The sequence below is a fragment of the Callospermophilus lateralis genome, chromosome 8 (assembly GCF_048772815.1).
Source record: "Callospermophilus lateralis isolate mCalLat2 chromosome 8, mCalLat2.hap1, whole genome shotgun sequence".
Classification (NCBI taxonomy): Eukaryota; Metazoa; Chordata; class Mammalia; order Rodentia; family Sciuridae; genus Callospermophilus; species Callospermophilus lateralis.
Genome location: NC_135312.1, coordinates 54582784 through 54654872, shown reverse-complemented (window position 1 = coordinate 54654872; position 72089 = coordinate 54582784). Strand labels below are relative to the sequence as shown.

Genomic DNA, 72089 nt, shown 5'->3' with positions numbered 1-72089 from the left:
AATGTGACTGGGATATTATCTACTGGCCATGTTGCTTTTAATGGAATACATAATTGGGATGGATGGGATGTGTGACTAGGATATACTGCCCTTACCCTTTTCATGAGGGATATCAACTTAGTTGGCCCTTTGCCTGCTTTTAGCCAGCTATGCTAAATGGCAACCTTGGAATCATACCTTCCGCTATAGTAAAAACATTTGTAATTCCAATAGAGCAAGTCAGGAAGAGATTTAGAGAAAGAATTAAAAAGAATCAAATAGGTTCTGGCATCAAGGGAGACTGGAGTGATAAGGCAGATTCTTTGGTCTGATCCCTAAATCACTGTTCTGAAGAAAATGATTGAGGAAATAATTTTGATCCCACTAATTCCTTTTTAAATATCCTATCTGGTCAGTATCCCAGGCAGATATTTTCTGGAGATTAACAGTGTAATACAATAAGATGGTTTCCCCTATTGCTTCAAGAATAGTTATCATGCTAGTATCTAATATACTAAGACTATATAGAAGTTTGGCATGGAAGGGATGGGGTCCGTGTTGTGATTTCTGTTGCTATGGTTTCTTTCTTTCTTTCTTTCTTTTTTATTGGTTGTTCAAAACATTACAAAGCTCATGACATATCATCTTTCATACATTTGATTCAAGTGGGTTATGAACTCCCATCTTTACCCCAAATACAAATTGCAGAATCACATTGGTTACACATCCACATTTTTACATAATGCCCTATTAGAAGATGGGAGGGGAGGGGAGGAGGGATAGTAGGGGATAGGAAAGGTAGCAGAATACAAAGGTCACTATGGTTTCTTTCTAACTGGGTCTCAAGTTCTCTTTCTTGAGAGTGCCCATAAACAAAAGAGCTAAACAAAGATAGTCAAGTTTTAAAAGAGCCAACCTGGAAAAGTTAGGTTTGGATGTGTGGGTCAGGAGAGATACAATGAGGAAGTTAAATAAAATGCATGAATCAGAAGAAAAGCATTGCTTACTGGTCCTGGAGAGGTTAACAGTGCAGATAGGAGACCTACAAGAAGAGTGGAAGCACAGCTGGAAGCTAACCAGAGAGCAAGGAGCTTTGTGGAGAGAGGGGTGGGGGAGGAATGTGGGCTTTATCCAATGGACTTGGGGGTGGGGGTTGTGGATAGAGCAAAGAACACTGGCACCAAGTGGGGAAGTTACTCTCTCTAGTGTTGACCATTAGGTTTATTATGATCAACAGCTATGGGATGTGCTGGGTCTGGGTCATTGAGATGGAGAACAAATGAGCTATACCACCATCGATCACTCTGGGAGGGAAGTTTTAATTAGAGTAAATAAATGTGAAGCGGGTTATGACTGGGTCTAAACTCAGTATAACAAACCTAATGCACATGCTGAGGCAGCAACTATATTAAACAAATTTACTACAGACCAGTAGGTCATGACAGATTTGATTAAAGTTGTTCTTTCAAATTCAGTTTTGAAATTCAGCCAGAAAAATGTTTTCAACCAGCATAAGGACTGGAACCTTTGGTCAAATCAAATACGACTACCCAGGGTACCCACAAGCTCCTCACTCAAAAGCTGCCTGAGGGATCTGCTCCTTAAAACCTATTTGAAAGACAGTTTCTAGCTTGCTTGCTGGGCATCTGTGGAAATATTCCCCACTGTCCAAGGATATCAGAGAACCTAAGATCGGAAATACTGATCTCACTTAAGTGATATCAGATAAGCATTTGAAAAATGATAGAGAAGCTTAGCACAGCTCAGTCTTAGAATGGAAGTGCTACAATCCACAACACAGTGGGCGTGAGAGTGACCAGAGGGGAATGACTACCTCCCAAATAGGAACAGTTTGCTTCATTGCCTGATAAAAGGAAAGTGACCATGACACGCGGAGCCACCAAGAGATCTTTATTACGGTGGTGTCTGATTAACAGGAAAGGAAGAGAAAAAGAGAAAGTGAGAGAGAGAGCAAGGAAAGAGGGAAGAAAGAGAGAGAGGGAGAGAGCAAAGTGAGAGAGAGAGAAGAGAGAGTGGGGTGGGGAGAGCAAAGCGCAAGAGAGAGAGAGGATGAGAAAAAGTGAGAAAGAGAAGAAAGAGAGAGGGGGGAGAGGGGAGAGTTTTTATAGCCAAAATCTAATGGGGTCTTTGGGTCTGCAAGCTGCATTGTTGCCTCCATTGCTCTGTGGTCTACAACTTATATGTTCCTGCAGCCAAGGCAAAGCAACCACCTGACTTATTGACGGGAGTTCTCAGATTGAGGACCATGCCGCCAGCACATATCCCATTGAGACTTGTCATTTCTCTACAAAGCAATAGTGTACACTGTTTACTAGAGAGTATCTCAATCTTTAATCACCAACAATCAAAATGCATAGTTCTTCCCCTGAGGACCAGACTGAAATATGCTTTCTGTTTGCTTACATCCGGGAGTCATTCTTAGTTTCCTTGAATAGGGGGTTCTGCTTTTTATTCAGCATGATTTTTGCCGCTGACTACATATTCACATCCCTTAACTGTATGCTAGTATTAATATGCCATTATAGGCCAATTAGAAGAGAATATCTGAGCATAGGGATCAAGGATCAGTGCTTTTTTAAAATTGTCCAGGTGATTCCAATAGACAGCCAGAGTTGAGAGCCATTGCTTTTCAAACACAAAAATAAAGGGAGTCATTTAGAGATCTCATTAGAATGCAGATTCAGACTCAGTATGCTTAGGGCAGGGTTCCCAGTGGGTAATGCTCTGCTATGGACCACACTTTGAGCAGTAAGGCTTTGATGGTCCTGTTTTCCTCTAAATGATTGTAACTTCACATGGAGGGATGACTTTTCTAATTTGTCACCTTAATCAAGATTCATTAGTTCGAATTTTAGGAAATTTCTCTCAGTATCTCTCTCTCTCTCTCTTCCTCTTTGTCTGTCTTGTTAAATAACTACAGTTCCTTTTGAACTCAACATTGAGCTTACTGTCTTTGGACTGCTCTGGTGGTTTCAAGTGACACTTCCTAGGGCCAGAAGGCCTGGCTGGCACACATGGGAAGTGTAGAGGAAAAGGAGATGGGTGTAAATAAGACTGCCAAACCTCTTCTCTATTCTAGTGAGGAAATGCCACTTTTCATTTTGTTTTATTTTCATCCTTGGTTGTGATATTTCATTTGAAAAGGGATTTTCAGTTGAAAAACAGGAAAAGCACTCATTTGTCCAACCCTTTTATTGGAACACATTATAAAGCACAGACCTGATCAAAAGCCCTAAGCAAAGTGTCTTTTCTTTTCCCAATTTCACTTGTTAATACTTCATATTGAATTTCGTTGGCAACCCTGGATGTCCCAGCCCTGCCAGCCTGAGCAACCTCTGACATTGTCGTCTTGAGCTTTTAGTTCCAAGATTCTGCATAACCACTAAAAATGTGAAATCAGTTTTTATGACCTCTTGCTATTTAATTGAACCTGAGAAACTCTGGAGATTTCATTCCATTGGAAATCTAATTCTCTCTCTCACTCTCTTTTTTTTTCTTTTACAACAATGAGAAGCAGGAAACTGAAGAAAAAAATCTGAGGAATATATACAGAGAGACCTGCATTTCTGTGATCTGACCAGATTCTATTCTGTCATCAGCTGTTCACAGTCGAGCACATGTTGATTCTCTACTGCATATTCAGCAGGGGCTTGAGAAATGAAGACTGTCCAAGTGGTATAAACCATAACCATTAAATCATCAAGCTTACAATTTCACTAGGGAAAAAAAAAATAAAAGCCCATGGAATGAATAAGAAACCATGAATGACAGTATGCAATAAAATTCTGATATCTCTATTTGCACAGTACCTTCTATAAGAATTCACAAAAATGTAAAGCTGCTTTGTGTATGGGTCTGCAAAGAGGCTCTAGACTGAACTGGATTTTGAGGGGATGGATGTGATTAGGAAGAGAACAGGAGAGGCTGCTTTGAAAAGGGATGCATGGATCCATAAAATGTGTTCTCAGAGTATACTCAGTTTAAGTTGAAAAGGTCAATGTATGTGGAATGGCCTTGCATTGCCCAGAGCTTAAAAGAAATAAAAGGGACAATGGGTTAAGGGCTGAACTAGAAGTCTAATAGAACTCGACTGATAGTAGTTTCATAAAGTAGAAAGACGGAGTGGAAACTAGTTGCCTATGAAAATAATGGAGGGTAATTACAAGGCTAAAAGCCTTATTTCTTCATTCTCTAGACAAAGACTTAATATACTTAGCAAATGCAGTAAAACAACAAGTAGTGATTTTAAGAAAGACCCCAATATTCACATAACTCTGATACCTGACTTCCACTCTAGACTAAAAGGCCATGCTATTATTTCTGTAATGATTTTCAATCTTAATTTTTTAACACAGTACTTTCTGTCAGCATGACTTCATTCACCATTTGCCCTCAATGAAGAGCAAAAGCAATACAGCTTCTAATTAATGCCTCTCAGAAAAGACCAGCTGAGGCCCTGTATTATGTTGCCTTGGAGCTCTATCAAGTGTAGGGCGTAACCAATGTAACATAGTGAATTTATGGATCTGTGGATCTAACTGTAGGATAAAAATGACAGCAGTAGTAACAATATCTGATACACCTTTTTGAAATACTAAAGGCAATGTAAGTTTCTATGAAACTATATTTCTTTGCCTTTTAACCCATTTTATCAGTAGTGTCATCTACAAATCACATTCCAACCCAAGTTTCTCCCACATTATGTTGGCTACTATGATCCTGCTTGACTATAAGATGTTCCCCTAGAAATTATTTGCCCAGAACATTGTTTAAATGATTAAATATTTTTTATCTATTGAAGGGCATCTAGGTTGGCTCCACAGTTTAGCTATTGTGAATTGTGCTGCTATAAACGTTGATGTGGCTCTGGCCATGTAGTATGGTGCTTTAAGTGCTTTGGGTAAAGACCGAGGAGTGGGATAGCTGGGCAAAATGGTGGTTCCATTCCAAGTTTTCCAAGGAATCTCCATACTGCTTTCCATATTGGTTGCTCCATTTTGCAGTCCCACCAGTAATGTATGAGTGTGCTTTTTCCCCACATCCTCGCCAACATTTATTGTTGTTTGTATTCTTAATAGCTGCCATTCTGACTGGAGTCAGATGAAATCTTAGAGTAATTTTGATTTGCATTTCTCTAGTTGCTAGAGATGTTGAATATTTTTTCATATATTTGTTGATTGATTGTATATCCTCTTCTGAGAAGTGTCTTTTAGTTCCTCGGCCCATTTATTGATTATTTGTTATTTTGGTATTTAGCTTTTTGAGTTCCTTGTATACCCTAGAGATTAGTGCTCTATCTGATGTGCAAGTGGTAAAAATTTGCTCCCAAGCTGTAGGCTCTCTATTCACCTCACAGATTGTTTCCTTTGTTGAGAAGAAGCTTTGTAGTTTGAGTTCATCTCATTTATTAATTCTTGATTTTAATTCTTGCACTATAGGAGTCTTATTATGGAAGTAGGGGCCTAATCCAATATGATGGCCTATTTTTTCTTCTATTAGGCACAGGGTCTCTGGTTTAATTCCTAGGTCCTAGATCCACTTTGACTTGAGTTTGTGCATGGTGAGAAATAGGGGCTTAATTTCAATTCATTGCATATGGATTTCCAGTTCTCCCTGCACCATTTTTTGAAGAGGCTATCTTTCCTCCAATGTATATTTTTGGTGTCTTTGTCTAGTATAAGATAATTGTAATTATGTAGGTTAGTCTCTGTGTTCTCTATTCTGTACCATTGGTCTACTGGCCTGTTTTGGTGTCAATACCATGCTGTTTTTGTTACTATTGCTCTGTAGTATAGTTTAAGTTCTTGTATAGTGGTGCCACCTGCTTCACTCTTCCTGCTAAGGATTGCTTTATCTATTCTGAGTCTCTTATTTTTCCAGATGAAATTTTGATCGAAATTGCATTAAATTTGTATAGTGCTTTTGGTAGTATGGTCATTTTGACAATATTAATTCTACCTATCCAAGAGCAAGGTAGATCTTTACATCTTCTAAGGTCTTCTTTAATTTCTTTCTTTAGTGTTCTGTAGTTTTCATTGTAGAGGTCTTTCACCACTTTGGTTAGGTCAATTCCCAAGGGTTTTGTTTGTTTGTTTGTTTGTTGTTGCTGTTGTTTTGAGGCTATTGTAAATGGGGTAGTTTTCCTTGTTTCCCTTTCAGAGGATTTGTCACTGATATACAGAAATGCCTTTGATTTATGGGTATTGATTTTGTATCCTGCTACTTTGCAGAATTCATTTACTAGTTCTAGAAGTTTTCTGGTGGAATTTTTTTGGGTCTTATAAGTATAGAATCATATCATAGGCAGATAGTGCTAATTTGATTTTTTCTTTTCCTATCTGTATCCTTTTAATTTATTTTGCCTGTGTAATTGTTCTGGCCATTGTTTCAAGAACTATGTTAAATAGAAGTGGTGAAAGTGGGCATCCCTATCTTGTTCCAGTTTTTAGAGTGAATGTTTTCAATTTTTCTCTCTTTAGAATGATCTTGGCCTGGGGCTTAGTATAGATAGCTTTTACAATGTTGAGATATGTTCCTGTTACCCCTAGTTTTTCTGAACATGAAGTGGTGCTCTATTTTTGTCAAATGCTTTTTCAGTGTCTATTGAGATGATCATATGGTTCTTATCTTTAAGTCTATTGATGTGATGAATTACATTTATTGATTTCTGTACGTTGAACCAAATTTGCATCCCCAGGATGAATCTCACTTGATCATGGTGCACTATCTTTTGTTATGTTTTGGTATTCAATGGAATATTACTCAGCAATAAAAGAGAATAAAATTATGACATTTGCAGGTAAATGGATGAATTTGGAGAATATAATGCTAAGTGAAGTTAGCCAATCCCAAAAAACCAAATGTCAAATGTTTTCTTTGTTATAAGGAGGCTGATTCCTAGTGGGGTTGGGAGGAGAAGCATGGAAAGATTAGATGAACTCTAGGTAGGGCAAAGGGGAAGGAGGGGAAGGGATGGAGCAATGGGTATAAAAAAGATGGTGGAATGAGATGGGCATCATTACCCTAAGTACCTGTATGAAGACACTAATGGTGTGAATATACGTTGATATGAAAATCTGTGCTCTAAATGTGTGATGAGAATTGTAATACATTCTGCTGTCATATATAACAAATTAGAATAAAAAATGAATTTTTAAAAAAGATTAAATATAATATTTAAAATAATAAAATATTTTTGAAAAATATCTCCAAACATGCACAAGGAGTGTTCATATTGGATTCATATATTAAGTTACAATTTAAATATTTTGGGTTATTCTCATCTTTCCTTCTACTATCTTTTGACCTCCAAATATTCATGTACTTTTTATGCAAGATTTCAAGTATTTATCTATTCATTTTAATCACAATCATCACACATGAGTTATAAAATTCTTCCATTTTCCTGGATGGGATTTTTGTCTGCTATTTCATATTAACTAGAATAATCTTTGAAGAGGTGAGAACAATACCAAACCTGTGCATGAGGAGAAAGATCATCCTTAGAAGATTATAAATGGGAATACAATAAGTAAATTCTGCGATAATTAGACAATGGAATTACCTTTTCCGGCTCTCTCAATTTTGCCTGTCAAATAGAAAATCAAATTATTGTTAGGAAATTGAGTGAATGGAGAATTAAAAATGTAGAGAGAGGAGGTATTAAATGATTTACTGAACGAACTGAATGTAGATTCTTGAGGGAGATGTGATGGGTATTGCCAGATATGACAGAGGAAACTTCTTCCATTATGCTTATGTCCTAGTCTCTCTACTGTGCTCTAATTATATTTTTAAGTTAAATTCATTTTTGGAACTTTATATATATCATGAAAAATGCACATATTGTAGGTATAATCACAAAATGAAAACATTCCTGTGGCCAATATTTAAGTGAAGAAAGTGGCCAATATTTAAGTGAAGAAAGGAAGTGTTACAAGTACCTTAGGAATGCTCTCACATCTTCACCCAGTTATTAGTGAACTCTTTCCCCTGAGGAACCAGTATCCTGACCTCCAACATTGCAGTTTAGTTTTGCATTTTTTTTTAACTTTAAATGAATTGTCCTTTTTTACCCCGTTCACTTTTGCCTTCAGCTTCTTCTGGCTCAGCCCTGTGTTTGTTTGTGGGATTTATCCCATGATTTCCGGAAGTCACAGTTCATTCATTTTCACTTATATGTAGCAGGATTTGGTACATTTTTTCTTTAAAGGGCCAGATGGTGATTATTCTGAGTTTTATGGGCCATTAAAATCTTTGTTGCAACTATTCACTCTGTCCTAAAGTATAAAAGCAGTCATATATGATAAAAAAATAAATAAGGGGATTGTATGTACTTCAATAAGACTTTATTTGTAAAAACAGGGAGAGGGTTCAACTTGGTCTACAGGGTTTAACCTATATCCTCTGCAATATAGTATTTCCATTTTTAATACACTGCTACTCATTTTTTGTATTGTTGCATACTGAGGTTGTTTTGAGTTATAGCTATTACAAAAAAATTTTACTTTGAAAATACTTGGGTATATTTTTGATGCAATTATGTATATATTTTGTATGAAACTAGGCGTGAAGCTGTTGGGTCACAGTGTATAAATAGTTCAGCTTTTATTAAATGTTTCCCATTTTATTCCTACCATCAATGTTTGCAGATGCTATTTGTTCCATATCCACTTCAAACTTTATCATTAAATTTTTAAATTTTAGTCATTCTGGTGGATCATGTATCTCACTGTGGTATTAACTTGAATTTTTCTGATGATGAATGAATTTTAACACCTTTATTGTTGACCATTTAGATATTCTCTTGTTAATTTTTTTCATAAAAGTCTTTTACTCATTGCTATGGTTGTCTTTTTAACATGAATTTCATTATATATTGAGTTTAAAAGTACTTTGTTGATGTTGTGTAAATATAAATGTCTTCTTCCTATGACCCTCTGTATTATATCTAATTCACTTAATTTCTTTTACTGATTCTCTGCTAAGTAAGTGTTAAGACAAAGCTTTCTTTTGGTATTTTAGTGCAAATGTATGCCATTACATTTTAACAAATGTGTAGAATATTATATTGAATTTCTGGTACTATTCTTTTGACAGATTTAACATTGAATAATTTTGTATGACAAAAATAAAGACAGAAAATACATATCACCCTCAAATCCGCAATATTACAAATATTTGCACAATTTAGCTTAAACACAAAATTATTTGCTTTCCCAAACCTGTCATGAAAATATTTAAAAATTAGTATGTATTAGAAAATCTTGGTTTATATTTTGCTTATTTGTTGTGGCACTATTGCAGAATTGTCATGATGGATATATCAATAAAAGATTGAAAACTAATGCTCTCAATTAAAGAGAACGAGTCCACAGGTCATTGGTTGGGAAGAGCCTTCAATTAGGTCCAGTAAAAGCCTGCCACACCATGGTCCCTCAAAGATTCTAGTTCCTTAGAGACTTTAGACAGTAAAGTTGCAATGAAACACAGAAATCAGTGTTGATATTTCCCAGGAAGAGCTGCTGTCAGTAGGGAAGTTCCACAAAAGGTGAGGGAGCAAGTCATGAGGTGCTACAGTTAAAGAGAACAGGTAATATAAATGCCCAAAGGGAACGTCATGGACATTTTTTTCTTTCAGGACATCTTCTCATTCCATAAATCTAAGTTTATGGCAGCAAGCTTTCCTTGATTGCAATCTGTTTTAATTTGACTCAACAAATATCTTTTAAATAGAATCATTTCATAGAGAAATCCTAATAGGAGCAAGTCAACTTCAGGATTAAAGAGGCAGAATAGAGAGTCATATGCAGAAATTGAGGGCTTGTGAAACTGACCAGGAGAATAGGGCTTCCATTGACCAGGCTGTTTGCATTCTATGTGAAAATAAAATTAGCCAGTAACTATACATTTGTCACATAGAAGGCATGGACAACTAGATTACAGTACCATTAAATGAGAAATTTTCTGTTACCCTATATCCTTTCCATCCTTAACATGCCCAATATCCTGATTTGACCCTGGAAGGAGCCATACATTCCAGCCAGCCAGTGAAGGAGATTAAAGGACAAATTAAGAGGCTTATGAGGCCTCCCTTGTCTACTAGTTTCTGCCTTGTATGCACCTGAGCAGAAAGGGCAGTAGTTTATTTTAAAAGGGGTTTAAAATTATACTTGATTGGACTAAAACTTTAACATCCAGAAATATAGGTTATTAATTTAGACCTGCCAGAGAGAATGTAGGTTCTCCTAGAGTCACTGTCAGCCTAGAGAGGAATGAGTCCACAGGCTGAGTCTAATGACACTGGGAAAATAAAGAAAATTTCTTTTTTTGCACACCATGGTGCCCAGGTCATTAATTAAACCCATGTCATTTTCTTTTGTCCCTACTTGATACAAATGAAGGTGATCACCTATGCTGCAAGATGAGTCACAAACTCCAACTGATGGCTCTGCAAAGACCGCATGGGTGCTTTTATTTAATCAAACCTATTTGTAAAAAGCACCAAAGGAAATGAAGCACTGTGATTGAATGCAGCCAAGCTTTTCCCTGAAAAGATCTCCAGAGAAAGAAACAGGATGAAGCCTGGAGGAGAAAAAGAGATATGATGTATGAGAATGAGAAAAAAAAATAGAATAAGAAATAATACCAAGAAGCCCTGTACTTTTTGGTTGGTTGCAGAAGACCATTCAAATAGGATTGCGACTTTCTTTCTTATACCATTTTTTTTTCTCTTCCAGCCACAGTGAATTTCTCCCTTTTGCTTGCTATCCTCTGCTCAGGTCATTGCTTTCCCTGAAATGGCTTCTTCAACAAGCTTATGTCTCCCTCCCCTTTTTCTCCCTTCACAATTTTGGGCTAAATGTCATTTCCTCAGTGAAAAAATTCTCATCTCCTTAGACGAGGTGGATGGTCAGAACTTTGCCTTTCCTGTGGGTCACTATTATTCATTCTTTATTGTTTATCTACTCCACTAGAAATGCATCTCCCCTCTTCACTACAGCTATTTCCTAGCATGTGAATCTTCATTGAACTTAGAGTCCTTGGATATACTGTCTCCTTTTTATTTTTAATCTCCAGGAATGAGCATAATTCCTCACACATATTAGGTGATCGGAGTGTTTATTTAGTAAATTAACAATGATCTTTTGGTATGACTAATAATAGAATAAAGAAGAAATCTTATTGCTAGTACATGGCATTAACTTCTAACCTTCATTTGTTTATTATTTATTTTCAAAGACTCTCAAAAACAGAAATAATGGCACCAAACCTTTCTTCTCTCAGTACTAAAGACTTCTTCCAGGCAGTCCAACACAGACCTAGGGCATTATCTTAACACATTTTGTCCCATTTGGAGCTTAGTTGCTTTCTTTTAGCACAAAGAGACTGCACTTGGTGTCCTCTAAGCTTTCTTCAAATCCTAATATTCTGTGATTTTGTTTCCATGCTTCAACAAAAGGAATTACTGATTATGCACAATTCTGGCAACATCCCAAGAGGATAAAATAATTTGTCAAAAATCGTACAATTTATCAGCAGCAAAGCTAAAATCAGAACTCAGATTCACTGCAATGTATTTATCTCATACCACTGAGATATTTTCATTAAAACTGCTAATGTTTGAACCAGCTTTCACTCCATTTTCTATTTTCTCTGACTCACAGTGAACAATGATATATTTCTTTTAAAATTGAAGGGAATGTTTATGTACAAACATTTTACGTTTAAAATGATACATTAAGACATGAACATCTGTACTTACTTGGAATAACATAATTATCAAAGTTATTGAGAATATAGATAACAACACCAAATTTAATTGGTGTTCAACCTTTGAATTAATAGTCCATTTTCTAAAGTTGTTTTTATCTTGTTTCACTTAGAATCAAATGATGCCATATTTTCTAATTTTAAGGACATATTTTCTCTCTTAAAGAGATTTTGCATTCATATTTAGTATTTTAGATCTCAGAATTAGAGTAATTTATGTGTTATTTCTGTTAGTTTGAGTTAACTTTATTATCATAACTTAAATTTTTATTAAAATGTTTCAACAACAGTATATTTTTTCAGTTAATAATACTTCACAGAGATGACTTATGCTTGTCCAGCCTTTCACAAAATTGTATTCGTAAAAGTATTTAGACTATCTAATGACATATACACTTCTTGTAAAATATGAATATGAATCTCACAATGACAATGGAATGCAATACAATGAATCCAAAAGAGAAAAAGAATCATCTGACCATACAAATCACCATTTCCTTTGCATAAATGAAATTTCATAAATAGAAAGATGAAAATTTTCATTGACTACTTATGAGATAGGGTCTAATAGCAACATGATTTATTTTAAGTGCTTAAAAATAGAAAACATTTACATATATTCTAGTAAACATATTTAAGGCTTTTAACTGTTGAACTTGATGAACAACTTTCGTAGTGTCTCTCATCTTTGGGCTTAATTAATTAGTAATTAATGCTTTATGCTCCTATAAACTCAAACATCTTGATATTTTTTGCTACTTACACTGATAATAGCCATAATTTTCTGTGTGTATCAGATACAGTGTTAGTCACTATAAATAATGTGATAAATACATTATTTCTAAATGAGCCATAGCATAGCTTAGTATGTAGCCTCTAGTTTTAAAGCTAGCATGCTGCAGTTAAAATTTCAAAGCTTCAAACTCCATCCTGTGCTATTAATACCAAACTGCCCAGAATGAGCTATAATGTTGTTTTTACTTCAGAATATGTGTTCTCCTGCAAGGAACAATTCTAAAAGAACTTTTTAATAAATTGGTTATTTCTACAGGTTTTGGCACACCTGAACTTATATATTGCTTTCACGTTTATTTGGGGGGGGCAACATTATTTGGCCTTGCTGGGCTTTATTTTTCTCATATAAAAAGGTGAGTAGTAGATATGTTGAAGCTATAGTGAGAACTAAATGCACTAGAGAATGTAAATTACTTACGTTATTTGACATATAATAAGATCTTAGCATGAAGTAATTATTATTATCTCAGGTTGACCTTTCAGATTGTCTTAAAAAAATACTCTTTCAAAATGGATTAATAACCCTCAAAGCACAGAATGTTCTTCAGTGTCATTCTTAGACTGAAGTTCTGGTAAGATAATATAGTTTATTAGTTACTTAGGATATACTACCTAGAAAAATTCTGACCATCTAAATTGACTGAACAAGAGTCTTGAACCAGACAATAAAGATTTTGCTTAAGGATTCTTCTCTCCAGGAAGTCAAAGCAACTCAGTCTGAACAACTTTGCACAGGGCCTTGGCTATCATCTTGGATTTTACTACTCTCATTATAGTCCGTAACATTCAAAATTTTCTAACATTCCTTCCCCTCAAATGTACCTTTTGGGAAGAGTGAAGTAAGACCATTACATTAATCTACTGGTATTACAGAAAGGCAGTAGTTACATCAAAATCACTACTGCTGGAAAGGCAAAAAATCAGATTTCGTATTTCTGGAGCATGGAGTGAATGGCTAAGTTCTTTGTCTTGTGAATTCCAAAAATGAAATCCAAGGACACAAGGGAAAGAGCAAAGTTAACAGGATCTATTAAAGAAATAAAGAAGGCAGAGCTCCCAAAGAGGGAGGGGTGCCAAGAGAGAGGGATGCTCATGGGTATCTGTTTTCTACAGTTGTGAGTTTTTTGGTTTTGTTTTTGATTTTTTTTTTTTTGTATAGGGATTAAACTCAGGCACACTTAACCACTTAGCCACAATCACAGCCCATTTTGTTTTTTATTTTGAGACAGGTCTCACTAAGTTGCTGAGACCATTGAATTTGTGATCCTCCTGCCTCAACCTTCCAAGCCACTGGGATTACACACCTGAGCCAACACACCTGGCAGTCTAGGGTTTTTTATGGGTTCCATCTATGTTGACTAGTGATTGTTGTGTATAGGATTTAGAAAGGGAACTCTATTTTGCCTTCTTCAGCAAATCTGAAGTAAAGTGATTTCTAAGTCTTAATTAACCTCAGAGGCAAGGGTAAGAGTCTGTTGGTGCAAGAGAAAGTAACTTAGGGGGTTGGCCATGTTTAAGGGCTGTTAAGGAACTTTCCTTGTGGCTAGGACTAGCTGGGATCAGAAGCTTCCCAATTCTCTCTTCCTCATTTTCTTCTCCAAGACAATTTTCCAAGCTGTTTTTGGGTGGTTTATCTTTCTGTCTCATTTCCATTAAAAATTATCCAACTTTTGAGTTTATGCTTATTGGTTTGGTGGCTGGGAGAGAAAGATCCAAAGAATGTGACCCAGGAACAGTAGAGGGTAAAGTGACAGATTTTCTTTCTTTCTTTAAACAGAGAGGAAGTGCAGCTCCCACAAGGGAGGAGTCCCTAATGGGTAGCCACTGAGTAGCTACTTTCTAGGGTTTTACATGGTGTTGCTTAAGGTGACTTTGAAAGCTATTGGCTGATGATTTTCGGGGAGAGGGGGTTTCTTCAACCAATCAGAGTGAGACATGATCATACCTCCTCCTTGTCCAATCAGAATATTGATCATGCTGTTATGTGCCTGTTCATATGCTTGATCATCTATGTGCTGTCTGTCCAACCAGATACTTTGTCCATGGAATTGTTGCATTCCAGGTCCTACCCTGTCTGCCTATCATGTTTCTAGCTCCTGTTCTCATGTGGATCCAGTCTAATAAGATCTAATCCTTAGATTTTTATCAAAAGGATTAAAGGAAGATGCAAAACTCTCATTCCATTAAACTTGTCAAGATATTTTAAGATATGTGCCTACCTCAGATACTGCAAGAGAACATGCCTGGAATTCATTCAACACAGAGAAAACCAGAGCCAGGAGATAGAGGAAGACAGATTCTTACCTTTGAGTACCTGGATCAAGTCAGAGGAGAGCTGCCCACCAGAGACTATTTAGGTTACTTGAGTTAACAAATTTTCATCTTTTTAAAAGTAAGTTTAAGTTCAGTTTGTATCATTTGTAACCCAAAGAGACCCAACTAATATGAAATACATTTGTGAAAGTATGGTGTTGCAAATGGCTTATTGAGGTAAGGGTGAGGAGAATAGAAAAAGACCTGATGTGAAGGAACAAGGCCAAGAGCCTTAATTTGAGAAGACCTACACTTTGGTTACTAACCCAGGAGTTTCCAAGAATGTAAGCAGATAAAAAGTGTGTGTCAAATAAATAAGGGCCGGAGATTGCTAACCCACTGACATAATGCCCAGAGCATTCTCTCCAAACCGCGTCAACAAGATTTGGGCTGTTTTCATCACACATCCCCTCAATAATGAGAATTCTCCTGGTTTGCCCAGAAATCAATGTGTTTTTTTTCTTTAAACCTTACTCATATAGTTATTTTATCATGATTTTAAACTTTTCCTCTAATCATTATATACTCTCTGGGTGGTTCAACTTATCACCTGCTATTGGTGGCATGCTATGAAGATCCATGATCAAAAGATAATCACATCAGTAGGAGATAAGGACCTGGAGCTAGATAGAGCAGCTGAAAGTGAATCTGTGTTATTCAACTTGAAAATGGTTTAAGGGTGTCTTTAGTTGTATGTATTAGGTTGTGTTTTACTAGGTGGAAGAATGTTTATAATCAAGTGTTTGAAAAGGAGGCTGACATTGAATGTTGCAGAGCCATAATATAATCTGAACTTTATTGAATTTTGCCTACCCAGTATCTATTTTTCTCTCCTTTGGATAACAATCCTTTGGTGCTTAGTTTTCTTTTGAAGAATCACTTATTTGACTCACATGGTATCTGTAGGACACAACTTCCTCTTCTTTTTCAGAAGGATGAGAATGCTATAATGACTCCTAGTCAACACTGAAGTAAATAGACTATTACCGTAAGCATTACCTTCTGTGATAGGCAAGTGACTCAGCTCTGGAGCTCTGTTGGATTTCTACCAATTTCATCTGAGAAGAGATGAGTTTGAGGCTCTTGGTAGCCCTCTTGCTGCTATGAAGAGCCTGACTGAAAAGAAAACAAAATCTGAAGAATTCAGACTAATGAAAGATAGAAAGATCCTTAACAAAGTTTAAGCACAAGCACCTTGTTACACAGGAAATTATATTGATCATTATATTTTACTTATGTGACTAAATTCATTCCACAAGACTCAATTCCTCAGACTGTATGACTTGAGGTTGGTTGTTGCTTCAAAACCAGCAAGAAAAGGAAAAGCAAATCTACCAGGAAGACAGAGTCTTCTGTAAATGTAAAACACAGGAGTGATTTCCAGTTGCCTTTGCTGTTTCTTTAGGTTGGAAATAAGTCGTGGCTCTCATTCATTCTCGAAAGGATGAAATCATAGAAAAGCATAAACACCAGTGGATGAGAAGTAAGGAAGACATCTTAAAGTGTGTTGACCACATCTAGGAAAATAAAACATAATGTCCTAAAATTTCCCAGAGGAAAAATTCATTCTAAGAAAGATGAATGTTAAACTTAATAGTATTATTGGACTGTGGAAGTCAAAGGGACAATGGCTTCAAAGTTAAAAAAAAAAAATTGACTTTCCTATCAAAGTGGCTTTTACTCTATAAATCTAGAAACCAATAGGAGGGTTCTGACAACTGCTAAGTATTTCGATCCTAAGTATGCACTGAGGGATTAAAAATAAATGACTGCAGAGTATTTCTTCAGACATATTATAATCACTGTAATATGAACTTGGCCCAGGACTCTATTAATTACCTGGCCTCTATTTTCTTCAGGGTTAACTAGAAGCCATGATGGCATTCTCATCCCTCAGGAGCTATATCAGCTCAAAGTCTACACTGTGCAATCATGAGACATTGAATGTCGACACTGAATGTTGTAGAGCCATAATATAATCTGAACTTTATTGAATTTTGCCTACCCAGTATCTATTTCTCTTTCCCTAGTGTAACTTTACTTTGGTAAATGGCTACAAGTCTGTTTTGGAGAGGAGTTGGGTAAAACTTTTCTTACATATTTTCAGTAGTGTTAAGCATACTTCCTCAAGATCCAGTCTTCAATACATGAGTGTTGCTTCTGAGAATGGGCTTATGACTAGAATCTGGAAAAATAAATGTTTCTTTTGTAGTAGTCACCATACACTTTTGTTCAAAAGTAAAAATTCAAAATTCACAAGTTGATTTTTTTTTCCCCTGATTCTAACGTTCAGGCAATACTTTTGCTGTCTGTCCATCTAACTTTGGGGCTTAGCAACTCCATGTTCTATTAGCCATTACTACATATTTCTATGGATAATGGAATTTTGTTTCCTCTTTGCAATTGATTTCCATTACATTTACCTTACCTCTGATAGTTAAGAGCTACCGCATAGCTGTATTGTTTTGAATAACACCATTTTCACTGCAGGATTATGACACTGGCCTACAGAGAGCTGAAAATTCTTACAGGTTGAACAGAAACAGAGTTAGCTGAGTACTGCACTCAGAACTGTCTGCTACAGCTGAGTTGAATTCAAAGCTTTACTATGGAGACCTGACATAAGGCACTAAATATGTCAGCTACAGATGTTTAACTATATCACTTGGATCTACAAAGTAACTATCTGTGTAATATAGTTCTTAGAATTGACAATATGGTATTGCACACATTAAAAATTGTTAAGAGGGTAGATTTCATGTTACATTTTCTCATCACAAGTAAACAAAACAAACACAAAGGAATATGAGGGAACTTGTGGAGGTCTTGGATGTGCCCATGATCTTGATTGTGGCATAGGATCACAGGCATTTGCATGTGTCCAAATTTATCACGTTGTATACATTAGCTAAGTGAAGTTCTTTGTTTAGTAGTTAAACCTCAATAAATCTATTAAAATAAGTATAATTAACAGAAATGCAAATAAGAAAATAGTTTATTAAGGTAAGTAATACCTCTTTTAAATAACCATATTTAATGTTTATCTTCACCCTACCCCCCTTAGCAGGTACTTTCTAACTGCTGTATAGTGAAGAAGGACAGGAACATAAATGGACTAATCTCTGCTCCTTATCTCTGGTAAAAACATCAGTGGTGGCTTCAACAACTTGATTCATGGTGAGAAGAGTAGTAAGGATTATGCAGTGTGACCAAAGAGAACAGTTTAGTTTGCAAATGATAATCTGGGGAGCTATGTGAAATGCAGGAGACTCAGGGGCAGAACAGCACAGGATTGCACAGCTAATGCATGGAGCGTTGGTGGAATGTCATGATGGAAATGTGTTCATTGTAAGAAGGAAGCCTAATCTTTTCTACTTTTCACACTAATATTTTTGTTTGAAGACATTAAACATATCTTCCCCACATAACATTGCCTCAGAACATTTTTATTTTGTTATCTTTAAGGTGGATTATCTTGCCATTTTACAGATTTATATTGTAGATGACACTGACATTTGCTGAGAGAAAAATTGGGACTTAGAATTTGGGAATATGAAGAGTATAATAATTGACAAAACTATTATGTATTTATGTCAATTTTACAAATAAACATAAAATATATCTTAGGGTATAACAAAGACATTTAAAAACTAAGATCTCCTAAGAATATTGCACTAACGGATTCTAATAAGTATTTAGATGTTTTTGGAATAAAGCAGGTGATTTAGGAGTGTTTTAGTATAGGGAAAGAGGAGGGATGTAATATTGAAGCCAGCAAAGCATATACATAGAAACTTTCCTGGTTATGTAAAAGGTTTTGCTTTTTACAAAGGTGATATCCAGAATATTCCACTGGTGGATTCAAGGTATAAAGAAGCAAAAACTTATTATTTGTCATTCAACATTATTCAGCTAAAGAAGCCCAAATTATTCAGTATTTATTCCAGTGGAGAAGAAACAGTATCTGATATCATTATAAAGCCATAAAATAAATTTTTCTGCAAGGTTTATGGGGTCAGGTGCAGTCCTTTAAAGATCATCTCTCATCATATAGGAATCAAATTTTCTTTGTCAACAGATATCAATTCTCCATTATCCTTAATCAATTAACTGATTAGTTATCCCTAATCAATTAAATTGAAAATGTCCATACTTAAAGTTCAAATGCATCAAAATCTCTACAGTTTGTTAGAGGCAATTAGATATCAGTGGGAGGGCGCAAGGGGGTGCCCAATCATCCCTTGTTTTAGAGATGTCTCTTATTCCCTTGCGGTCTTAACTGGTGGGTTTGGTTTCCATACTAAGAGGAAAATAGGAACAACCCTTCTTCCTCTTACTTACTAAATGTGAGACACACTGCAGTAACTGAAAAATTGTGTTCCTAAATGATGTGGAGTTCTTTATAATACCATTTGCATTGCAGTTTTGAAACCCCCTTTTGAGCTCCACTTAGATAGTTATAGATTAAGTGCCTATACATTGAGTATAAAATTATATTAACTTGTAGATGTCAATCAAATGCACTAGAAGAAAATTTACATCTTTAATTTACATAAATGTAAAAAATATTTACTCCTCACTGACATAAAAACAGTCATAAACCTAGGTAGTGGTGTTCTCCATCTTTTGGTACAGCCTGCTCTGCTTTTTGTGAGGTGTACTGTGTGCTCTTGCTTTGCTAATAAATCATAAACCAGTGCTGCTTAAACTTCTCATGTTCAGTCTGAATCTTTCCACTGAAATATTTCTTTGGAGAAGACAAGAATAAAAGGATCACCACCTGCCTGGAAGCGTCTTGTGGCCAGTTAACAACTTTTCTTTTTTATTTTCTTTTATTTCTTCACTCTCTTGGTGGTCTTTGTCAGAAGGAAAATATGTAAATTATTTTCTAAAGAATGGGCTTTAAAATGAAATGTCAAAATAGTCTGAGATGATTTATGCATTGTTCTTTGTATTCTCTCCTCTGCAATTTTGATGAGAAAACATTCAACCTGATTTCCGGATAACTATTCTGCTAGTTTGTGTTTGTAAGAGAAATTGAGAGTTTTGAAATATGTTTGAAGTTGGGAACACTGAAGGAAGCTCCACTTAGAAATAGGATCCGAAGAGAGATCTTGGGCTTTAGAACTAACTGCATGGATCTGTGTACAACTCAAAACTTCCTCAGAGTTTTACAATTTTATGTAAGTTATCTGATGTCTCCAAATTATAATTTAGCACCTATAAAATGGGACAGGCAATACTATATAAGCTTTGAGCATATAAGTCTTAATAATATATTGAGGTTTTCTTTTCTTTCTTAGTTTTTTTTTTCTGTTGTCTATTTGTTATGATTATTGTCCAAGAGGCCAAGTTAGAGCAATTATATTTAACCTCTGAGTTTCATCCAAATTGTACTGAACCTCTTTATGATAGATAATAGAAACTAGACAGGGATGAAATGTGTTTCCTTGTTGAATGAGAGTACTCAGTATAGTTCTAAGGTATTATATATGGCATTACATTAACTTTTTAAGTGATCCTATTACTATATTCATTTTTATATGAGAAAACTGCATGACATTGAGTTTTAGCAACTGATACCTATATTACAGGGCCAAGATGCAAAAAAGACAAAAAAAATGATTCTAATTATTTCTCTATGCTCTACGGAATAGATAGTATCAGATGACTGTGATTTTAAAATAAGCAACTACTCTGTTGTGGTACTCAAAAAAATAGTTTTCCAAATGGGAATTCTAAATTTTTAGAAATATATTTGCAGTAAATGCAAATGTATGTCAACTAATTAATAAAAAATGGTAGTAATATAATTCTTGGTAAAGTTCTTTATCTAAAATTTTATTCATTATCATTATACTTTGGATTTTATAGTAAAAACAGAACCACCATTTTGAGTTCTTCAGTAATACAAATATATCTGTATATAAGAGATATTTAATAGAAAACCAATAATTTTTATTGGAAAAATATTTTATTTGTTTCATTCTAATTCACAAACACAAATCATATTGCTTTATCAGAGAAGCAATGAAGATATTAGAGTAACAAATTCATAAGTAAAAACACTTATTCTGACATTCAATTTACTTATAATTTCACCTACATGTTCAGGGTAACATACTAAACACTGAAGATACAAAGATTAAAAGTAAACAGATTCTTTGCTTTCAAAAGCCCATGGTATAAAAAGGAAAACAATAAATGAAACACACACACACATAAAACAGTGGTAAAGTTCTTATCCATTTTTAGCCCAATGTCATTCCCTTGGGACTGAAGTTGTGACTTTCACTTTATTTATTTGTTTCATCTGTTTTTAATTAGTATTTTTATGCCACCTATATGTTGCCATCTGTGACTCATCATGATTACATATGTGATTGCTTGTAGAAAGTCACCACTCAGGGATAATACATCAGATAGAGAAACACACTTTACTTTTATTCTCTTATCTCATATTTTAAAATTTGACTGGTCCCAACTGAATATGTGGTATGTATGACAGACTACACACATGACTATATGAAGACTAAGCATTGTTCCAAATGCTTTATGCAATGCAGCTTATTTGGGAATATGTATTATTATTATTATTATTATTATTATTATTATTATTACAGATGAGGACTGATGCAGAGACAGATGAAGTATCTTATACATAACCATGTAGCTGCTAACAAGCAGTGAATCCCTAATTTGAACCTGCATGTCCTGCTCTAGTATCTGTGGTCCAAACTACCACACTACCCTGCTTCTATGCCATGCCAGGTATTAGCCACTGAAAAGAACCACAGTGATCCTCTTTCCGTACGGTAATTAAAAAGTGTACAACACAAAACTTCCATCTATTCTGAAATTCACATAGTCTCTTATATTCTTCCTATTGCAACTTTCTTCATGGGTTCATTGGAGCTGACTTCTTATTTATGTATGTATTTATTTGATGTCTGTCTTGCAGAACTGAATATGTGTAGTCTTTGCATGGTCTAATCCACACAAGCCACTACCACTAACTCTCACTATTCAGGGGAAACAAACACAGCCCAACACAGTCCCTTAATGGGGTGGTGGTACACTGGATGCCTCAGCAAAATGCCTCTCTTACATGCACTTCAAACAGATGGATTAATTATAGAAAAGAAAATGAAATATTCCCAGTGAAACTTGTTGTGGCTATATGTTGTTGCCAATAAAAAATTATCACAAACAGTGGCACTGTGTGACACAATTCTTCTGCCTATGTGCACCATGAAACTGAAAAAGCAGGTTAGCTAATTCCAAATACAGCGATAGGACAGGCATAGGGTAATGTTATAGACACTCCTGCCCCAAAGGGAGAAAATGAAGGGAAAAGGATCAGTCACCAAATCTCAAGCAGTTTTAGAATCAGGTCAGGCAAATAAGATCAGGTAAACAAAGCCTGGGAACAATTCTTCATGACCTGTGGCTCTGCCCTATGGGTTCTCTGTCATCCTTCCTTGTTTACTAAAGATATCACCTGACAGCCTGTTTCTTGCTTGTGGAGTTTTAGGGTCTGGCAGACTTTTTAATTCCCTCTAGTCCTCTTTAGTCTAATCTCACAGTTTTGTTTCGTCTATTTTCCTGTTGCATAACATTCTCAACAACTTTAAAGGTCTCCCATCTGTGCCATGGGATATACTTCATCAGGTAAGAAGAGCCTCATCTGCTCCTTCAAAGATAAGCCCATCCCCATTTTGGCTTCTGCTAAGATAGTGGAAGCATCTGAGTCACATGCTTATTCTCTTAATACACTGATATTTTGGTTTGTTTAGCAAAATATTATTTAGCCATACCCTGGCCTCTTTTTGTAAAGCATGAGTTCCTAGCAATGAATCTTAATTTCATCATCTTTTGCAATTTTGATATATTTAGAATATCACACAGCATCAAGACACAGTTCCCCCCTCCCAGTCTTTTTGCTTTTTTTTTTCTTAACAGTTGTTTTAATTGACCTTTCCTCTTGAATGTTACAATAGACAAAAAGAAGCCAATAGGTCATGCGTACATCACTTTGCTCAAGAATGGTCGGCAGCTTGACTAGCATTTGTGAGGACCTTACTTTGATCTCCCACATTACAAAAAGGAAAAAAGAAATCCTTGGCCAAATATCCACATTCATTGTTTGTGAGTTCTGCTTTCCACATAACTGTGGGATTCAGTCCTGCTAAATTGTTTTCACTTTATATAACAAGGATCTCTTTCTTGCCAATTTACCATAATGTGTTCCTCACGTCCTTCCGAGTCTTTACAAACAGTACCTCTTTCGATCCTATGCCCACCCACAGTCTTTTTATGACATGCACATGTGCTCTAAGGTGATGTGTCAGTTCTGCCTCTGCCTCTCCCTTCTCCATCTCTTCTGCTGTAAGTACCCTTGGGATTATGCTTGGTCTTAGTTGTCTCAGGGTGATCCCTCATGTCTATATCCTTAGCTTAATAATAGCTTCAAAGCTCCTTTTGGCAATTACAGTGAAATTCACATGTTTTGAAGGGACTAAGACACAGATATCATTGGGGAAAAGCCTATTTTTCTAATTAATACTGAGGCAAATATCTTGTGTAAAGACTTGAAAGTACTCTCAAGTCTGGTCTTTCTCTGATTGTAGAATTTAGTTTGGAAACCTGTGCACTCTAATAAAGACTATTTTTCCCAGTTCCCAGTGAAACTTGTTGTGGCTATGTGTGCACATTGAGGTTATCCCTAATTTGATGACAAGCTGCCTTTCCTGAAGTTTTTCATTTCCCCTTCTCATGTTTTTATACGGGGATGTGCTCATTGGTCAGTTGACCACAGAGACAAGGACAGTGCTCTTTGGCAAGAGTTAGCAAACGTTCCCAGAATTGTTCAGATAGTAATTTTAGGTTTTATGAACTCTGTGGTCCCCCAACTCAACCACTTAATATGTAAAATAAAGCGGGGGTGGGGTGGGGGCAGAGCTGTGTTCCACTGTAATATTATTTACCAAGACAGGTGGCAGGCTGAAGTAGATGGTGGTTTGCTGATCACTGATCTAGGGGACAGAGGAGTCATCAGAAAGAAGGAACCTGAGCACTTACATAAAGTCGCCACTCATCTGAACAACTGACATCAGGAATAATTTTATGAGAAAGACATAAATATCTATTTTCTTCAAACCACACATTTTGAACTGTCACAGTAGCTCATCCTTCTACTCTATATTTATATATGTGCATGCACACAGAGGTACACATTGAAGGTATTGAAATCTATCTGACACTCACAAATTAGTATTCTGAATAAGGAAGTGTTTTTGCCAATCACTGAGGGAAAAATAAATTAAATGATCTAGAGGAAATGCAGGCAGAGGACATTAACAGGGAATTAAGTAAAGACACAATGCAAGTGAATACAAGTGAAGAAGAATGCAAATGGATCACATTCAATAAAGATTATTTTTAATGTTCAGCTGTTCAACAAGGATGGGATTATAAGTTTTCACTTATCCAACTGGCAAGAAAACCTTGCTTTATATAATGTGCAGTATTTGAGTGTATGTGAACAAACCATCTTGTACTACTAACAGAGGTATAAAATGATTAAAAAAATTTAAGAGATATTTGACAACATATGTTAAAACATTATGAAATGTACATTTCTTGGAAGTCTATTCCAAGATAACTGTAAATAGGCTTCTGATTATGCAAGGTATAATAATTACATTCTTTTATAGTATGTATTATAACTTACATTTCTAGTCACAGAGAAGTGTAATGATGTAATAATAGCATTGAAATGAGTAAAATATTTTGAAGACAAAAAACATGGAAACATGTTCTTGATATAGTAAATGAATAAATAGGTTATAAAGTACATATCCCAGAATCATAATCTTATTAAAGAAAGCATGAACACATATCCCCAAATGAAAGCAGAATGGCTATTAGTAGGTGATAGCAGGATAAGGAATTATTTTCATTTAACTTCATCTGCTTTTTAATTTTATCTAATATTTCTATTAAATTCTGAGTTGCCTTCAATTTCCAAAAATAAAATATGACTCATACTCATGAATAAGTTATAAACAAATTAAAAACAGGAAAATATTTGCAAAAATTTAATTAAAATGTTTAACAAATATTTATCATGTATCTGCTATGTGCCAAGCACTCTCTTAGGCACCAGAGCTAAAATGGAAAATAAAATAAATTCCTTGCCCCAGAGTTTATTTTTTGGTAGGAGATATAGGCATTAAATGAGCAAATAAGTGAATTTTCAAGATAATTAAAAATAATGAGAATTTCTGTTGAGAAAATGAGCAATGCTTATTTGAAATGAATAAAATATTTTGAAGATGAAAAACTGGAAACATGTTCTTGATATAGTAAATGAATAAATAGGTTATAAAGTGCATACCCCAGAGGTATGAATTGAGCCCTACAAGTTGAGAAGGAATCAGTACATGAAAGGAAATCAGGAAAGCAAATCTGGGAGCAAGAGCACATGTACAAAACTCAGAGCAGCAAAGAGTTGGGCAGATGACAGAGGGATAGTTAAGTGGTCAGTATGAGTGGTGAGTGGCAGGTTCATGATGCAGTTCAGAAGCAGGCGAAGTTGAAAAAAAATAAAGATATGAAATCTCAGTAAAGATTTTGTTTTTTCTCTAATTAAAAATAAAAAAAAAACTATTGATGGTTTTGAGACAGGGAAGTGATACCTAATTTTGTAAAAAAGATCATGTTGCTTCTATTGAGGACTGACATGTCTACAGTTCAAAAAAGTTCATAGAAATAAATAAAAAGTAATAAACACTATATAGATATAGATATGGAAAATGGTCAAAGAATTGGAAGAGCAGGAATAAATATAAATTTTTAAGAAATAGTAAAATGTTCAGCTAAACTGATTTTTTCACATCATACAGTAGCAAAGTTGAATAAAAAAATTTCCTATATGGTAAGGGGTAGGTAACTCTAAAATTTGGATAGCATGTTAATATATTTTTTAAAATCAACTTAATGGTACTTATTAAAAGTATCAAAAATACACATTTCATTTATTCCTCTATCAAGAATTTCCTTAAGGAGATAATCACTGTTGGCAGAAATGTATGGATAGTGGCCAATCTTAATGTTAGAACAAGTGTTTAAAGTTTCTTTTTCTTGGTAGAGGGATTCTATATAATTTTGTTCTTTGTATCATTCTGTGTTTCTCAAAAGTTTTACAAGTGGTAGGCGTTATTTTTACAATCAGAAAAAATTATTGAAAAGTAGTTAAGATGTCCAAAACAAGCTCATAATGAATAGATGATATCATGTAGGATATCAAATAAAGTTAACTAAAAATGTTATATATAAAATCCAATATATGTGTATATATATATAATCCAATATGTATAAAATTATATATATACACATATACATGTATATATATATATATATATATATATATATATATGCATATATCTGAGTTCCAAACTTGTTTTACTACTTTTAAATTTCAAGACTTTGGGAAAACTTCTACTTTTAGGCTCAGTGCTATCATGCATAAAATGGGAATAATAATACATGCCTCAGAATACTTCTGTAAGGGTTTAAAATCACTTAGTATATCATTGATACTATTATAACTTGAATAACCAAAACAGTAACAATAGTTTAGTATTTACTAAATGGCAGCTACTCTCTGCTTTTTATTTTTTAAGCTTTCCTCTCCACCTACCTCATTTAAGACAGCATACCAAGTGGAAAGGCCTATGCTATTTCCATCTTATAGATGAGAAATTTCAAGCATAGAAAATGTATTTTTCAAAGCATTAAGGTAGCCAGCGGCAAATCTTGTATGGTTCCAGAATCCAAATACTTAGTGATTATGCACATTCAAGACATTTTAGTTTTCTTCATCTTCTACCTCTGTTGTTCTAGAATCTGTACGCAGAAATCTACTTGTTTTCAGCTTTTACCTTCCCCTTAAGCAAACCAACAAACAGCTTCTGCCTGTGGCAATTATCTTCTATGTAGGTACAGCCTGCTTATTGATTCACACTGAAGAGGATCGAAAGATGAATAAGGTCTTACTCATCATGCCCTTCAGAAATGTACTGGTATGAAAACACAATTCAGAACAATTACAGTACAAGTCAGTCTGCCTGTTTTATACAAGAGTTAGAAAGGGCTCAGAAGTAACCAATCACTTCTGCTAAAAGAATGCAGACAGACTTTCTGAGAGGCGACTTTTGAATGGACCTTGGATCAAGGATCGTAAGGCAAACAGTGAGGAATGAGTGGTAAAGAAGCAGATAAATGTAATCAAAGAAAATAAAAAAAAAAAAATCCCTCATCATTGGAGGCTGATCATCTCAGTTTGACAGAAGTTTAGGAAGTGATTTGTGAGGAAGATGCAATCAATAGATGAGGGCCAGGCCTTGGGGGCTTTGAGTACCTGCACATGCTTTACTGAAAGTGAAGAAAAGCATTTTACAAAGGACAGCAAATTATCTATCTATGTATCCAAAAGGTGACTGAGCCAACTGTAGAAAAAAACTGAAAGATGCAAGACTAAGCACTGGGTATGATTCAGTGAGGATTTTCTAACCATTCAAGAAGAGGTAATGGGGCTGAGATGGGGATAAAGCAGGTGAGAGATGAGGGCGTGGGATGAGGTTTAAGTACTTGTCGAATGTGAGAGGATGTTCTTGAGCAGGTGACAGTCTCCATCAAATAATCCAAGCATACCAACTGTAAGTGGTATTTCAATAAGTTAGGGTAAAGGAACACAAAATCAAGTTTTATATATAAAATTTCAAAAAGTTGTCCTCTCCTGATTGCAGGAAATAATACATGCAAATTACAATATCATACAGTTCATTTCAAATTAAAAGTATGTTATATGCATGCATGAAAATGGCACAAAGAAACTCATTACTTTGTATAGTTAGTATGGGCTATTAATTATAATTAAAAATGGTTTACAAACCCCTCAACAGTTTTGTCTCAAAGGTCTATTTTAAAATCTTTCAGCTAAAATCATAGCAATGACTTTAAAAAAAAAAAGTATGACAGTTTCACATCCAGAGATTTATTCTTATTTGCCAAACAAATTATTTTGTTATAATTCACAATTTTCTAGAGACCTATCTCACCCTAGATAAAAGCTAGCATTTACAACCATTATTACTACATAATTGTGACACAGTAGAATCCAGGGGTTGCCAATTTTCTTTTTAACCATAGTACTGATTTATTAACCTAGGGTGCTGGATTTAAGTGTAATAGAAAGTAGGAAAATTGAAATAATTGTTCTTGCTCTTTCTGTACTTTATAGGAGTCTTAGGATGTTTGCTTAACATCTCTGATGAAGCACTTTAGAAGAGAGGAGACTCCCATGCCACCTGGTGCCTTACTAAAGGATCTGCTTCTTTAGGTTGGAGATTCTGTTAGAAAGGGGTTAATTTGGGCCTGAATCAGTTCCATAAGAAATGTGGACTCACCTAGGGCATAAAACTTGTGAATATATTTTTAAAAATTCAGTAGTTACTTCCATGAATTGATATTATGATTTTCTCAGCTTAATACTCTTTAGAAGAAAAAATACAAATAAATATTGTCTCTATTTGGTCCTGCAGTCAGTTCCAACATAGAAAATGAAGTCACCCATGTCATAATTACCCATGGACCTACAATTCTTGCTTCTAGGTCAACCCATGTAAACTGAAGGCAATGAGAAAAGCCACAGTAAGGAACTACATGGGATCTAACACATTGCCGAGAAAATTAAGTTCTAAAAACACAAGCAAATCAATAAATCTGTAGTCTAAATTTTTCAAATTCAAAACCAGAGGGAAAATTGACATAATGTACTTTCATGCAAAACACTGCCTACTTACCACTATTTATGAAAAATGGGTGTTTGTGGATATGCACATTTATAAAACATGCACACATGCTAGATTCATTTGACTCACACACAAACAGTTAATTTGCGAAGGTCAGGATTTGCAAACTGTTTTTTAGAATCAGATTTATTCAGGCAAATCTGTGAGTCACTGTACATATTTTATATACCACTTGATTATTTTGTTTACATTTTTTTATTTTTTGCCAGAGAGGGCTTTCAGTAAATATTTTCTTTAGCGCCTTAGAAAGAATTACACTACAAAGCCACAAAAAGCAACAGTGTTTACATATATAACACACATTAAAGTTAGTATTATCACACTGGGCCTTACATCTCATTATTCTTGGGAGCTTTTCCCAATTCTTCCATTGCTAATTCCTTTTGGGGATTTTCAGCACTTTTTCCATAAAGCAAATTTTCCCCGTGTGGGTTTTGAAATTCAGGTTCCCGAGCGAGCTGAGCAGTTGTGTTTATGAGCACATTGTTTCTAGCTCCTAGGACATAGGCTTCCTGGGACTTTCCTCTTTTCCAGCAGACCTGGAGCTGGAAAGCATCTTGGAAACCACGGCGGAAATTCTCATTGAAGAAACCATATATGATGGGGTTGACACTGCTGTTGCAGAAGGCCAGCCAGTGTGCAAAAGGGTAGATGTAGATGTTGATGATCCGCAGTACATTTGGAGAAAGGTCAACATAGTCTGAGAGCATCATCAGAGTCCATAGGGGTAGCCAGGAGAGAATGAAAAGCAGAGCCACTGTCAGGAGCATCTTGATGACCTTCTGCTTCTTTTTGGACACCACATGCCACTGCTCCTGGCTCTGCTTGCCTGTATGGGGCACTGCAGACTTAAAGAGCGAAATCCCAATCCTTCCATACATGATGACAATGAGGGATAGGGGAGCCAGGTAGATGGTGGTGAAGAGCACAGTGGTGTAGATCTTCCTCATTTCCTGATGTGGCCAGTCCTCCCGGCACCAGTAGACTGGACTGGTTTTATTCTGAGAGTTGATTCTCACTTGGTAATATTTCTCTTCTTGTACGTGTAACATTACTGCAGATGGAGACATAATGGTGATGGCCAGGACCCAGATGATCACAATAATGACAAATGCTGTCTTGATAGTGAGCTTTGGTTTAAAAGGGTGGACAACACACCGGAATCTGCAATTAAAGGCAAATATGAATGAGGCATTGCCTCACAGCTTCCAACCAAGTCGTGAATCCACTTTAAGGACCTCCCACCCTCATTTCCCTCAAAAACATGGAAACTTACCATTTGTGGTAGAAAGCCATGTATTGTTATTTTCTGTAATTTATATATGAGATATATTTTAATCCAAAATTTGAAAAAAAAGTGGAGCATAATAGACCCTATTAATAAGAAAGTAAAAATGGTGATATATTTTTTAATATGACTATATAAGACTGTGCTCCAGGCAATGTTTCATTGGTTAGTATGGGTGGTCACTTTAAGCCTCTCTTGGTGAACTAATTTGAGGAAATCAATTTAGAAAAAGCAAAAATCTTGTCTGTTATGCAGGATTTTAAACAAAGAGTTCAGCTCCAGAGCTCAGGCTCTTAAGCTCAATAGTGTGTTCAGTAAACTGCCAGCTCTTAGGCTGTGGTAGCCTGTTAATCAGTAGCCATCAATGACTTTTTCTCCTCCTGTTCTTTTCTGCTCCCCAACACATCTTTTGTGCACTTGGCCATGAAATCTGCTTTGGCCAATAGGACATTAATTTGCAAGCATGATGCAAACAGAAGCTTTTCGTGCACATTGGGGCGTGTCCTTTTGGAATGCTTCCTCTTAAAATTCAGCTCCCAGGTTCTAAAAGCTTGAATTAGATGAGAGGCATGTGGGAAAAGGCCCTGGGGGATGACAGGTTGGTCATTTTGGATGTTCCAGCCTCAGCTGAATTCCCAGGGTAACACTGCACTGTTAGTGATTCCAGCTACCACACACAGAGCAGGAGAACCACAGAGAGGTACCCTGTCAACTCACAGAATCATAAGAAGTAATAATGCATTAATTGTGTCAAATTACTAAATGTTTTAGCAATTTGTTCCATGCTGTAGGAGTCTGAGATTTTCCATTATGAGTTCTGATTTGGAGCCTTTCTGACATTCTGCCATCCTCTGCTGAGCATGAAAATTCAACATCAGTATTAGAGTATGCCTAATTCGTTTTAGTACTATTTTGTTATTGTAGAACTTGTTATTATTGATGTTTATTGTCTTATTACTTATAATACACTCATACTATTATTATGCAAGTTTACCATTTTTCAAAGTACTAGTCCCTATTTAATCTTTTCAGATTTTCATAATGACTTCTTAAAAATGAAATTTTATGAAACTGATTACTGGTCAGATCTGCAGATAAGGGAATTTAGAGCTTCTAGTGGTTGAACAACAACTTCAGATTAACTTAGGGGACATGTCTTCAGAGAATAATTAATCAGCTTGGGCTATACTGCTCGGCATCCATCCTATTCCTTCTTCAGTAAGTTCTTCTCCTTTGACCTCTAAGTGTCCCTCTAGTCTTCTCAGCAATGAATTCGCCCATATATCCACCTTTAAATTAGGGTTAATTTCATAGGCATTACCTAGAGTCAATTTCTAGGTATTTGCTTCTCTTTTTCAAAAAAGATGAACTCATGGTGTTTCAAATAGTATTTTTTTCATTCTACATCTATCTTTATATATGTATACCCAGACACATACACATAATTTTATATATAACTGTACTAAAGAGTTTACATTTTATCCAGAGAATAGTGGGGATTCATTGAAGGATTTTATTTTACAAGGGCAGGATCAGTTTTTCAATTATAGTCATTTGGCTTTTTGTCATTACCAATTTTTTATAATAAACATTTATTTTTAAAATGACAATTCCTATTGTTTTGATTTTACTGGTGCCCCTTCCAAACATTTAAAAATGAAATGAGTAAAACTAAAATTACTTCTGTAAAAAATATTAAACATATGTAAAACACAATTATAATTTAATATCTCTGAAAAATTAAAGCATTGTAGCATACAAATAAAAATAGTCTTATATTCATTTAGCAATTCATCTTTTTTTAATATATCAAACATAAAAACTGGAATAAAAGTATAATGTGTACCAAGAATGTGCTCTTGCTATCCAAATTTAACAAATGTTAAATGTTTGTCATATTTACATCACATTTGTAAAATAAACATTACAGATGCAGTCAAAATCCTTATGGCCAATCTACTCATTCCTATTCTTCCTTTTTTCTTAGACATTCTGAAGTGGCTACCTATCCCTCGTATGTTTTTTATACTTTTTCAGTATTAATTTATACCTATAACGTTTTACAATGGATGATAATGCATATTTTATTTTGAAATCTCTTTTTTGAGAGTTTATGCTTTTAAAATATAATCATGCTGATTTGTGTTGATTCATTCATTTTAATCATAAAATAACTACTTCATTTTAATCACTGTGAAATTATCCATTGAATGTATATAGCACAATTTGTTTATGGATTCTAATCTTATTTTTAAAATTAAGATCAATGTTTATTTGTATACCTAATCCAGGGGCATATAAAAACAATGAAAAAGAATTTAAGAATATTTAAGTACTAAATGTAATGTGGAAGTAAAAATGATATGCTCAAAATTCAAGTAGAAAATGCAAATATTGTAGTTTTTATTTACTCTAAATATACACATTTTATTTATATAACTAAAGTATAGAATTTAAAATATTCTATAATAATAAAACAATTTAATAGTAGCATTTGTATTATTAATAATAGTATAAGTAAGTATATAGATAATAACACAGTGTAATTATAGTAGTAGTATAGGATGTAGTAAGCCCCAAATTTAAATGTAAATCTTATACCTTTGGCATATGGTGATTAGCAAATGTTCCAGTTATACTGTCTTACTTATAAACCAAATAAACAAAGATCTACATGATAAGTTCTTGGAGAAAAGTTACATCAATGTGTAAATGATGGTATAAATAGTAAACTAATATTAAAAATGCAATCTACAATTGTGTTCTTCTGATGTCAATAATTCCATTTGATTTCATCTTTTTAACCTGGCTCTCCCACTCTTTCTCTCTGCACACACCTGATGCTATTGTTTGGTTGTTTCCTTTTCCTTTATTGGGCTAGTTTCAGGTAATAGCCTACTTTTCAGTTCATTTTTCAGTTATCCCTCAAATATCTGTTCATCCAGTAGCCACCGTCCTATTACACATGTACCCCCTCTCCCATCTATGATGCTACAAAGTGTCTTAACAGCTCCACTTTCTCTTATCTGGTATAATTCCAGTCCATTTCCTTTGCTACAAATGTATCTAAAATGAAAATCTAGACTTTATTCTCCTGATTCAAAAACTTCAATAGCTCTCTGTTGTTTTCTAGACGATATTTACACTGCTTAAAACGAGAGATGAGCCTGTTGAAAATCCACCTTTGCCTCCTTTTGTAGCCTAATGTGCCACTCAGCTCTCCTTGACCTAGCAGAACTGCCTCTGCCCTTCTCTAGATAAGCCCTTCCACCCCCACCCCATTTTAAGCATCCCATGTACATGCTTATCTTAAAAGATGTGCTTTCCCCAGTTTCTTCCTAAGGTCAATTCCTGACCCCTCACCTCTTCTTTGCCTAGTGCTCCCTGTTTTAACAGGTACAACTAATCATGTTCTCCTTTCAATGGCTGTTCTGTACTGCACCCCTATTAAAGAGCAGTAAGTATTTTTAAATAGGTCTGTCTACTCCATCAGTTTATAGACTTCCTAAGGCAACACTTGATCTTCTTGATTTTAGATGTTATACAACCAGTACCCAGTACATCATAAACTTTCAAAAAAGTGTGTAAATGAAGGGATAAATAAATGAGTTTTAACCTTAAAATCTGAATAATATTTCAGATTTATTTCAGCATGTTTTGTTTTTCTACCATTAGAAAATTCTAGATTCCAGTGTGAAATAATGTAAAACAGTACTATTCCTAATTATGTTACTTTGAAATATATACAATTTAATAGATTATTTTCTTATTACCCAACCTTTAGTAGGTACATGCCTTGTTCTTAAAAAGGTAATTTATGAATACTATTTGGGGAAGATTTGTGCACATGTAGTAGATTATATATTTTTTGGCGGGTTCAATGTAGACATGCCCGTTTCCCTGGATTCAGAACTTGGTGCTGACTTACCTATCCACTGCTATAGCTACTAAAGTAAAGACTGAAGCTGCAACTGATATTCCCTGGACCAATCCACTGATCTTGCACATTGTATTTCCAAATGGCCATCCTGAAAGGAAGATGGAACAGTTTTTTAAAAGATCATTTATCATCACTGAAATTATGAAGAGAATGGTGTGACATCAAGAGTAAGGTAACTGTTTTCTTAATGATAGCCACTGAACAATGCTTCTCAGTATTTTCACCAATTTTTCCAGACCCTCCTTTTTTTAGCACACTAATGACAATGTCAAAACTTAGACAGTAATTCCCATATTCTAGCCACTATGATAAGTGCTTTACATTTGTTAACATAGCTGATTCCCATGACAAGTTATTTTTTTTTCCATGACAAGCTTGTGAAAGCTTTATTATCTTCAAGATATGTGTAGGCAAGGCATCAAACAAATATCACATACCTTGCCATTGCTAGTTATCAGCTTAATAAGGATCCTAACCCAGGTAATAGGTTTCCAAAATTCAAACCATTAACCCTTATGTGATAATACCCCTTAAATAAAGAAAAGAGTCAGAACGTTGTTTTGATAATTTGGAAATATACTCCATAAATTATACGAAACCAGGAGTTACATATAGAATAAATACGCTATATTTATTTATATATAATGTAACAAAATAATTTATATCAGAGCTACTTCCAGAATGAAGAGCCCCTTGCACAGACAAAAGCAGTCTATTTTCATTACCTCCTTACCAAACCTCAGGTACTAGAAAATTTATAAAAGAAATTGGTAAAAAATTTATAGCAGTTTGATGTTCAAAATGCTCTTCTGCTATTAAAGAGAAATAACAATATTCTTCCACTTGAAAACATTCTGTACACGTGCTTCATATTTCTAAAATTTATCTTTTAAAAATATTCTGCAACTTACTTTTCCAAAGCAAAATATTCTTATCTAGTATAAAATATTTCATTCTTAATAATTTAGCTATATTGGAAAAAAAAAAACAAGAAAACACCACCATCTGTCTAGAACATCTTAAAATAAGTACTTGAGTGACTACTGAATGGAAACTAAATGTCTCCCCAGTCCTAAAATTTGTTAGGTTGTGAATAATATTATTTAAAAAAAGGTGAAAGGCAGTATGTAACCCTGGGGTGAACATGAAAGAATAAGCCTAAATTTTACTTTATATACCTCATCAAACTCCAGTGAAATGACAGCGCCAAAGCATAAAAGCAGAAATCCATTGAAACCAAGGTGCCAGATACTATTGCGTGCAAAGTTGGGAAAACACGATGACAGTGGAAATTATAAATAAATCCAATCACATGTCATTGGCTTTTCTCCTCTGTTGGCAAAAGAGTGGAGGCTTAAAGCTCATTCACCAAGTGCAGGGTTAGTGGATGCCATAGTGATGACCAAGGATTAAGTGACTGCAGACCCAGAGACCCATTCAGCTCTGAAATGCAGCAACCAGTCTTATGTCCCTATAGCAACAAACCAGAGAACAAACTTCAGGGGACAATGACTCCAAGAACACAGATTGGCCATGAAAGTCCCTAACTACTGAAGCTGAGAGTGGTCTACCTCAACCTCCAGCACAGGGAACTTGCAGGAAGCAATTTCATCCATGAAACAAGTACAGTATGATAGTATGAGGAAGATGCAAGAGATAAAAAAAATACTCAAAAATTTTAAGATGTGATAACAGAGATAAGGTATTAATCTAAAGGCTGGAAGAAAAAATTGAAAAAATTCATTTTCTGATTGAAATATCTAGTTTGCATATAATACAATAAATAAAAACCAAAAAGATGTAATACAAAGTTTAATATCATGAAACTCAGAATACTAGGCATATAGACAAGTTCAAAAGGCTTTCGAACTTAGTCACGAACAAAAGAAGCAGGAGTCAAAAGGCACTAGATTTTTTCATCAGTGACTCCACATTTCCCAACAGTAATAAAGGAGCAATACCTTTACAATTCTGAGGGAAGAAATTTCTGAACCATGATTTTTCACATTGCTAACTAAAATCATGTGTGAGGCAAAACGAAGATACTTTCAGATATGCAAGATCTCAAATATGTTTTATCTCAATGTGCTATTTCTCAGGAAAGAATAAGGCAAGAAAGAAGAAGACATGGCATCCACAAAAACGCAAAGAAAGGTGAAGATAATTGTCAGAATACCAGCGAAGAGTATTCCAGACAAATTTCTGTGCTCCGTGCTTGGAGAGCAAAAAATCCAACAGTACAAAAGTCAGAGAATACCTGGAGAGGTACTGTAGGAAAAAGATGCAGTTCATGGGTAACCATAGATATACGAAGTTATTAACCTGAGAGTCCTGGAAGAGAATTTGAGGATACATTACTGACAGGTACACAGCAGAAAAAAAGTTTTTCTCTCAAAAACTGATAGAAATCTCTCTGGCTAACCACAACAGGACCTAAATGTCTATATATTATTAGATTGAATACACTAATCAAAGTGTGATGATCTCCATAAATCAAGAAAAACAAAACAACATTTTATAGAAGAGAAATTGCTATCAGAGCACTTTCCACGGTTCAGCAAGGGTAAGATACACATAAAATAGAAACGTATACTCTGGATATTGATTTAAATATCTGGATATTGATTTAAATAGAACTGTTCATTGTTATATTGGGAGAATGAAAGAAGGTGAAGTTTGTGAATTTATGTTTCTCTTTATGAGTGGAAGTGGATTATGAGAACAAAATTTGTGTCTTGTACAGATTGAAGAAAAATATCATATTGAAAACATATTTTTTTAAAATGTTATTAATTACCAAAAATAAAGATAAAAAGTGCTGAAAATGTTATTAATTACCAAAAATAAAGATAAAAAGTGCTGACTACTTAGAATAAAAATCAAGAGGTAAAGTGAAGTAATTCACATTCAAAAATTGTTAAATAATAATTTAAAAAATATTTCTGGGGAAAATATTAAGACTACTTTTTGACAATGCGACTTACCTGAGAACAACAATTTTTATCAATTCCTTCACTCTCTTTGTCTAGTATAGTATCTTGAACATTTTACGTCCTTAGTAAGTATTTGTTTAATGATAAGCATCAGAAATTCTCCTGATCAATTCAGGACAGAACTGATAGAATAAGCAACCCAAATTATCCTTGGCAGGCAACTACTCCAGAGAAAGGAAGGAGAAAATGGATGAAAAGAAAGAAAGCTCTTTTCCTATTCTTCAGTGAATTGATGTTGAGTGCTGTGAAAGGATATGGTAGGGCTATTAAATAGACTGTGATTATTTCACTATTCTTATGCAGATTTGAATGTGAATATCTTGAGGGCTCTCCATTAATACAATGAATATTAATTTTGTTCTAAGTATAAAAACGCTGTGGTTATCTAGAAATACATTGCTTCTATACTTCTAGAACACATTAAGGTGGTGCTTGAGAAGCAATAATGTGGACACAGAAGTCCTAGAAAGGAGATGCCTAACCTTTACAGTGTGATACGACTTACGTTGTACGTGTAAACTGCCATGTTTTGAGAAATCATCATGACTGCTTCATCTTCCCTCAAAAACTGATAGAAATCTCTCTGGCTAACCACAACAGGGCCTAAATGTCTGTATATTATTAGATTGAAATTTCTATGATGTTCAAGTACATCAACTGCAATCAGATGCACCAGTTCTCTGAAACGTACAGTCCTAATATTATTCTTAATTATATTCATGCTGTACTCTATGTTCTTTTGTCTATATTTAACAAATTCAAATGTTTTGGTAAGAAATGCGAGATATCATACTCTTAGGATGTTTAGTGAGCGCTCTATAAAAAGAATAGCCTACATTCTCCATCTCTGTCACTTGAGTTAATTTTCCCCATAATTCTTATTCTCAAATTCTCTGTTTAGTGTTGTCTCCTCCTTTAGAATGCATATCCCATGAGAATAGGTACCTGGAGTAGTTCCTGGAACTGCACAAATATTTGCAAGGGAATAATGCTTCCCTGGCTATAGGGATATGTTGCAAACCTTTCTTACATCAACCATGGACTATGCAGTCAACATACCTGCTATAATATTGTCCAGCAGTGTTATGGGCATACAGAATATGCCAACCAGTAAATCGCTTATTGCCAGGTTTAAGATGAAGAGATTAGTGACAGTATGCATGTGTTTATTCCTCATAACAATAAAGCAAACCACGGTATTTCCCATCATGCACAGGAAAAAGATCAGAAAGTAGGAAATAATGAAGATTGCTGCCACTTGAGGATGGTGAAGATAGTAGTTCACATAGGTAATACTATTGTTTGAGTACAGGTGATGCTGTGTGTCATTGACACTCCAGATGTGATACCAGTTTTCTGAAGAGTTTGAGTCCCATTTCTCCCTCATGATGGACCTTACAAAGGAGAGGCAGAAAAGAAAAGTATAATTAGAAACCAGCAGAATAAAGGTTCTGTGCTTCAGCTTGATAACAGGAACACATTTAAGACATCACTGAATTTTGATGGGTCTCCTAAGATAATCCATATTTATAGAAAAGACTGAGTTATAAATAAAGCATTCAATTTATTGGGATTCTAAGAGTGTTGGGAAATATGCAGCAGTTATTATTATATTTTATTTCCTGATATGCTCTATATTTTACATCTTTGGTCATAACCTCTACCCATTTGCAACTTTCCCCTTTTCAAAATTCTCTTTTTCCCTACTTCTAGTTATCATAACCTTTCAAAACCCACTTGTTCCCATTAGGCTAACTTATATGCCTCTAGATTTTCTGATAATCTGAATAAGATTCTACTTCCATAGAAATGAGTTTTTTGTATTTGCCTTATTCTAGTTTGACTCAGTTAATTGAAAAAAAAATCGCATACTTCTGTATGCAGATATAGCCACCATGTTGTGACTCTCTTAAAATCATGGCAGGCTATTTACTTAGTTTCACTTAGAATAATTCTATTCACAAATAATGCATTAATAACTTATTTAGAATCTATATATCTTAATGTGACCCTTTCAATCAAATTTTGTATATCAGAGGTATTCAAAACCATTCCTACATTCAGTGATTCAGGGAAGGACTGATTTAGAGATGGACCAAATCATTTAGGAATAATTTAGAGGACTCACCAGCCTCAGTATTTAGTACTTTCAGAGCTAAAGTATTTATGATAGTGAAGGATGAAAAGCAAAATCAGCAAGGGAAAAGGCACATGGGAAGAAGTTTGTAGGAAATCAGGCACAAGCTCCCAAGAGTCATCTCTCAATAGAATCACACAGGACTTAATTCCTCCAGCAACCAGTTGTAACAATGTGTGTGAAGTGTTGTTAACAGGGAAGTTTATTAGAGACTCAGCATCCCAATTTTCATTAAAAAAAAAAAAAAAAAAAGGACCCATGGGTAACTTCTTCCAAGAATGTATCAAAATTCTAGACTCCCAGATGGAGAGTAGGTGTTGGGCTCATGAACCATGTTGTTTGTACAATCTAGGAGTGGAGAATGCTTTGATGACTTACAAAACTTTTATATTAGTATAGACAACTATTTACTACTTAAGTTCCCAGACTCCAACCAAAGGTCAACCTTATATAAATATCTTTCTAAAGTTAGTAGGCTCAGGCATTCTTGTTAATTCTTTTCTGCACAGCTTGTTCATTGACTAGACAGAACAGTATATGTATCCATAAATGAAGATGAATTTGACAATGGACTTAACAACTGAGCTACTGTATTCACTTTTTTGGTGTAATTTTCTGCAATTTGAGTTGGTGGAGATAAATTCAAATGGATCTGCTACTGGTGGCTAATCAGACTCTAATTTGCATAACTTTTAGGTATTTAGTGATCTCTTTGTAGCTTAGCTTCCTCCCCCACCCCACTCCCTACTGTGACCAAAAGACCTGATATGGACAATTTTAGAGGAGGAAAGTTTTATTTGGTCTTTATCTTGGGCTACATTTCTCTAGGCAGATGAGGCAGAACAGCATGGTAGAAGAGTGTGGAGAAGGAAAGCAGCTCAGAATGAGGCCACCAGGCAGCAGACAGAGACTGCTTCCCTCACCACAGACAAAATATAAACCACAAGGGCACTCCCCCAGGAACCCACATGCTCCAGCCATTCTACAATTACCATCCACTTAATTCTTACCAGTGGATGTCACAATGGCAAAAAGGTGCGACTTATGCAGTCCATGGGGAGAAATAAAGAATGTCCACACGCTTCTGCCTTTGTTAATGCTTTATTCACTCAAATCACTCAATACAATTTCACTCTATAGGTTCTTAATCAAGAAAATGACAATTGTTAATGCTAGGCACTGCAATAGACATAATCAATTCACAGCAAACAATTCTAGATTAATTCTAAGCACTGCAAACACACTTAATCATGACAGGCTCATGACAGACATTCCCTCTGCATGCTAAGCTCAAGTGTCAGATCAAAAGTCTCAAGCCTTAGGCTCTAAGTCCAGCAGATGCACTCTTATTCAGATTGTGGTGATCAGATCAGGAGCCAAGGCAGGCTTCTCCTGGGGTGGAGCTGACAGCCAGTTGAGGAGAGGGTTGTAAGGAGAAGCCATGGCTCTCACCAGGGTCAAGATGTGGCTGTAGAGTTTGAGAACAGTGAGGAAAATGCAGAGGATCAGGCAAATAATGAGAAGAGTTGGGGTGTCAGTCCAGGTCCTCATCAGGCTCTCCAGCGTGAGGGCATCAGTGTCAGCTGGCTGAATGTCTGTTCATTTGCTCCATTTTTTATACCAAATTTTGGGGCTTTTGATCACCCTTTCAATCCCCATCAGCTGCCACCAGGTCTTCAGTTACATCATTTACCCGGGGGTTAAAACATTTGGTCTGGTGGTCCCCACCCTGATTTTCTCACCTTTCCTCTTTATGGGGCAAGGACAACATGCCAGAGACTTCACTCTGAGTCTGTCAGGGTAGGGGACAGTGATTTGTTTGTGCCTGAGGGCCATACTGGAGGGCTCTGTTAGGTGTCCCTGGTGAGACTGCAGGTTTCAAACTGGAGTTTTAATATGGAGTTGCTTTGGCTCAGGCCTAAGGCTATCCTTACAGTGGATCAAAGCAATGATTAAGATTAAGTGATCATAAGCCAATCATTTCACCTCTAAATTGTCTTACATTGTCTTACACATGAGCTTTTCCTGGGGAAGCAGTGGGACCAACTCATATCTAAACCATAACATTCATCAAGTGTATATTTTTATCATTTTAGAGAAACATGTTTGATGTGCAAATATTTACAATAAGTATTAAACTATGTATTAATCATTTCTGATACTTTGAATGGTTTTCTGTGGTTCTATTGAGTATAGGAATGTAACTCAAAAGTAAGTTACTAAAGATAATGTTATGAAAGGGGATTATTTTTCTCCAATAGTTTCCATTAATTTTCAATTTTATGTTTTCCTTTCTCCTCTTTTTTAAACCTCTCTTTGCTTTTCCTGTGTTTTGTAGCCACAATTTTAAAGGAAAACAAATTTTTTAAAAAAGGGAAAAAAAGCAAAGTGATTATGAGATGGGGCAGGGACTTAGGAGTAAAAGAAAGGAACTCATGTGAGCAGGACTACACCTAGTCACATACATGCAGTCAGACTGAGGGTGTCTGGAGTTCAGAGCCTGGAAAGAAGAGCACCAAGCAGCTTGGAACAGAAGCTTCGCAGTCAGTCTCCAAAAGAAAAGTAGTCACAGGAAGATCTAAGGATGTCTGTGCCTGAAGCAGAGAAACCCCAAACACAAAGGAGAACTGCATGAGAAAACTGGATGTTGATAGGAAACATCTATAATGAATACCATCAGTAATATGGCAGAATAGGAAGTCTCCAACTCAAACACTCCTCCCCACAAAAAGTTCAACTAGCAACCATCTACAGACCAGAACATTCTTTTGAAAACCAGGATACTTGGAAACTAGCCTGAGGCAGCCATTTGATCTATAGAACTGAAGTAAAACCAAATAAGGAAGACAAAGAAGAGTCTTACTCTGACTGTCCTGCCCCTCAGGATTTCTCTGAGTCCCATATTCAGAATATTCTAGGACTGTAGTGTTGGTGCATAAGGCAATTTCATTGCAGTACAAAGGTTAAAAGACAAAACTATTTATAACAACTATTGCTGAAACAAATTGTCAAAGAATACATATTATTGAATTGTGTAAATTCTGACATAAAAAACATAAAATGCTTTTATGGAGTAAAAGTACATAGTTGTTCTATGAAATAAAATTGTTAACAGCTTGATATCACTGTGGTCTCACAGTAACTACAAAGAAAATGCAAAGAAATACCACAAAGAAAAATTTAGAATACAAGCACAAAGCAAAATAGAAAGAATTCAAAGGATACCAATACATAAAACCATCAAACCTCAAAAGAACATATTAAGAGTGCAAAAAAGAAACAATGTAGTATCTATAAAATAATCAGAAAACAACAACTAACAGAAGAGAAGTAGTAAGTTCTTACCTATTAATAATTACCCTTACTAAAGGGGATTGAATTCTCTAATAAAAATAGAGTGACTAAATGGATTAAAGGAAAACAAAACATAAAACCCTAGACCCATGTATATATGCTGCCTTTAAGAAATTCAACTCACTTACTTTTAAAGATACCACAGATTGAAAGTGAAGGAATTTCAATTTCAAATTTCCACTCAAATGGAAACCAGAAAAGGATTATACAGAATGATAGTCTCTTTAATTAATGAGGCTGGGGAAACTGGATAGCCACATGCAGAAGAACGAAATCAACCTTTATCTCATATTACACACAAGACCAGCTCAAAATGGCTTAAATACAAATGTGAGACCATGAACTATAAAACCACTAGAAGAAAATATACAGAGAAAACCAGGCAAAACTGATGTGGGCAATGGTATTTTGAATTTGACTCTTAAAACACAGGCAACAAAAGTACCAAAAGACAAGTGGGATTATATCAAACTTAAAAGCTTCTTCACAGCAAAGGAAATAATTATTAGTATGCAGAGAATCTGTGGATTGAGAGAAAATATTTGTAGGCCATAGTTCCAATAGAGAATTAATATCCAAAATATATAAGGAGCTCAGCAACTTAGGAGCAAAAACTGAAAGACCCAATTAAAAAAAGGGCAAGGGATGTGAACATATATTTCTCAAAAGACATGCAAATAGCCAACAGATATATGAAACTGTTTAGCATCATTAATCATTAGGAAAACACAAGTTAAAATTGGTTATATGAGATCACACACCCTTCAGAATGGCTACTATAAAAAGACAAAAGATAACAAGTGTTGATAGAATGTGGAGAGAATGGAACTATTGTACGCTATTTGTAGAAATGTAAATTAGAAAGCCATTATGTAAAACTTTATAGTGTTTCTGCAGAAAACTGAAAATCAAATTATCATATGACCTGGCAATTACTCTTTTGGATATTTATCCAAAAAATTGAAATCATCATGTTAAAGAGATGTCTGCTCTCTCAGGTTCATTGCAGCACTATTCACAATAGCCGCATTACAGAATTGACCTAAGTCTCCATCAACAGATGAATGCATAAAAGAAATGTGGTATGTGTACATAATGTAACACTGTTTGAATTTTAAAAGAATAAAATTTTGTTATGGGCAAAAACAAGAGTATAACTGAAGAGTATCATGCAAGTGAAATAAACCAGGCACAAAAGACAGATACTACATGTTCTCACTTATATGTAAAATATAAAACATTGGAACTTGTAGAAGAAGAAGAATGGTGGTTCATAGGCTGGTGGTCAGGAGAAAGAGAAGATGATGGTCTTGAGGTTAAAATCTCAGGAGGGAATACTTTTTGAGAGCCACTGTGCAATGTGATCAATATAGTTAACAATTGAATAATATACATTTCAAAATCGCTGAAAGGGTAAATTCCAAATGTTCTCATCATGAAAAACTGTTAAGTTTTTGAGTTTTAGCTTAATTTAATGTTTTCACATTGTGTTCATAAAGCATATCACTTTGTGTTCTATAAATATATGCAACTATAAATTATCAAATTATAATTTAAAAAAGAAACATCTGGCCATGAGTTCAATTAGAGCTGAAAAACAGATGGTAGAATACATCATCAGACATATGCTTCATATTTGCATAATGTTTTCTAAAGCCCTTAGCTTATGGCAACAATGTGTTTCCAAAGAAGATGCCTATCCATGATGTATCTGCTGAGATAAGGAATACTATGATAGAAAGGCGTAGATGGAACAAGGTTTTTAAAAACATCCTGTGGACTCACTTAAACTCCATGTGAGTTTTTCTTTTTCTTTTCTTTTTTTTAAGAGGGTAGCATCTCTTTTCCTTCTCTTATAATGGATTATCAATAAACTAAAATCATATTTTATTTGGAAGAGCTCATGCAAATACAGAGTTGGACAAAGACTTGTAAGAGAACAGAATTGTTTAAAGGGCACTCTGTGTATCACGCTAATTCTACAGATGAAATTACCTAAGGACTAAAAGGACTGTGTATGCCAACTTGAGGAAGTCAAATTTACATACTTCCCATTCTGAGGACTGAATGATCCGTGGAACGTGTCCCTGAAGTGTGTGAAGTGTTTTATGGGCCCAGCACATCTTTGCTGCAGAACTCCGCTTGTGATATCTTTTACACAAAACAAAGTCTCAATTCAAAAGTTGTATTAATGTAAGAAACATGAGCTATTTTACCATTAGTCTTAAACTCTTCATTTACACATAGAGAAATGTGTGATAAATAAGTTTTATTGTAGTCCTTGTACTGTTCCTTCGTCTTTGAATTTGGAGAGGAAATGGATATAGGTTTAACTGCAGGGGCTCCCTTTAGAGACCCTAGTCACTGCAATTTACTCAGACCTTAATCCTTATCTTTAGGAGGAGAATCTAGAGCTTTGGATAGAGAAATCAGGGGTGGAAGTCATTAAACCTTTTTCCTTTCTAGAATCGTACTTGCCACAATAGTAAAAGATTACTCTATATGATGGAATTGTTGGTAATTATTATACATTTTTTTGCTTATTTGTATTCCTAGACTTTTTTCTGTAAATTTTTAATCTTTTATAATCAGAAAAAAATCTGAATATAGAGATACAGATGACATAGAATAATGAATGTAAGTACAATTTGCTTTGACTCTTTATTTCCTAATAACAGAACTAGATTATTTCATTAAATCTATCAATATCTAGGTCACCAGTTTCCATGTAAATCTAATTGATATGCAAGTTAGTATTATCCTTACTTGAGATTTATTTTCCTTGGGCAGTATCTTTTCATCATGAGAGATCCTTGATGGAGAAAACTAAGAGGTATTATCATAGAAGGCTGAAATGTGTAATAGTTTTCAACAAGAAAAAGTATTAGAGTGGTTCAATGAAATAATACCTTTATAGCCAATCTAAGAAGCTGAATTTTAAATATAAAACCATTGCTTCAGGTGTTTGCTATTACTCACTACAACATCAAAGATGTGAACATTCTAGACTTTTAAGTTATTTTTACAGTTGAATATTTGAATGCAAAAGAAACAAAAACATATGCACATGTATTTATCTCTACCCATGTAAACATAAATTTTAAAAATATAGTAATATATAAAAACAAATATAGTCACATACACATATATTGAAAATATAGATTTTCTTCCCTTTATTCAGTAGAAGCAATATTTTCCTCATTCTTTAGAACACGACCTCTGGAAAATAGTGCTTAACCTGTATTGACAATTGTTAAGTCATCCATAATCTTCCTTATTAAAAATATCATATACTCATGATGTACTCATCATGACAATAAGTCATTGTTAGCAATCTAAAAAGGGTTAACTTCTAGACATATAAGTTTCTTTAATGAACTTTTAAAAATAATTTAAACTGAGTTGTATAAAAGGACTTTTAGTAGTCAAAGAGAAGAAATCCAGAATATTAAATACAAAAATATTTGCAAGAATGTCAAATTAGAAACAACTACATATTATACAAAATATATTATATATATTTTACCTTAATTTTATAATTACATATATATTATATCATATATTTAGTTCTAATTTGACATTTGTTCATGTATGTGTGTATGCACAGTGAGAATGTGATATCTTTTGCAAAAATGGTTTAATAAAAACATTAAAATATAAAATTTTCTTTTAAAGCTGTTATTTAGTGTACCCTCTGGGTTCATTTTCCCAAGGAATTGGAGGACCTGAAATGCCTATCACTTCACCTCCATGTCTCATCTATTTAATATTTATATCTGCTGAATAACCCACCACTAGGAAAAGGAAATGTGAGGCTGTGAAGCACTGAAGGTAACATAAGTGACACTGAAGCCTGAACTCAGCTAGATCACCAGTGGGATTGAATCAACAATCTCTAAAGCAGCTAATGCAAAGAGCTATGCCTATTTCTAGGCAGAAACCTTATTTAAAAAATCAGTGTCTGCTGGTCTACACTCAGTGTCCAACATTCAATTGGAAATCATGAGACATAAAATGAAACATGGAGAAATAACCAATTTGAAAATAAAAAATAATCAATAGAACCAGACCCAGAGATGATTCAAATGATGGAATTCTTTGACATCAATTTTTTTAAAGATACAGTTAGTGTGCAAAAGAATCTAATAGAAAAGGTGAAAAAAGTATGTATTGAAGGATAATTATGTCAAAGAGATAAAAACTATAAAAAGAAAATAATGGAAATATTAGAATGCAAAATAAATACATATATAACTCTGCTATGGCTCTAGCTTTTGGACCCAGGTTGTGTTTTGAAAGAAAGAGAAACAAAAGTGGGGACAAGAGAAGTGGTGATGAGAAAGGAAAGAGGAAAGGAGTGAAAAACTAAGAGCAACGAGGATGAAAACAAAAACTCAAAATAGAACAAAAACAGATGCAAAGCAACCAGCTCTATTTTAAATGAATACCATAAACATACTGAAAGAGAAAAGGGAAATAAACTTAAATAACTCTTGAAAGTATTACTTTAAAAACATACCTTTACTCTAATGATTAAAAAATTAGAAGAGGCCAATATTGAACCTTATAAGTAGGTGGTTGGTCTTACTATTGTTTCTTTTGGTATGGTTTGGATTTCTTTAGTTATACAATGTGTATTTGGGATTAAGCAAATATATAGGCATTTTGTGAGTAGTGGGGTACAAGTTTCTAAACAACAAGAAAAGTGAGATAAAATGTAGAAAAGAGGAAGGTTAGAATGAACCTTGTGGTATTGGTCTGAAATTGAAGCAAATGTGTGCACACATAAACATACATGCGCACACACACACACACACACACACACACAAATGTATTTTCCCCAGTGAAAAGGCGTAGGTATAATGAAACCTCAGGGGGGAAAACATAAAATCCAGAATTTAATTTTTCAATACTCTTATCTACCCAAATGAACAACAAAAAATGATGACCAATGTCAATGTGGGTGGTGAAACTTACAAAATAAGTCTAATATTTAATACTATGGCAGAATGTAAAGTAATGCTAACATGGAAATGTGTCAAAAGAGAAAGAGGTATCCATGTATTTAGGCTCTGGAACATTTTCAGCATTAAAATAAGTGGTGATAATAAAAGATGACCCATTGAATGAAATAGAGTCCATAAACCCATACTGATATAAATATAAATAAATGAATAATATGAAATGGTGATTTACTCTAGAAACAGCATTCCAAATAATAAAAGTAGTATGAATTCTAAGTAATGAATGCAGAATGAATAATGGATTTAGAAAGTTACCACATGACATTCGCTATGGTAATAATTTCAGGAAAGAATCATCAGTGACAGCTAGAAGTGGTGGGCAAAAATTTGATAAGATGCAGAACAGTTGCATTCTCTGAAATTCTCTCTCCACATCATACTTATTAATTACAAAGCAAAAATTATAAAAGTGCATTGGAGAAACTGGTCAAATACAACCTTAGTCAAATGATTAAATATTCCAAATTGTGCCACAAATAGGTATCATATGCACGCCCTTCATTATAAGACATCATAATATCACTTTAGCAATATCCTTGTCAAGCAGTTTATTTTAATGCCATCAAAATAATCAGAAAACTCTCAAATTAGGAAAATCCTACAAAATTAACCTATTTCAATTTGTACCTCAGATATGAAAAATGCTAATTGACCCTAACTATTCAACTTAAACTTCTCACAGAGCTATGACCTCCCAAAGGTCTGTGTCCTGATATCTATAATTTCTGAACAGGTTATATTACATAGCAGAAAGATATTAAAAGAGGAGCATAGACATGGAAGAGTCAGTATTCAATTATTTCTTTATGAGAGAGACTAATTTTGGTCATTCATTACATATCCTTAATTAGGAGTTGCCTGTAGAAAATAAATTATAAACTAAAGATCTATGATGCTGGGTTCCCTGGAAAGTGTTCCTTAAATTGAGAAATAAAGACATTTCATAGTTTCAATATTCCTCCAGTTGTGTGAGGCAATCATGCAGAACTATACCTGGAGACCTCATCTGCTATTTGAACCAGAAATATCTCAACATGGAAAGAGAGTGTCAGGGAACTGGTCTTGATATTCCATACAACTCTCTGGTTTGTCTGAGCCTCTTGATTGCCTGTGCCCTGAAATTACTGGTAAATTTTCATAAGGAACAAGGCTTTTGTTCCTTATATTTCTTTGCCAGTCTGACCCTTTGTAGATGAAAAAAAAAATAATGAGGATTTAATTACAGGATGACTCCTTGACCATTATTGGTAGGACATGGTGAAGCTTTGGGACAATAGGATTTGGAAAAAGAAGACATGCCTGAGGGGAAAGGCTAAGTGGATTGATAAGAGGTGGCTAGATGAGAGGAATAGAAATATTTCTATCTCCTGTCTAGAGCTAGTGGCTCTGGTAAGTGACACCTGTAAGGGAATGCAGTGAGGCTGTTTCTTTCCTGTCATGGAAGACTTACTTAAATTTCTAAGACTATGTGAATTATGGCCTACTCCTTCACAAAATTATATAGCTGGGCCATTGTCTACTCAAAATACTATACAAAGAGCAGAGGAAAAGGTCAGGTAAATACTGAATCCCAAGGATATTCAACATTTCACACAAAAAAAAATCAGCAGCAGCATGGTGAATCATTATCTGCAGGGGTCTTAGACTGTCTGAATACCTTGTGGATTTTAGAAGCATGTAAACTGGGGAGCAATCTTCAGTGGTTGAGGTCTTCTGGGATCAGATAATCCCAGTTGTATCACAATCAATCTGCCCCTATTGGTGAAAGTAGAAGCACAGCAAACCTATAGTAAGAGGGATAACTGTGCTACCATTTCACCCACAAATATATTACACCATCTGACACTGTAGGCATGTGTTAAGTACAAGTGACCACCAGGTGGCTATTCGATGACCAGAGACACACACTAAATTTAATCTTTCTAATAAGGATAATGAAAAATGCTGTAATAATCTGGAGGATTTCCCTTATGTAATTTGCTTTTAGGAAGCCACAAGAATATTGAAGAGACAGTGATGGACTTGCTGACTCAGTTAAAGCACAGAAGACTGCATAATGATTAAAGACCCATGCATAAAAAACAAAAGGGCATGAGTAGAGAAATGAGAAGATAGAGAGGAAATAATAACCCCATTCAACTGAATAGAACTGTTTAAGTGGTTTATAAAAACCACTGTAAAATAATAAAAATGTTTGTGTGTGTGTGTGTGTGTGTGCTTGTTTTTATGTTGGTGATTGAACACAGAGCCTTATACTTGCTGTGCAAGTGTTTTATCACTGACCTCGGAGCTACACCACCAGCCCCTCTGTACAGTTTCTACTAAGAGGTTAGTATGGTAGTACCAACATTTGGAGGGTGAAAAGATGTGGAGAGTGGTGACAGAGAATGGGAGAGCAGTGATTGAGATTGGGGGTCTCTGATGACTTCATGGCTGTGGCGTGCCTGGTGCCTGGGGCACAGGATGCCTAATTGCTATGGTAACACCCTGCCTGAGGAGGCTCTGTGATAAGAGTCTTATCAGTGTTGGCCTTGACCTCAGGCACATAGTTCCCAGGGATAGAGGAATTTTCATGCTTGACAACCACAATGTTTCACCAGTTCTGCTATTCCTGAGCCTGCCTGCTTAACCATAACTTTAAACAGTGGACCTAACAAAAAGATCCTAACATTGTACTTTGCAACTGTGGAAAAGCTACACAGATGTTTCTAGTTCTATAACTTTCCTGAGTACAAAGAATAATTCTTGCATAGTCTTTAACCTGATAATGAGACATATATAAATAAAGATTGCTGGCATAACTCTTTAGATCTGCTTCTCCTTCTGAGAGCAGCACTCCACCTAATTCCAGCTTTATTCTCATATCTGCACACGTGAGTCTTTTATATAAAATAAGTCTAATATTTAATACTATGGCAGAATGTAAGGTATTTTAATTTTCTAATCTTCCATAGTCCTTAGCTAGTAATGCCAGTTTGCAGCAAGGAGATGTTTCAGTCTTCCCTCCCACCTTTTAAATTGTCTCTGTAAGTTCAACCCTTCTATATTAGAATATAGAAGAAATCAAGTCAAATAATGAGTCATGATTCAATATGGGAAGTCCCTGAGCACCAACCTGAACTTATTTCCATGGATAAAGACATTAGTCCCAAAAAGATTGACATGCTGAGATGATTGCCCAGCTCCCAGGAAGGAATCATGGGCATTTTGATGAAAGGACCTGAGACTGGTAAGCAATGCTCCTTAGGATTACTAGATAAAGGTGTTTAATGTTTTGTAGCACTTATGAGATAGAGGTGGTGCTCTGAATGCCCCAAAGATAAAACTGGAAAGATTGGAAATACCATGGAGAGAACAAGGTCAGGCTGAGGTTAGAGGCACAAAGTAGGACTGGAGAGACTTTTTAATGGTTAATGGCCTTTAGATAAATGTATATCTGATGTGGATAGGGAATATTGCCTAAATCCTTTTTTTTTTTTCAAGGTGGGAGAACAGGAATATTTTGTCTAAGTCATCTTTTCTGGAGTTTTAATTAGACACATTAAATGGGAACCTTGGTAATTTCCTACATTCTTTTACACAATACATAGAAAGCAATAGACTTCCAAGAATATACAAAACATTACCACTCTGATTGAGAGAATGATTGGGGTGTGCTTATTGACTCCCATTAGCTCTCCTTTTAGCAGACCTGTCTGTCCAGTACATGACAACTGTAGGTTATCAAACAGGCAACAAGGTGGTTATTCCAAATGCTTCAACTGTGTCTTATATGGTAAAAATCATAGAGGACGCACAAAAGGCCAGTGGGACTGCTCTGTCGTTGTAAACTTGGCGGATGGATCATGATTTCCAATAATAAGCAGGCACAATTTGCATTCTCACAGAACAGAACTCATGTAAATTTATTGTATTGGCAAAGTACCTTTGAAATAGCTGACATAACCACCATAATTTCATAAGATAAGGCTTTGACTTAATAAACAGTCAAAGCAAGTTAGTAAACTGCATTGACTATTATTAGGATAATTTCTCCTCTGACTAAGAAGTCAAGGGGCATTGAGGTCTCTAGTGATACACATGACAGATAAAGGCAGGTTTATAAACTCAGCTATAAATCAAAGACCCAGGAATTGCATGAACTAGAGAAACTAAAATCATTTTTGAAACAAATGAACAGACAAAAAAATGGGTTTCTTACAGAATTGGCCAATAGACAAGAGACTTAGAAACAAACAGGATTGCTTTGGTTTTGGCAGAACTTTTTTTGTTGTTGTTTTTAATCTAAGTGTCATATTGGCCCCTATTCACAAAATCATGAGGAGGATAATTGAAATTGAGAGGAAGTCTTGAGTAGAACGGATTACTAAAGGATTTTCAAAGGGTGGTGAAGCAGGAATAGAGGATAAAGCAAGACTTTATCATTTGACTGTTTAGCTAATATTAGATCTATCTGAGACCAGAATTGCACAGATTGGAGCTATTGGCAGAAATGAAATAGTTCAGTGAAGGCCTCTTATGCTGAGAGCACAAAATCTGCCCAAGATAGTTGTTCCCAATAAGCCATTTTCAGGTAACTCTGAAACCTAAAATACTTTGTCTTAGGTAAAGTCAGAGGCAAAATCACCATGAACTGCAAAGTGGGATATTAAAGACCATACTTCATGAAGGGGGAATGGTTAGAGAAGAGGATCACTGCATATAAGAGCAGGATGCTTCATGGCATGTAGGACTGACAATAAAGTATGCAGAGGACCTCTCTATCCACATTGCATGCTTTATGTCTGACAAATTGCTCCCAGTGGAATCAAAGGAAACTGTCTGAGGAGAATTTCTGAATTACGTCATCTTGCTGTTTGTAAATCATCAGTGATATACCTGCATTTGGGAAATGCTTACTGGAAGAAGACAAGGGCAGATCTACACAATAGACAGAGGTGAAGCAAAGGCTCTTTAGCTGAAGCCAGTGATCTTGTTATACAGTCAGGGAAATGGGCAATCATTAAAAAAAATTCCTGAGGGAATTTAGAGGAAGATTTAAATTGTGTCATATACATAACCACGAGAAATATCCATTTGTTGGCAAAGAAGGGATTTGGAATAAAGCAGATGCTTTGGCCAGATTTCTTAAATTCATTATCTGATTTGTGTAGTGAGCAGGCATGGAGGAGTTTAGGGCTAAAGGGCTAATGAGAAACTGCACCCCAAGGCCAACAGGGAAGGAATCACTTATAAATGGCCATGAAAATTCTGCTGTTTGCAACAACATGGGTAGATTTGGAGAACATTATGTTAAGTGAAATAAGCCAATCACAGAAGGAAAGATACTGAATGAGTCTGCTCATATGAAGTATCTGAAACACTGTTGTATATCCTTATCAAATCTGATTCTGATTAATGGCCAATATTAGAAGAAACTTTGGATTTCTTTTCTCTGGAGAAAAAAGACTGCCTTCTCATTGATCTGTAATCTGAAGGTCAGAAGAATTGCATTGATTAGGAAATGCTTTGAGAAGCCAAGTTGAAATTTTCCATTAATATAAAACATGATAAATATTGAAATTTATTGTCCAGAAGAGAAAGTGAATTTGACTTTAGAAACATTGCACATTCAATTAAATGTTTCTATCAAAGCATACAAAAAAGGTCCTACTAATTTTGTACAATTAAATGGTAACCAAGGTGCAAAAAAATATCAAATGAACTTTAAAGAAATATGTTTGCTGTGAACATTCTCTATTTCTACTCCCCATTGGGAGTCATTTGAGGTATTAAATATTGGTCATTTGAGGTATTAAATGACTTATCCTTTGTTTAAAATATAGTAAGACAAATAATAATAACATAAGAAATGCGTGGTGAGAGATATTAACTAGTTCAAACAGTGAATTGTTGAAGGTGTTAAAAGTGGCCAGTGATTCATTTCTCTCTCAACTATGGGGAAACTGCACCCAGGGAAAGAAAATAAGACTGATGATTTGGATTAATGTCCTTACGGATGTAATTGTACCTCAAGATAGACTAATGATACTTTCTAAGATGATGAGCCATACCCACTTAATGTTTCCAATAGGATATCCCTAAGTTTTGCTGATAGTAAATAAACACAGCATCTGTGGATTTATGAGGAACGATTCCCCAGAAAATGTCATGGCACTGAGATACAGAGTTGAGATACATCATAGAATGAAAAATCATTCTGCTGTATTAGCCAACACCACAAAACCTTACTTGGAGGTCCCAAATATTATTCTGGGTCACGAGTGAGCATCTAATACAGAAAGAAGGAACTTCATTTTTACAAAGTTCATTTGATAGGCTTTTCCATCTCAAAGTCTGAGGCCACCCTCAACATCCCAAACCTTCTTTTATTGAGCTCCTTGATGGGCTATATACTTGAAATTGTTAGTAAAGCATAATGATGAGCAAAAGTTCTGATCTTGAAAAAGTAATTAAGATTTTTATCTAGAGAATACGAATAAAAACAAACAACTTTTTATAACCTTATACTTAGAAACACACCTGCCTAACCTTTTACCTAACATTTTAGTCTGTTTCCTACCATGCCATTTTACTTTATATTTTTAAAATAAATGTCCTGGAAAGGAAAATAATATCATTTTGAAGTAGGTAACACATTCTATTCAATATGAGAATTGTTTCACTTGGAAAAATACTATAGAATTAGACTATCCTCCATCCTTCAAATAATAAAATTATTATAAAAGAAGCAGCTATTAAGGATGCAACAGGAAAGAACCATATGAATCCAGAGAATTCCTGGAGATACTGCTGCAAGGGAGGTAAGTTGACACTGAATCTCCAAGGTACCTGAGATTGAGACTATTTTATTTGTGTATTATAGCTGCACCAATCAAGCATGACTCATGAGATGCAGTGTGGAAGCAACCATGTTTTTATCCTGTTGACCCTTTAATTTTATTATTTGAAGTTAATTTCTTCCTTGCCCCTTAGGTGAATTTTGGAAGAAGTCTTATTGCTTTTCAAATTATTTTCTGAAAATAAAAATAGTATACTAATTAATATGTCCAGTCTAGTACAATTAAAAATTTATAATTCCTAACAAGGAGGCCTCCTTGGTTTCTTTTCTTCTTCTTCCTGAACTGCTCTGCAGCATCTTCTCCATTTTGTCAATATAAGTTCCCACGGGGGAACAAGTTTAGGCAGACAGGTGCAGGGGCAAAGTCCCACTTCTCTTTCCAGGGTTGTAATGAGGTGTTCCTTGGACTGGACAGAGTTTTAAGCTTATGCTTATTTGAGTGGTAACTTTTCTTGGCTCTTCAGAGACACTGACCCATTGCTGTGAATCTCTCACCTACAGTTCCCTTCATGTGGGCAAATTCATTTCTGGCTGATGTTGGCTTTTTCTTCAGTTTGAGAAATCTACAGCTCCACCAGCTGCAGAGCACCAAAGTTAACCCTAATCCACACGTGTCACTCACCCTGGCCCACAGTAAAACTCATGCATATCTTAGAATTACTCAAATGCATATGCTCCATGGAAGTCTGCAGAAATTTGGCTTTCCCGCCCCCCTGTACTTTTTGAACATCTAAATTTACTTTTAAAGTGTGTGTGTTGAAAATCAAGCAGAAGTTTTTAGATATATCAACTAAGCATCCCTAGAAAATATTAAGTATAAATGATATCACTTAAATTGTCAACACTTCATCCATTTCTAAAATCTGAGAAAATTTGCCATTTTATTATACTTGTCTTCAATTATTGTACAGGCTATGTACATTTCAATATTTTATCTTTAAATATTTGGACTATGGGAAGATAATTCAGGCTTCACAATTTACTGTGTCATTTAGCAATACCCTGTGAAAATATTTATTCAATTTAAAATGTTCTGTAACTTGAATATCCTTTAATATTAATACAATATTTCTGGTTTTTGACAACAAGCATTCTGAGGGAAGAACTGATTTCCAGGAGTTATTGACAGCCATATTTTCTAGAAAGACCATATTGTGGGAAGCATAGAAAAAGTACTACAGAGAGAACTTAGTACTAAGACCTTCTTAATATGGAATATAATTAGTCCTTGGCCTCCCCAGTCCACTTTGGTCCATCCCCAGCTACATACACTTTGGAGAATATGAGGTTTGAATCTGGGATGATATTACTGGAAACTGTATACAGGGGTATTAAGACTAGATAATATGGTACTCTTCAGAAACATATGAAATGTTTCACATTTGTGTTGTGGTGTGAACTGATAAATACAATCAATAAGAGTGTAAGTTATAGTTTATAGATTAATAAAAATATAGATTATAGATACAAGAACTTGATAAGTGAGATAAGACAATTATAAAGAATTGTTACATACAGGCCTAAGAATCCATTTTGCTGCCTTCTATTTAAAAAAAAAAAAAAAATTGTTACAAGAGCTATTTCTGAAAAACTGAAATGAAAGCTGTTTTCTTCTAATATATTGTTTACTATACTTTGTTTTTTTTATTGGTTGTTCAAAACATTACAAAGCTCTTAACATATCATATTTCATACATTAGATTCAAGTGGGTTATGAACTCCCATTTTACTATACTTTGTACCCCACAAAATGTACTCTACCCAGGATATGGTGGTTTTGGTGACCCAAGACTTTGAAGTAGATTCTTGCCCCTGCTAATAACCTGCTCCAACTCAGGATACAGTTGTTTAACACCTGCTCAAACCCAAGATGAGATTGTCTGAGTTGCTGTGCTAATTGCTGTCTTAGCTTCTATGATTGGCTTGCTTGCATGATGCTGAGGAAAGTCCTTGAGTTGTGGTTTTTGTCCTTAAATTCCCAAGACATAGACAAGGAAAGGGCAGTTCTCCCACAGAGCTTCAGTCTCTACGGGTGAGTGACAGTCCCTGGCCAGGTAAATAAAGCTCTCTTGATTTGAATTTGGACTTACAGTATTTTCTGAAGTGGCTCCTCCTAACATTTTCAGCCAGGGTTTTTACCATATATCCTCTGGTAAGTATTTCTGAAGAAGAGCCAAAATAGGTGCATCCTGGCAACCTTAAGAAGTTGACATCCTCCTACTAGCTATGAACAAGGTTTCATACCCAAAAGAAGATGAATAAAAGCCACAAACAACTTATAATCTAAGGGAGCTGATGGGCCACCCCAAGAGCATTTATTTCATGGAAGCTTTTCTACTTCCTGAGAAAGAGTGGTTTCCTACCTGCAGAAATGGGAAGAATCAGATATGGCTGGAGGCCTATGTAGGAATGGCTGAGATCCGCTGGGCAAGAAACATGAAGCCTTGTCATTTACCTGTTAATGGTTTTTACTATTTCTAGCTCACTTCATTCTGCTGGAAAACTACAACTAAATAACTCATTTAATACCCACCGAGAATGCCAATCCTTAAGAACATTGCCACCTTTTTTAGATAACTGCGAATTTTTTGAGAACAAATTCACAACTTTGCATGATATTTTCCTTAAAAGAGAGATGATAGATCAAAATTTGCTATTTAAAATAGCTTGTCTGCTTTAGCATTTTACTTAAAATGAAATGTATTTCTTGAATGATTTTCAATAAGATTTGAAAGTTATTTTTCTGATGAAGACAATCCAACACAGATTATTAATATAAATATTTTCTAGTAATCTAATTTAGAAATGACATGGTAATACACTTAATTTAGTGTCTCTTTTTATTTCCTTAAATGCAACACTTATACCTTTACACATTTTTCTTTGACTATAAATAATTCTTAAATTTTAAGTTAAAAATTGTGGTGCTCAATAAAATGAGCTCTCTGATTTAAAAAAAAAAAAAGTCCAACAGAAGAAGACTTAATATTTTTTTTAATCAGATCTTAGAACGTGTTCTTAAAATGATGCAAATACCTTAATGATCATTTGTGATAGCCTCTTTTAAGTTGGCATCAGCCTACCACTTCTCTTCATTCATACACCCTGTATATTAAGCTAACATAGTAATTCTCTAAAATACTTGATTTTCATGCTTTCCCAGTTTAGTTTTCTTCAAAGGCTCTTCACTGCTACCGTGAAACACAGATTCATTAATATAGGCTTCAATTTCCTCCACTGACTGAATCAATTGATATCATCAGCTTTGTCTCCTTTAATTTGTGATACTCAGGTTTTTCAACAAAGAACTCAAATGGTGGGGCTGAGGTTGTGGCTCAATGGTAGAGTGCTCACCTCACACACATAAGGTACTGGGTTTTATCCTCAGCATCACATAAAAATAAAATAAAGGTATATGTCCACCTACAACTGGAAAAAAAAAAAAACAAAAACAAAAAACCTCAAATGGCTAAGGAGAATGAACCCCCTCTGAATTTTGGAAGAGAAGATCAAGTACTTTAAAATGCCATAAAAGATTTCAATGTACAATATATCTGTGATTTTCAAAAACAAAACCACATTTAATTAATTACTTTCATATAAATATATTTCAGGAAGCTTTGCCACATACTTGGTGGCTTTTTGGAACTCCTCCCTACAATCTTGCTCACAAATATGTTAGCTGGAGTGTACATCACAATTGAAGAGTTCCCCAGCTGATTTTCCCACACACACATTGTTCCTAGAGGGCAACTTGGGATTTCCACTCTTTCTTTTTTGTTTGTTTCTATCTCTTCCTTCATCTTTCTCCAGGAACATTCCCTCTCTACTCATAGCCTTAAATACACAAAATAAATCCTATCTAGGAAATTTTCATCAACTAATCTAGCATAAAATATAGCAAAAATATATATATTCTTTCCTGAAATTGATATAGCACTTCTATTTTATGCCATATATATGATTATTATTGACTATATTTTATTTCATCTATTATTACATTTTTAAATATTTTAGCTAAATATCTTATTTTTAATATTACAGGTTTTGTTTAAATCCTCTAATATTAATATTAATATCTTGAAAAAAATATAAGTGTCTCTCTCCAGTTGACTAACTATTCTAGTCTACTCTAGACTTCAATGCAGTTTGTCTTCAGAATTAATATAATTATTTTATCTTTGGAATTTGAGATTCAGGAGCTTAAATATATTGTGTTCAAGAAATAATGTGCATATAAAAATCAATGAATTGTATAGTATGTGAGTTACCTAACTTTTGTTTTGAAAAGAAGTAATGTACAGAATAAAGACATATTTGCACAGTACTTAGGTTTTAATAAAGTTTTTTTTTTTAAAGAGAGAGAGAGAGAGAGAGAATTTTTTAATATTTATTTTTTAGTTTTCGGCGGACACAACATCTTTGTATGTGGTGCTGAGGATCGAACCCGGGCCGCACGCATGCCAGGCGAGCGCGCTACTGCTTGAGCCACATCCCCAGCCCAATAAAGTTTTTTTAAATTTAATATATGAGTGGAAATAGCATAGATAGTTCTTTTTTCTCTAAAGTGAAATTTAGCTCTTGAAACTGTTTTCACATAATTATATTTTAGCAACTATATACTATCATCACAAAATAATAGAGCCATTTTTCTCAATAAGAAGCTAAGATAATTAGAAATGCATAGAAAAACACTTCCTATACCTTCTGGCAAGATGATTTAAAATAAGAGCTCCAAAGTAAATCAACTTCTTCTTGACATCTTTGCAGCAGTAGTTTTCAAACAAAACAAGAAATTTCTACTCATAAATGAATTCAGCAAAGTAGCATGGTATAAAATCAACACCAATAAATCAATTGTATTCCTGTACACCAATGATGTATCAGCCAAAAGAATAATCAGGAAAATTATACCCTTAACAATAGCCTCAAAAAAGTAAAATACTTGGGAATCAATCTAAGAAAAGAGGTAAACAACCTCTACAATGAAAACTACAAAAGTCTGAGTAAAGAAATTAAAGATCTCAGAAAATAGAAAGATCTCCCATGCTCTTGGATAAACAGAATTAATATTATCAAAATGGCCTTACTACCAAAAGCACTACACAGATTTAATGCAATTTCTATTAAAATCCCAATGGCATTCTTCATAAAAATAGAAAAAACAATCACAAAATTAATTTGGAAAAATAAGAGACCTAGAATAACCAAAGCAATCCTTAGTGAGAAAAGTGATGAAAAACTTCACAATGTCAGACCTTTAAATATACTACAGAGGTATAGTAACAAAAACAGCACGCTATTGGCACCAAAGTAGACATGAAGACCAATGGAACAGAACAGAAGACACAGAGGCACACTACATAAATACAGCCATCTTATCCTAGAGAAAGGCACAATAAACATACATTGGGAAAAAGATAGCTTCTTCAACAAATGGTACTGGAAAAACCAGAATCCATATGTAATAGAATGAAATTAAACCCCTATCCTCACCTTGCACAAAACTCAACTCAAAATGAATCAAGAACCTAGGCATTTGATGAGAGACCCTTCATTTACTGATGAGAAAAAGTAGGCCCAACTCTCCATCATGTTGGCTTAGGAAACAACTTCTTCAATAAGACTCTTAAAGCACCAGAAATAAAATTAAAAATCAATATATGGGAAGATATAAAGCTGAAAAGCCTCTTCACGGCAAAGGAAACAATCAACATGAATTGTTCCTGTTGATTGTTTCCTTTGGTGAAGAAGCTTTTCAGCTTCATTTTGTGAATGCTAACCTCAAACAAAGGAGGTTGGAGTGGGAAAGGATAGCAGTCCATTGGATCAGACAAAGGGAAATTAAGTGAAGGGAGGAGGAAGGGGAGTAGGAAGAACAATAGAATTAATCAGACACAACTTTCCTATCCTTTGTATTTGAATACACAACCAAGGTAACTCTGTATCATGTACAACCACAAGAATAGGATACTAATTAGAATAAATTATACTCTATGTATATCTCTATGTATATATAATTTGCTAAAATACATTCTACTGTCATGTATAACTAAAAAGAATTTAAAAAAAGAAATTTCTAAATTCCATATAACTTTCATTTCTCTGTTCTGTGATATATTCATATATAACATTATCACCACAGTGTTCAGATAACATATTTTGTTATAATTGTAAAAAAAATTCAAGAACTTATACTGAGAAGAAAAAAAAAAACTTGCCCAAACTCAATCTAGTAATAATCATGCACAAAGAAAACAAGTAAATCTTCCTGTACTATCTTAGTTTGAAGATGATCTGTTAAGTCCTCAGATGAACTGGGAAATATCACCTGTGCTTTTTATTCATAATGGTTTTTTTATACTTTTTTTTTCAGGGATCTTTAGAATAAAAAAATTTTTAACATTTTGAAGAATGAAATGTTAAATGTTGAAAATACATTCTCTGAATAACAGAATTATCAATACTAAGTTGATACTATGATATCAGGTTCATATATCAAATATGAAGTCAGAATTAAGCACAATTAATGAAATTTATTTTTAGTCATCAAAATTTTTCAATATTTCTGAATATACAAATTAAGACATTGGGTCTGTGCTGAGATCAGTAAGATGAATGTGTATTAGCATGTGACCATTGTGCTTCTGTGCATTGTATTTTATTTTTTCTGTATTTTTATTGGTGCATGATAGTTGCATTTTTCAAATGAATTTTAGAACTATCTTTTCTAGTTCTATGAATAATATAATTGGTATTTTAATGGGAATTGCACTGAATCTCTAACTTCCTTTCTATTTTCATAAGACCCTGTTCCCACACACAAAAAAATCTCTTCCTTTTTCCTCTATAGCTCTCACATATAAGAGAAAACATGCGACCCTTGATTTTCTGTGTTTGTCTTATTTTGCTTAACGTAATTTTCTCAAGTTCCATCCATTTTCTTCATTCTTCCCTATATGGATAACTGGTTTCCCCAGTACCTATTGTTGAAAAGGGTATCTTTTCTCCAGTGTATGTTTTTAACACATTTGTCAAGGAGCAGATCTCTTTGGCTTTGTCTCTGTGTCTTCTATTCTGTGTCATTGGTCTACAGGTCTGTTTTAATGAAGGAATCAATCAGTTTTTGTTACTATAGCTCTGTCTCATAATTTGAAGTCAGGTATTATAATGCCTCCAACATTGCTTTTTTGGCTTAGAATTACTTTGGCTATTCTGGATTTTTTTTTTTCAAATGAATTTTAGGACTACTAATGTTTCTAATTTTCTATAATTTTTTTGAAATATTTTAAAGAATTTAGTATCTCATGCCTTTTAAGCATCAAAATGCATGAGATGCTAAATTGTATGTTGACTTTGTAAACTGATATTTTGCTGACTTTGTCTGTTAGCTCTAGTAGTCTTCTGGTGGAGTTTTCTGGATCCTCTAAATATAGAATTGTATCATCTGCAAACAGTGAAAATTCCACTTTTTCCTTCCTATTTTTATCCCTTTCATTTCCTCCTCTTGCCGAATCACTCTGGCTAGAATTTCTAGTATTGTATTGAATAAGACTGGTAAGTGTAGAGCATCCTTTAAAGGAAATGCTTTCAGTTCTTCCCTTTCAGTATGATATTGGTTTGGGGTTTGTCATCTAAAGCCTTTCTGATGTTCAGGTAGATTCCTTCTATACTTGGTTTCTTCAGAGTTTTCTTTTTTCCATTATGAATTGGTGCTGAATTTTGTTGAAGGCTTTCTCGGCCTCTGTTGAGATGACTGTGTGATTTCTGCCATTAATTTATATGGTGAAGTACATTTATTGATTCATGTGTGTTAAGCCATCCTTGAAATCCTAGACATGGAATAAAACCAACTTGGACATTAGATATTTTTAAAATAATTTTTGCATCTAAGTTCATCAGGAATATTGATCTATATTTTCTTGATATATCATCTGGTTTTGGTATGACTGTGATACTAAATTCATAAAATGAATTTGAAAGTGTTCTATCCCTTTCTATTTCATGGAAAAATGTGAGGAGCATTGGCATTACTTTTTCTTTTAAGGTCTGATAAAATTCAGCTGATATTCCATCTGGTTCTGGGCTTTTCTTCATTGGAAGGCTTTTTATTACTGCTTCTATTTCCCTTGCTAGTTATTAGCCATTTTAGGTTTTCTGTCCTTATGATTTGATTTTGGGAGGTTATATGTGTCTAATTATGTATCCATTTCTTCTATGTTTTCCAGCTTATTGGAGTATAAGTATCCAGAATAATCACTAATGATCTTCTTGATGTCTGTGGTGATTTATTCTTTTCTCTTTCTCTAATTTTATTAATTTTTGTCTTCTCTCTTTTTCTTTTTGTTAGCTTGGCTAATGGCTTATTTATCTTGTTTATCTTTTCAAAGAACCAACTCCTTGTTTCATTGACCCTTTGTATTTTTTTTTATTCTCAATTTTATTGATTTCAACTCTGAAAATAATTTTATTCATTCTACTGACTTTGGGTTTTTTGTTGTTGTTGTTGTTTTTCAAGGGTTTTGAAATGCATCATTAGGTTATTTTGGGTCTGATTTTCTTATGTAGGCATTCATAGCACAGCTATAAGATTCCTTTTAGAATTGCCTTCATAGTGTTCCAGAGGTTTTGGCATATTATATTACTATTTTCACTTGATTTTTAAAGAATTTTAAAATTTCTACTCTGATTTTTCCCCATCACTCATTCATTATTCAAAAATGTATTATTTAATAGCCATGAGTTAATATAGTTTCTCTAGTTATTTTTTTGGTGCTATTTCTAATTTCTTTCAGTTATGGTCAGATAAGACGCAATGCATTATATCATTTTTTTCTCTGGTATTTACTAAGGATTACTTTTTGACCTAAACATGGTCTATTTTGGAGAATAGTTGAAAATAAAATTTATTCAGCTGTTGTTGGATAAAATATTCTATAGATGTCTGTTAAGTTCATTTGACTCATAGTACTTTTTAGCCCTGAAGAGTCTTTACTAAGTTTATATCTGGATGCCCTATCCACTGGTGAGAGAGGTGTGTTTAAAACCCCCAGTGTTATTGTACTTGGGTTTCAGTCCTAGAATAGTGTCTCATATAATTAATTGCACCCACATTTGGAGCATAAACATTTACTATCATTATAGTTTCTTATTGAATCATTCTCTTTACCAGTTTTAAGTGACTCTCTTCGTCTTCTTTTACATTTTGGCCTGAAGTTTATTTTACCAGATATGAGAGATGGTACTGCTGCCTGTTTTGGTGGTCCATTTGCATGGCATGCCAAATTCCATGCTTTTCCTTTCATCTTATAGCTGTCTACCTGTAAGGTGAGTCTCTTGCAAACAAGCCTTATTTGGGTCATGGTTTTTAGTTCATTCTACCAGAATATGTTTTTTATTGGAGAATTGAGATCCTTCACATTCAATGTTATTATCCAGAGATATTTATTAATTCCTGTCATTATGATATATTTCTAATTTTTAATTTGGTTCTATTTCTCATTTGCTTAGCTATTTACTCTTCAAATGAATTTTATCAGTTTGTGATCTCTAAGGTTTGTTTATTTCTTCTGTGTGAAACATATATTAAAGTCATTTCTGTAGTTCTAGCGTAGCAGTTATGAATTCTTTTAGTTACTGCTTTTCTTGGAAAGTCTGTATTTCCTCTTTGATTCTGAAGGAAAGCTTTCCTAGATATAGCAATCTTGATTGATAGCTATTTTCTTTCAGGAATTGGACCACATCATTCCAAGCCTTCCTGGATTTTAAGAGATTGTTCTGAGAAATCAGAAATAATTCTGATCGCCTTGCCTATAAATGTGACCTGACCGTTTTTTTTTTTTTTTCTTGAAACTTATAAGATGCTATTCTAGTTCTGTATGTTGAGCATTTTAATTATAATGTGCAATGGAGTGGTTATTTTTTGATCTTGTCTACTAAGGGTTCTGAATGTATCCTGTATCTGGATGTCCATCTCATTCTCAAAGTTTGAAAAATCTTATGCTATCATTTCCCTGAAGAGCTATCTATCCTATTAGCCTGCATCTCATAACCTTCTTCATTTGGTCTCTTAATGTTTTCCAAAGTTCTTGTATATCCTGGCCATGGTTGCTTATTGTATTTTCTTTAACACTGTCTGAATATTTAAGGCTGGCCTCTTTGTCTTCCTGCTCTGAGATTCTATCTTTAGTATTGTCTATACTTGTTAGAGAGACTTTCAACTGAAAATTTTATTTGATTTTTTTCCCCGAGATTTCTGTTTGGCTCTTTTTTCAATATCTCTATCTTCTTACTGAATTTCTCATTCATATTCTGTACGATTCATATTCTTCCTTAATTAAGAAATTCATTCTTAATTTCTGTGTTCTCTTTTAATTCACTGATAATAATCATTCTTTGAACTCTATATCTGATATTTCATTTACTTCAATATCTTTGAGATCAATTGTTGATGAATTATGAACTTTAGGAGGTGTTGTGTTGCCTTTTTTTTCTGTTGAGTTTTTTGCATCTGTTGGGATAGATTTCTCTTGTACTTTTGTGTGTGGGTCTTTTTAGGGCATAGCCATATATGGCCAACGTGTTCCAGGGTAGGTAATCTAAAATTTGGATCACATCATTCCAAGCCTTCCTTATAGTTGTGGTATCTGCAGTCTTTTTGTTAATTCTCTCTGGTTTTGATGTAGGAATGGATGTCCATGAGTGGAAACTGAGGACCTCTGCCAGCCATTCCTACTTGGGGCCTTTGTTTGTGGTCTTTGTGTCATCTATTACATGCATTAAAGTTTCAATGATGTTTGACTATGGTTAATTTGTGTGTGGAGCAAAGTGTGCTGTCTTTTGCCTAGGCTTAGTTCAACAGCAGAACCACACTATGTGAACTTGTAGGATCCCTGTAGGTTCTTAGCATTTCACAGAAAAAGGGAAAACAAATAACAAGTGAAGCAAGAAATATATAGTACTAAAATAAATACCAGTGCCTACTGTGACATCTAGTATTCTAATTATCCTCAAAACAGGAACGGTGGAGTCAGCAATTGCCAGCAACAAAAACAGTAAAGCTATCAACAATATCAACAATATGAATGGGGGGGTTGGACAGGAGCTATATAAATCAAGTAGTTTTAAAAGGTGGTATAAATACAGTTCAGTAGATTAGACAAAGGGGAATGAAGGGAAGGGAGGAGGATAAGAAAAGGAAAGAGAGTGGAATGAATCTGACATAACTTTTCTATGTACATATATGAAATACACCTCAGTGAATCCCACCATTGTGTACATCCACAAGAATAGTTTCCTAACTAGAATAAGCTATATTCTATACTTGTATAATTATATCAAGATAGATTCTACTGTCATATATAACTAAAAAAGAAACAATACAAAAATAAATAAGAGTTAAAAAGAGAGAAAATAAAATGTCATAGAAAAGTAAAACAAAGTTTAGAATGTTCAAAATGTGAACCAAGAGAATACAAGAGACCTAGCAAGGGATGGCTATAAAGAAAGAGGAAAAAAATAGGAAAAAAAAAAGTAAAAGGAGAAAGAGAGAACAAGAGAATTTGATTGTTAGTGGAGAAGAAAGAGAAACACATAATCAAAACTAAACCAAAATCAAAATAAATAAGAACGCTAAACCTCCCCTGCAAAAAGGTAAAATAACTATAATTGAAAAATGCTAAAAATGAGAAAAAAGAAAAAAATATGTATATATCCACAAACCAGTCAGCACACCAAGTACACAAAAGAAAAAAGAAAAAAAGGAAAGAATTGTCTCCACCAAAATAGTCTAAACTGTCAATGAGGATGGATGTCACTGCCTATGTCTGGCTGTGCCTCTTTCAATTTTGGTGGGATGGGGGTGGGGCCTATGTACTAAAAGAGCGGGGTGGGGAGGAGAGGGAGAGAGAGGGAGAGAGAGGAAGAGACAGGGTGAGGGAGAGAGGGCAGGCACACATTAGAGTAAGTACACAAGGACTGAGGGTGGTTTATCCCATCCCCTTCCTCTTTCTGTGTTGCTCACTGAACTGCTAACTGGAGTAGCTTGACACTGAAGCTGGTTGAAATAGCTCTCAGTTTCCCTTTCACCTGTATAAGGTAAGATGGAATGAAAAGTACAGTTGACTGGAATCTTTTGCAGACAGAGCAAATTAATGTACTCCCAGGTTAGGGCTATTGCAGAATTCTAAGAGGGGAATTCCAGTGATTGGAGATTGGGTCTAATCAGGCCTTAGGGACTTTTGTTGGGTGATGTCTGCTCTGTAGAGACTGCATCAACACACACACACACACACACACACACACACACACCCCCGCCCCAGAAGATGACAATATCTGCTGGAAGTCTGAAATTTCAGGAGCCTCCCCAAAATCTTACTCACTGAAAAGAAGAACCAACCCTCCACAGGTCTCAAATACTCTAATGCCCAAGAATGCTGTCTTCATGGGCTTAGTCCCTGAGTGTATGCACATCTAACTCTTGAGTTTCCCAAAGCTCCTCAGCTGGGCACATGAGCCACCAGACCCAAAGGGAAAGTGACTTGTACTCACCTCCATATTTCTGACTTGAATTCCCCGGGGTACAATCTCCTCTGTGCTTGTTTGCTTGACTACATACACCCTACTCCACACACTAGGTGCTTGCTGGCACAGTGTGGCAATGTTTGATCTTCCCAGCTCACACAACAGCAAGCTGCAGCATGGCCTTCTCAAGTGGCTCCCAGTTTCAGCTCCCACTGCCAGTTGAGAACCAGCACTTTTCAAACACCTTCACTGTGCACCCTCTGGATCAGCTAAGTTCGGATTGCTTTTCTGATCCATGGGTTTTTTTCATGCCAAATTTGTCCTTTTGTATTTCTCTATTTGGATTATCCTTCCCCTCTATAGTCAACCAGCACCACTGCCACTTTTCTAACCAGCTTGGCTCCAGTGAACTCTTTCTTTTTCTTTTGCTTTGTTCAATGCACCCCAATTTTTGAGCCATTATCAGACTCTGACTGTTTGGTACTGAATTTCAGTTAATTCCCTCTTTCATCCACCTTGCTAAGTAGTAGTAGTACTCCTGCTGTTTGAACCCCAACCCATGGAGCAACTAGAAAGATAGCTTTCTTCTAATCTGTCATCCTGCATCTCCTGCTTTTGTGCATTTTACATATATACCACATATGTCTATTCTTCAGGAATAATTATACATACAGATTCCCATAAACCTTAATGAGGCACAGAAATGTCAAGTTTGGGGGTTTGTTTTGTTTAAAGGAATGATTCTGTTGGTGTTTCCTAAAAGGTAAATAACAAAAAGGTAAACACAATTCTCTCTTCTGCAGTTGAATCTATTTTTAACAGATGCATCATGCTGGTGTTAACAAAAATTCATATAATATTTACAAACAGCAATTTATCAAGAAATGAGGGAATAAAAACTCAGCATCTAAGATGCATGTGCTTGTTATGAAGTGCTTACTTTTCTGAAGAGAGTTGTAAGTTAATGATACATGAAGAAACATCTTAGAATGTAATGATGAGAAGTAAGCTGAAATAAACTTTTCTTTTATAACTTGCCTTTGCATGCTGACTTGAGCCTTATACTTGGCCACTGAACTATAGAGAATACCAAAGCAGTTTTGCTTTTGTTTTTCCTAGGAGATAAGAAAAATATATTATCGAGCCTCTTCAATCTAGATAGACTAAGAGGATAAATTCTGATAAAAGGAATGTGACAAGAAGACCCATGTTTCTTCCAAACTGGGCCCCCAAAAGGTTTTTCTCTCTCCTCTCCTTTTTTATTTTTGGAAACACAGACTCAGATAGGCTGAGACACATGACAGGAGTAGCCCAGACCTATTGTGTAATGGTGAGGAGGGGAGAAATAGTTTCTAGACCCATAACAGACACAGCCAAATGAGAAATAAAATTCTATTTGTCAAGTAACTGAGATTTGAGGGCTTATTTGTTAGAATTTTGTTGCTTGAAGAATGTGTTAGCTTCATCTGAAAAGTCAGAAATGGCTTTCACGAGAAGCTGCTTGACTTAATGTTAAAGGTGTATTGGTGTTCATTACATGACCTCAACAAACAAAAAGCAGAGCAATTTGAAAGTACATTGCTCACTTGTTTTTGGTGGGGGGCGAGGAGGTGGAACTTGTTTATTTATTTATTTATTTGAGTTTGTTTATTTTGCACAATCATCTGGAGTTAAATGTCCATTAGATACATTTTAAGGGCATTTTGTTCTTTTTCTGATGAAGGTTTTATCACCCTGTACTTGAATATAGTTTATATATGAGTTCATCTTCTAGATAGTGCTATTTAAATGTGAAACTTCAAAGATCACTTTCAACTGAAAAATCCAGAGACAGGAAAAAAGAGTAGAAAGGCCTTCAACAGTTAAAAGGCTACAGGGGCCAGGCATAGTGGACACTCCTGTGATCCCAGCAACTCAACTGAGGCTGAGATGGGAAGATCACCAGTTTGAGGCCCACCTCAGCAATTTTGTTTCAAAATAAAATATAAAAATGCCTGAGGATGTAGTTCAGTGGTAGAATGCCCCTGGGGTAAGTCCCCTGGACCAAGAAAAAAGGGAAAAAACCCAGAAGGCTAGAGTGAAGGCTTTATTTCACAGTCCATGTTTCAGCCATTACTCAGCAAGCTACTTATTAAACACATTATACTACATGTCTTGGTGACAGTATGAGCTGATCTCCAATAGGTTAGAATCAGAGAGAAGGAGAGTTGACGAAGATAGAATCACCACAGAACTGGGAATGGGACTGAGAGTAAATGAGGAAAAGGGAAATGATAAAACACTGACCTATTTACAAGGACACAAAGGCTGGGAAGACTTTATGTAGGGACCACCAATTTCTCACAGTCTCCTAAAGATACTGATGTAGTGGCCACACACACACAAAAAAGTACTTGATAATTCAAGTGTTAACAGTGAATTTCTAGTTAAAATTTAAATTTTATAACTAATTTCATGAAAGAAGAGATATATTTCTAGAAAATATATGGCTATTCATATGGTAAGGAAGTAGTTCTTTGATAAGTATTTATTTCGATTTAGGGAAATTTTCAATTATGCAGAAAACTGAAATTCATCAGCAACTAATCTTCTATAATTCCTGACAGAGCACTTACTATTACTACTATAAGTATTACTTTTATGTTCTAAATTTTCTACAACAGTTTAACCTTTTAACAGTATAATTTAGTCATGACAAAAATATTTCCTCGTATATTGAAAATTTTGTTGCATAGATGAAAATTTTCCTGAGTGAATACAAATCTCTAACAAGTATTAATGTGATGTTAATTAGTACTCCCCAAATTCCCAGGTTGGTAAGCTTCATTAAAATTTTTATAAAATGAAACTTGGTTGATATTGATAAAGCTCTTCTTATGCAATATTAAAAGTAGATGCTCAAGAAGAATTATAATTAAGTGTTCTTCCCAAAACTATATATAAAGTTGACAATATAGCTATCAAAACTATACATTAATTCATTAATATTTAATATGTACCTACTATGTAATGAAAACTATATTTGATGATGAATGTATAATATGAATAGGGCATATATTACTGCCTCCTTAATAGTATGTAAAACCCTGCATACTCTATGGATGCTAATTCAAAAGCAGAAGATACACCATTATATTTGGCTTTATTTATAAGTAAGTAGATGTTAAGTAAAACCGATTCTAAAATCAGGATGTCTTCATGTTGCAAACTCACAAACTGTTTGTCTTAAAATTATCAATATTTACTTGGTACCTTTCATTTTATCAAGTTTTTACCATCTAATATTCTATTGTCAACAGAATTATCAACAGGAATGTCAAACTATCTGCAATATCAACACAATTTGAAAAGACCTTATATTTGCATATAAGAAGTTAGATCTTATGCCTAAGATGGAGTAACAGGGATCCTATTCATTCTCTCATCTGAAACAACCAAATCATGGCAATATATACATATAGAAACAATGGGTTTGAAAACACCAGACATCGCAACACACACAGTCATCACTGAGAGATGAGAAACAAATGAGGGAGGCTTGTGATTGCCTGTATAGCTTACTGCCTTGAGTCTGGAGTTTTGAGTCTGTAAAAGTTTTGAGTGGACAGAGCCCTGAGTACTCCCTGCAGAAAGGAGATAGTTGACAGTTCGGGGAGAACAAGGCAACTAGTCATCAAGGCAAATTCCTGTAAGTGTGAGAGCTGCACCCAGCAAGAGCTCTCTTTCCCTCCCCAAAGAATAAGAGGTCATGCACTAAGGAGTACATGGGTCTGTCAAAGCCCTGCTTTCTACCAGCCAGACTCAGTTTCCTTGAATTGCTTTTTCTTCTAAAATTTAGGAATGATTTTAAATTGAATACTTTAAAAAAATAATAATATAATGTACATCATGCGACAACTTGTCTGTTTCTTTCTAGAACTTTCTATATTTGTTCATAGCAATCTATCTAGAGGTATTGTAGGGGCACCCCCTCCTCCACAGAAAATCTTGATAAAGCTTCTCCAGAGATCCCCATTGTAACTGTTCTTAGACTATCAACAAGAATTTCTGCAATAGAGTTTTCAGGAAGAAGGTGTATTCCAGAGGCAGTTGTGATAAGAAAGAGTAATCCAAGGCCTCCTCAGAGGCATCTGCATTTCAATAGACAATAGTCAGGTCCTGTGGAGCTAGCAGGCCAGAGAAGGGAAGGAGAATTCTCCCTATCCTGGGCACTGATTCTTGTTTTTTTCTTTATTCTAATTTGTTATGACAGCAGAATGTATTTCAATTCATACTACAAATATAGAGCAAAATTTTATGGGGCTCTGGCTGTATATAAAGTAGAGTCACCCCAATTGTGTCTTCATACATGTACTTAGGGTAATGATATCTATCTCATTCCACCATCTTTCCTACCCCCATGCCCCTACCTTTTCCCTCCCTCCCCTCTGCCCTATCTAAATTTCCTCTATTCCTCCCATGCTCATCCCCACCACACCCATTATGAATCAGCACCCTTATATCAGAAAACATTCAACATTTTGTTTTTTGGGATATGACTTTCTCCAACTCCATCCATTTACCTGCAAATGGCATAATTTTATTCTATTTTAATGCTGAGTAATATTCCATTGTGTATACATACCACAGTTTCTTTATCCATTAATCTATCAAAAGGCATCCAGGTTGCTTCCACAGTTTAACTATTGTGAATTGTGCTGCTATAAACATTGATGTGACTGTGGCCCTGTAGTATGCTGTTTTTAAGTCCTTTAGTTATAAACCAAGGAGTGGAGATAGCTGGGTCAAATGGTGGTTCTATTCCCAGTTTTCCAAGGAATCTCCATACTGCTTTTGAGATTGGCTGCACCATTTTGCAGCAATATATGAGTGTACCTTTTCCCCCACATCATTGCCAACACTTATTGTTATTTGTATTCTTAATAGCTGCCATTGTGAATGAAGTGAGTAATTTTGATTTGCATTTCTCTAATTGCTAGAGATGTTGAATACTTTTTCATATGTTTGTTGATTGATTGCATATCCTCTTCTGAAAAGTGTCTGTTCAGTTCCTTGAACCATTTATTGATTGGGTTTTCTGTTATTTTGGTATTTATCTTTTTGAGTTCTTTATATATCCTAGAGATTAGTGCTCTATCTGATGTGTGTATGGTAAAAAATTGCTTCCATTCTGTAGGTTCTCCATTCACCTCATTGTTTCTAGTGCTAAGAAGAAACTTTTTAGTTTGACTCC

General features: G+C 34.8%; 1 protein-coding gene across 1 annotated transcript; it reads right to left on the bottom strand.

Moving 5' to 3' along the window:
* Window positions 1-29086: 29086 nt before the first annotated feature.
* On the bottom strand, window positions 29087-38365 carry Npffr2 (neuropeptide FF receptor 2). Its single transcript, XM_076865056.2, has 3 exons — window positions 38038-38365; window positions 33974-34073; window positions 29087-29921 (listed from the first exon to the last, which is right to left on the bottom strand). The coding sequence occupies exons 1-3, from the start codon at window positions 38363-38365 to the stop codon at window positions 29087-29089; spliced, it is 1263 nt and encodes a 420-aa protein (XP_076721171.2).
* Between the last annotated feature and the right edge of the window lie 33724 nt (window positions 38366-72089).

Excerpts from the sequence above, each read along its gene's own strand:
- Npffr2 (XM_076865056.2), bottom strand. The coding sequence starts at position 38,365 with ATGAGGGAGAAATGGGACTCAAACTCTTCAGAAAACTGGTATCACATC. Across the intron at positions 34,074-38,037 it reads GCTGGACAATATTATAGCAG|GATGGCCATTTGGAAATACA; the intron begins GTATGTTGACTG and ends TCTTCCTTTCAG. Across the intron at positions 29,922-33,973 it reads GTAGCTATAGCAGTGGATAG|ATTCCGGTGTGTTGTCCACC; the intron begins GTAAGTCAGCAC and ends CTTTAATTGCAG.